Source organism: Hypanus sabinus, chromosome 17, assembly GCF_030144855.1.
Source record: "Hypanus sabinus isolate sHypSab1 chromosome 17, sHypSab1.hap1, whole genome shotgun sequence".
Classification (NCBI taxonomy): domain Eukaryota; kingdom Metazoa; phylum Chordata; class Chondrichthyes; order Myliobatiformes; family Dasyatidae; genus Hypanus; species Hypanus sabinus.
Window position 1 is genome coordinate 61,334,887 of NC_082722.1, and position 72,089 is coordinate 61,406,975.

Consider the following 72,089-nt stretch of genomic DNA (forward strand, 5'->3'; position numbering starts at 1 on the left):
TAGAGCAAAAGTCTTGAACAAGGGGACATATTTATAAGGGGATGGCCATTTGAAGCTGAGGTGAATGATGATCTCTTCATGTGGAGTATGGTGTATCTCTAGATTCTTTTCCTTGGAGAATGGTGGACACTAGATCACTAAAAGTATTAAAGAACAAATAGTTTATTTTTGAAAAATCAGAGAATTGATGGCTAGGTGGAACTGGCACCAAAGATTTGAATCCTACTGAATCTTAACTATCTACTTTCCAACTAGAGATCAATAACAAATGATGCAATTGGCCCAAAAGACCATAAGACATAGGAGTGGAATTAAGCCATTCAGCCCATTGTGTCTGCTCTGCCATTCCATCATGGGTGACTTATCCATGACATCAATACCCTGTCAATATCACGATTAATTGAAACCAAAAAAAGGAAGAAAGTTAAAGCAGCTTACATCTCTGCTGGCTCATTAATTATAATCCTAGCATGCTCTTTGGAAATGATGCGAAGAATGTTGCTGGTGATCAATGGAATTATTCTTTAAGAAAGCCAACTGTGTTCCAAAGAATGCAATTTTAACTCTAAATTGAGATTGGTGTGTAGTTTGACTTCCTCATTGGCCCGAGTAAGCAGCAAAAAAGCTAGAAAATAAGGTAATTTTAACTTGTTTTTTTTTCTCTTTCTGATGAGGCAATATGGACAGAATCCGATAAGCAACCTTGGGATCTCCTAAGGAAACCTCAGGTCTCTTCTGCTGATAATTCCTTTGTATTTTTGCATAATTATCTCCTGTTCTTGAAACTTCAGCAGTTGATTTGTAACTTGCTGCTTCTTTCAGTCAGAAGACTGAGGAGACGCTAGTCAGCTGAAGGCAGAGAGACTGAAGATCAGTTAGTCCTGCCGAAGGGTCTCAGCCCGAAACATTGTCCGTACTTTTTTCCATAGATGCTGCTGACCTGCTGAGTTCCTCCAGCATTTTGTGTGTGTCACTTGGATTTCCAGTGTCTGCAGATTTTCTTCTGTTTGTGATCAGTTAACCACTGTCAATTCTCAAGAGTGAGCTAAAAATTTGCATTCTGAATTTGAGCACCCACCTCTTGCCATTCTCAGCTCTCAAGTTTTGAAGCTTCACTGAAATTTGAAAACAAGGGACTTCTCTTGAATGAAAGGAAGAAAACTGGGTCGAGTCAGCAGATGCTTATTCTTAGGAGGTACAGAGACTTCTTTTGTATGCAGGAGATATTGGATGACAAATAAAGAAATTGAGAGAATACCATATAAATAATGTAGTATAAATATTTCACGTGGAGGTTTAGTTCTTAAAAAATGTTAAATTGTATTTAGATGTGTATTTGTATCGATTGAGATCATGGAAGTACTCTTTAATGTGATCTTAGGGAGGTGGAGTAAGACCATAAGATCATAAGACATAGCAGCAGAATTAGGCTATTTGAGTCTAATAGTCAAATGAGTCCAATGAGTCTACTCTGCAATTTCATTATGGCTGATTCAGTCTTTTTTTCTCTCAACCTCATTCTCCTGACTTCTCCTGGAATATTTCATGCCCTGGCTAACCAAGTACCTATCAAGCTCTGCTTTAAATACACTCAGTGATCTGGTCTCCACAACAACCTGTGGCAACGAATTCTACAGATTCACCACTCTTTGGCTAAAGAAATTTTTTCCCATCTCTGTTCTAAATGGATGCTCCTCTATTCTGGGACCGTACCCTCTGGTCCTACACTACCTCACTACAGGAAACATCCTATCCATATCCTCTCTATCTAGGCCTTTCCAGATTCAACAGGTTTCAATGAGATTCTCCCTCATTTTTCTAAATTCCAGTGAGTACAGGCCAAAAGTTATCAAATTTTCCTCATGAAATAGCTATTTCATACCCGGAATCATTCTCATGAAACTTCTCCAATACCTGGACATCCTTTTCCAGATAAGGACACAAAACTGCTCACAGTACTTCCAGTGAGACCTCACAGTGACTTATAAAGCCTTAAGATTACAACCCTCCTTTTATATGCTGGTCTCCTTGAAATGAATGCTAACATTGCATTTGCCTTTCACTCCATGGGCTTGACCTGCAAGTTAACCTTTAGGGAACCCTGCGTGGTAACTACCAAGTCCCTTGCAGCACTGACTATTGAATTTTCTTGCCATTCAGAAAATGGTCTACACTTTTAATCCTTCTATCAAAGTGCACGACCACATTTCCCAACACTGTATTCCATCTGTTACCTCTTTGCCCTTTCTCCTAATCTGCCTAAGACCTTCTGCAGACTCCCTGCTTCCTCAGCACTACCTGCCCCTCCAGCTATATTTGTATCATCTGCAAACTTGGCCACAAAGCCATGAATTCCATTATCCAGATCATTGACATGTAACACAAAAAGAAGTGGTCCTAAAACCAACCCCTGCAGGACACCACTAGTCACCAGCAGCCAATCAGAAAAGGCTCCCTTTATTTCCACTTTGTCTGTTGCCAATCAGCCAATCCCTTATCTAGTATCTTTCCTGAAATGCCTTTAGCTGTTATGTTGTTAAACAGCCTCATGTGTCAAAGGCCTTCTGAAAATCAAACTATAAAACATCTATTGATTCTCCTTTGTCTACCCTGCTTGTTATTTCTTCAAAGATTTCCGAAAGATTTGTCAGGCAAGATTTTCCTTGTAAGAAACCATGCTGGCAATGTATATCCTTGGATGTTAGTCTGCCAGCTATAATCTTCATTGAGTCACTCTTCAATAATGCCCACAATGTCATACCTGTCAGTCTCTAACTGGTCTACCTGATTGCATTAAAATATAACAACTACAGTCCTAAACTCATCACCCTTTTCGATTTTGTCCCCATGTTACATTGCAACTCATCTCATTCTCTGCAAATTTACCTTATTATCTGCCCGTCTTTCCTGACATTCTCGCTACACATTGCATCTGCTTGAATACCAACTGTTCCATCCTTCGCCCTATCACTCTGGTTCCCATCCCCCTGCCAAATTAGTTTAAACCGTCCACAACAACTCAAGCAAACCTGCCCACAAGGAACGTTCAGTTGGACTGTGTGCATGACCTGCATTATGCTGTATACCTACTAGGCTGAATGGAAAGTACTGCTGCACATAGGAGTTAAGTGTAGTTCATTTATTTGGCAACGCAGACTGCAATGCAAATTAATGTGTAATAAGATTGGGTATTTAATCTCAAATTTAGCCAAGTCATTTGGAATTTAGTGGTAACACCTGATATGAGATCATTCTTCCTGATGTACTTAAAGGGAGACCAGTTTACGTGTCTACCAAGAAACAAAGGCTCATTTAGGTTCAGAATCAGAATCAGGTTTAATATCACCGGCATACGTTGTGAATATTTCTTACTTTTGTGGCAGCAGTACAGCACAATATGATACATGATAATAGAGAGAAAAGCTGTGAATTACATTAAATATATATATAGTTAAGTTTCACAGTATCCTGGTTAACCCCTTCCATATCAGATGCAGCGATTCAGGTCGACGGGTTTACTATACGCTATAGAGTCTCTCAAAAGCAGAGGTGGAGGAGTATGCCTGATGATCGACTCTTCTTGGTGCACAAATATATCAGTGCTGTCCCAATTCTGCTCACCAGACCTGGAATATCCAGCAGTTAAGTGCCGTCCTTTTTACCTACCACGGGAGTTCTCCAGGGTCATTTTGGTAGCAGGCCACCTCAGGCCAATGTCAATCAGGCTTTAGATGTTCTGAGCAACGCCTTCACCATCGTTTTGGGAGATTTTAACCAGGCCAGTCTGATAAAAATCACTAAGCAATTGCCATCAACAGATCACTTGCATTACCAGAGGAAACACCACACTGGACCATTGCTACACCACCATCAAGAATGCCTACTGTGCTATTCCATGCCCTCACTTTGGGAAGTCTGATTGCCTGGCTGTACTTGTACTCCCTGAAGACTGCAGCACCAATACTGAGGACCAAGAGGGCATGGACAAGGGATGCACAGGAGCGCCTACAGGACTGCTTTGAATCGGTGGACTGAAATGTATTCAGGGATTCAACTTCGAACCTGGGTGAGTATCCTGCAGTTGTTACCAACTTCATTGAAACCTGTGTGGATGACTATGTGTCTGCAAAGATTTACTGTACATTCCCAAACCAAAAGCCATGGATGAAACAGGAGGTATGTCATCTGCTGAAGGCTAGATCTATGGCTTTCAAGTCTGGCGACCCAAGCCTGTACCAAAAAACCAGGTATGATTTGAGGAGGGCTACTTCAAGGGTGAGGAGAAAATTTTGAACGAGTTTGGAGGCAATATCAGATACACGACAACTCTGGCTTAGCCCACTGCTCTACTTGCTATACTACTCTACTATATAGAGTAGTATATACTACTCTACGCTATACTACTCGCTATATAGCTCTACTGCTCTACTCACTATTCCGCATGACTGTGGAGTGGTGTCATAGCAACAAACTGGCACTCAACGTCAGTAAGACAAAAGAGCTGATTGTGGACTTCTGGAAGGGTAAGACGAAGGAACACATACCAATTCTCATAGAATGATCAGAAGTGGAGAGAGTGAGCAGCTTCAAATTCCTGGGTGTCAAGATCTCTGAGGATCTAACCTGGTCCCAACGTATTGATATAGTCATTAAGAAGGCAAGACAGTGGCTATACTTCATTAGGAGTTTGAAGAGATTAAGTATGTCAACAAATACATTCAAAAACTTTCTGTAGTTGTACCATGGAGAGCATTCTGACAGGCTGTATCACTGTCCAGTATGGGGAGCTACTGCACAGGACCAAAAGAAGCTGCAGAGGAGTGTAAATCTAGTCAGCTCCATCTTGGGTACTAGCCTACGAAGTACCCAGGACATCTTCAGGGAGCAATGTCTCAGAAAGGCAGCATCTATTATTAAAGACCCTCAGCACCCAGAGCATGCCCTTTTCTCATTGTTACCATCAGGTAGGAGGTACAGAAGCCTGAAGGCACACACTCAGCGATTCAGGAACGGCTTCTTCCTCTCTGCCATCCGATTTCTAAATGACCATTGAACCCTTGGATACTACCTCACTTATATTAATATACAGTATTCTTGTTTTTTGCATGTTTTTTAATCTATTCAATATATCTATACTGTAATTGATTATTTATTTATTTATTTATTATTTTAAAAAAAAATTCTCTTCCTTATTATGTATTACTTTGAACTGCTGCTGTTAAGTTAACAAATTTCACATCACATGCTGGTGATAATAAACCTGATTCTGATTCTGATTCTGATTCTGAAGTAGTTCAAAAAATCAAAAATAAAAAATTAGTGAGGTAGTGTTTGTGGGTTCAAAGTCTACACAGAAATCGGTTGACAGAGGGGAAGAAGCTTTTCCTGAATCATTGAGGTTGTGACTGATTTCAACATGAATGCAAACTTAGGTAACATTCAAGGCTTGAGGAATATAATTAGAACCCTAGGGAAATTCCTGCAAAAGTTTTTTATGCCATAACCTCAACTGCAGAGTCTTATGTATCTTTCCAACTATGTGCAGGAAGAATGGGTTATGAAATCTATGCATAGGGTTGCAAATGAAATAAAAAGCGCAGTTACCATTAAGTCTTTTCAGCAATCAAGAATATTAAATATCAAAGAACATATATTTTGCTTGTCAATCTGGAAGAATGCTCTTATAAAATCTTCAGAAAATATTATTAAATAGAAGTCTTTGTGTAAAAATGACTTACCACATACATCTCCTTTAAATTTCCAACTCGCTACTTATTACAGAGAAACATACAATTGTAGAATTGTGCATCACAGAAACAAATCTTTTCAACCCTTTTCCATGCCAGCTGTGATGTTTTATCAATGCTAATCCCTTTTGCTTGCATTCAGCCCATATTGCTGTACACATATACAAATACTTGCCCAAATGTCTTTCAATCATTGTAATTTTATCTGCCTCTACTCCCTCCCCTGGCAGCCTGTTCCAGATATTTATCGTTGTCTGTATGAAAAGCTTACTCCTCAGATCTTCTTTAAATTTTGCCCCTCTTGCCGTACACCTTTGCCCTCTAGTTCTAGACTTGCCACCTTGGAAAATCGAAGCTGTCTATCTATTTGTATTGGTCATAAACTCCTTAAATTTCCAGTGAGAATAAACCCAGTCTAACCAATCTGTTGTTATAACTACATCCTGCCATTTTAGGTAAAATCCTGGTGAATCTCTTCTGTATTCTTTCTACTGCGACCAAATCCTTCTTTTTGGTGTGGCAGCCAGGTGAAGTATGTGGTAGATAAGTGCATTTTAACCTGTACTTCGTACAGCTGTGTCAGCTGTTTCCGAGATGTTTCTGAACGCGATCACAATATCATGAAAAGGTAGGGTAACCAGCCAGAAGTCATATTGGTACCAACAGCATAGGGAGAAAAAGGGAGAAGGTCCTGAAAACAGAATACAAGGAGTTCTGAAGGAAGCTGAGAAACAGGTCCTCAAGGGTTGTAATCTCTTGGAATGGTTACATTCTAAGAGGAATGGTTGACAGGCAGGAGGCAGTGAGTGGGAATAAAGTGGGCCTTTTCTGGTTGGCTACCAGACACTAGTGGTGTTCCTCAGGGGTCAGGATTGGGACCACTGCTTTTCACATCGTTTGTCAATTTGGTGAAATTGATGGCTTTGTGGCCATGTTTGTGGATGATACAAAGATAGGTGGAGGGGTAGGTAGTGCTGAGGAAGCAATGTGATTGCTGCAGGACTTAGACAAATTGGGAAAATAGGCAAAAAGGTGGCAGATGGAATATAGTGTTGGGAAATGTATGATCATGCATTTTTCTAAAAGGAACAATTGTGCAGACTATTATCTAAATGGGAAGAAGGCTCAAACATCAGAGCTGCAAAGGGACTTGTACAAAACTCAAAGAAAGTTAATTTATAGGTTGAGTGTGTGGTAAAGAAAGCAAAAGCAATGTTGGAAATTATTTCAAGGGAATAGAATATAAAAACGAGATAATGCTGAACAGCTAGTTAATGTGCTAATGATAATATCAATCTGGCCTGCAAACTTCCTTGAACTATAAAATTTAGCCAGTGTTACCTAGTTTGATACAAGCTCAATTAACACAACCCCATTGTTTTACATTGTAACCAGCCCCATCCTGTGGGCCAACAGTCTGTGCACTATTGGCAATGCTGTTTGTTTGCAAAGCTGTCCTTTTAACTTCAAACTGTTTACTTTCCATTAAGGTCAGATTTCCTTTTTATGTTTGTATGAACATGAATTACTGTAATGCATTGAGAATGATTCTAAATCAGGAAGATGAGATGGTCCCCATTGACTTGTTACAATGCAGCTGTTACCCTGCTTAAGGTAACACATTCAAAATGCCAGAGGACCTGCAGAAGGCTTTCAGCCTGAAGCGTAAACTGCTCTTTTCCTGGATGTTGCCTGGCCTGCTGAGTCCCTCCGGTACTTTTTGTGTGTTGCTTGGATTTCCAGATTGGAGATACAGAGTAACAAGTTAGTAATCTGCTGAGAAATGTATTTCTTACCCTTCTTTTTAAAGAATACTTTTTGTAGAAAACTGTTAAGCTTGCCAACAGAAACTTATGCAATCCTGGGAAAGGGTACTTTGTTACCAATGAATTCTTTACCACAAAGCATTACTGATCTTAACAATGTGCCAACTAAAGCCATGAAAATACCTTTGTTGAGCAATGAATCACCAGAAACTAACGTTAGTTCTGGATTTGTACATTTTGTCTGTACGTACCTATCCTCATATTCAGTAATCCCAAACCAACCAACAAAAGCACAAATGACCAAAGGAATCATGAACTATAAATTAGCAAACAGTGTGACAGTAATAGTTACCACAATTGTATATATTTTTTGCAGGGCTTTATGCTTCTATTTTATGATACGTATTGAAAGTGAGCAAAATAACTTTATGCCAACATGCACATGTAAATATGTTCATTGAGGCTAACCACTAGCATTATCAAAACAAGAAAATCACAATAGGATACAAGGTATTCTGTAACTTCCTTAACACTGCCCTTTTTTATCCTTCACGGATCTAAATTAATGTATACATTCATTTTATTAGTTCATGTAGAGCTGAGGGAGCATTGAATAAACTTGGATCTTTTCCTCTGTTGCTTCTTTTCTGCACATATGTCGCTACTTGGGGCTTCATGATATAATGTACAATAAGACTGCTCTGTTCCTCCTTAAGGTAGCGATATTGGAGAACAAGTGGGTGGCTTGTTAACCTAATAAGTCAATAAACTCTACAGTATATCAATTGATTACTCATTAATGCTCACCAATCCTTAATAATTACTCATTCTTCTGTATACAGAATAGATTTGATTAATGTTATACTCTTTCATTTTAACCTCCAAGAGGACCATGACCTTGTCATAGTGTTTGGAGGCTTGCATGCTTCAATGACCCAGAGAAATATGTTGGCTGGAGTCAGGGTCTTGTGCAGGGTCACACATGCCAAACAAGTCAAGAAGGAGAGGTCAGACTTAGAGTGGTCCACCGGTCCTTCAGGTTCAGAGGTTCATCTCAGGGCTAACGACCCTGACAGGTAAAGCAAAATTGTTACAGAAACAGCAATGAACAGTCCTTCTATATCCGTGTGCGATGGTATGGACAGAAAAGGACCTTCATTGCTGCCCTAATTGGGCAGTAAGTAAGTAAGCTTCATTTTCAATGCCTTTTATTTTTGATTGTTGTTGGACATGGTTTATTATTTGTTTTTATTTTGTTTATATGACATGTTGAGATTGGGTTGTGGTTACCTTTAGGACCCATAATATTAGACTATGAGAAATGTTAAATATTGTTTCAATTACTCGCAGTTGGATAAAACGGAACATAACAGAAATCAGATGTGGACAAGATTTGGACTGGCAGGGGATGAAATGCAGAGTAACAAGAAAGAGGATGCAAACCATTGCAAAATGACATACGTCGCTGTGTGCCATTATAAAACTGTTATGAAAGCACAGCAGAAAAAAAGGAATGACACTTACATAATGTCTTTAATGTTTTTCTCAATATATTTGCAGGCACTTAACAATCATCCTCACATTGAACAATTTCCCTTCAAACCACACTCACTTCCTCTAGATCAAAGGTATAGATATGGGCATTCACGTGTGCCCAAGCTACACCTGTATTTTTGTACGATACATTAGTATAGTTTTATTTCAGTTCTATCTGGGGTCCCTGCCCAGCTCTTTCTCTAGCATATCAACAGCTACATTGATGATGCTTACCACATTTATACAGAACGTTTGTTGCCAATTACTACCCTGTTTTCACATTCATTTGTTCCCTATATCACTTTTCCCTTTTCGTTTTGAATCATGGTCTGCATATCAAGGGTTAGGTTAGAAGAAAACATAAGACCATAAGACATAGGAACGGCATTAGGTCATACGGCCCAAGTCTTCTCCGCCATTCCATCGCGGCTGATTTACTATCCCTCTCAATCCCATTGTCCTGCCTTCTTCCCTTAACCTTTAACTCTCTGACTAATCAGGAACCTATCAACCTCCATTTTAAATATGAGAGGTGACTGATAAGCTTGTGGCCTAAAGTAGGAGTCAATTTTAGAAAACCTAGCAGATTTATTTTTCAACATAGTCCCCTCCTACATTTATACACATAGTCCAGCGGTCGTGGAACATATGGATCTTGGACCTCCAGAAAGAGACCACAGCAGGGGCGATTGAAATGTTCATGGCCAAAGGTGGAAGGAGATGAATTAAACAGCTCTTGTTACATGCACATGCAGTTCAACTCTTTGAGTGATTATGCAGAAAGTTTGAAGTTAATAACTCATCGGGGTGATTAGTAATTTTTTTGGCTTAAGGTAGCAGGAGATGAGATACTAGACACACCCACTATAGGAAACATTCTCAATAGACAATAGACAGTAGGTGCAGGAGTAGGCCATTCAGCCCTTCTAGCCAGCACCACCATTCACTGTGATCATGGCTTACCATTCACAATCAGTACCCCGTTCCTGCCCTCTCCCCATATCCCTTGACCCCGCTATCTATAAGAGCTCTATCTAACTCTCTCTTGAATGCATCTAGAGACTTGGCCTCCACTGCCTTCTGGGGCAGAGCATTCCACATATCCACCACTCTCTGGGTGAAAAAGTTTTTCCGCATCTCTGTTCTAAATGGCCTACCCCTTATTCTTAAACTGTGGCCTCTAGTTCTGGACTCACCCATCAGCGGGAACATGCTTCCTGCCTCCAGTGTGTCCAATCCCTTAATAATCTTATATGTTTCAATCAGATCCCCTCTCCTCCTTCTAATCCTTCTCATCCTTCTCCCCACATCCATTCTCTTCAGACCATTTAATGTTTGACAGATTTCAATGAGATCCCCCTCATTTTTCTAAAATCCAGTGAGTACAGGCCCAGAACCTCACATGTTAACCCTTTCATTCCTGGAATCATTTTTGTGAACCACCTCTCCATTGTCTCCATTCCAGAACAGTTTTTTCTTAGATAAGGGGCTGAAATTTGCTCACAATACTTCAAGGGTGGTCTGATAAATACCCTATAAAGTGTCAGCATTGCATCCTTGCCCTTATATTCTAGTCAGTTTGAAATAAATGCTAACATTGCATTTGCCTTCCTTACCACCAGCTCAACCTGCAGAGTAATGATGGTGCTAAACGGCAATTCCTATGCTTGCATCTTTGGAAACAGCTCTATTTCCATCTTTAATATCTCTATTTTTCCCTTTCAGGTTTCTTTTGAAGACTTCGACCTGGAGTTACACGCTGACTTCGGTTCTTTGTGGGAATGGGACTCACTCCCATGGTTTCACAACCAGCCATTGTTCACAAGCCAGGGGTTCGGCCAAAGAGTCCAGCTTGGATTTGGAAGGCTAGGATCTGTGTGTTGTCAGGGGAGTTGGGATATCTGTGGTTGTGTGCCTGAAGACTGGAGATCTTTGAGATCTTCAGCCACAAAGCTCGAGAAAAGCTACATAACAAACTTTTAACATGGTAAACCAGTGAGTTGTTTGTTATGTCTCCTCGCTCACTGTGAAACGGAGACACCTCCTTCCCCCTTATTAGGGAGAGAGAGAGCAAGAGCCCGTGGTATGTCATATACTGGGTGAAACGCTAAGTCTTTGGGGTAACTGCAAGTCTCTGTCTTTGCTATTGCTTTGCTCATGCAGGTGCCGATGCTTTTCTCTTGCCGGTAGGGGGAAGGGGGGGATTGCTGCTTGCTGCCGCTTACGCGAGGAAGGGAGGGGAGCTGCGGGGTGACTTTGGGGTTCTATTATTTAACTGTCATTCATTCTTTGGGGCACTCCTCTGTTTTCGTGGATGGTTGCGAAGAAAAGGCATTTCAGAATGTATATTGTATACATTTCTCCGACATTAAATTGGAACTTTGAACCTTTGAAGTTAACCTTTAGGGAATCCTGAACAATTACTCTTAAGTCCCTTTACATTTCTGATTTTTTGAATGTTCTTCCCATTCAGAAAATAGTTTATGCTTTTATTCCTTCTACCAAAATGCATGACTATACATTTCCCTACATGACATTTTGATTTCTCATTTCTTTTCCCTTTCTCCCAATCTAAGACATTCTACAGACTCCCTGCTTCCTCAACACTACCTGCCCCTCCACCTATCTTTGTATCATCAGCAAACTTGGCCACAAAACCATCAATTCTGTCATCCAAATCTTTGACTTATAACATGTAAATAAGCCATCCCAACATCACTGGTCACTGGCAGCCAACTAGAAAAGGCTCCCTTTATTCCCACTCTGCCATCTTGTCCACCGCACACTCTCACAAACAGCAGTGTAATAAAGGATAATCCATTATGTTGGTGTTGTCTGGGAGCTAAATATTGCTAAGGGTATTGGGAGAATTCCCCAGAACCTATATAAAATAGTGACATCTGAACCTTCACCTCTACGTCACAGAGCAGCTGGGGCCTTGGTTCAACATTTCAACTAAGCGGTATCACCCCGGTTCCACTGAAACGACAGCACGGACTTTTGGAGGGACACAATAGAGCGCAGATGCTGGAACCTGGAGCAAAATAAAACAAACAGCCTGAGGAACTCTGGGTCAGGCTCCATTTGTAGAGGGAAATGGTCACTCAGCGTTTTGGGTGAAGATCCTTCATGCTGTCTCACCCGCTGAGTTCCACCACCAGTTGGTTCCATTTTTGTGCAGAATCTTGTCTTCCAGTCTCTGCCTTGAAATAAAACCCAACATTCCTTTGGTCTTTCAAAAATTGTTGTACCTTTTTGTTAAGCTTGAACTCCTTCCCCTTACTTTAGCTTCTTGTCTGGCCTTTGCCCTCTTCCTTTGTAGTCCTAATGAAGTGTCTCAGCTCAAAACTTTACCTGTTTATTCCCCTCATAGATGCCACTTGACTTGCTAAGTTCCTCCTGCATTTTGTGTGTGTTGCTCAGATGTGCAGCATTTGCAGGACCTCTTGTGCTGTAGTTAACCTTTTGTGTTTCTTAGGCAAAGATAAAGATCCTACTGGACATCAGCATTCAATAGTCTCATACTACATAAGTACTAATCAGTTTTCTTTTCCTTCCATCAATGTTGTTAACCATAAACGTCCATAATTACAGCAGTATTTAAACTCAGAGTCCCCATAGTTTGGTTAATATAGATCTATAATACCCAGTGTACGTGTACTGCAAGTTTAACAAAAGCTATTTGTCTGGGAGAGGGGTAAAGGCACAAATTCCAACCTAAATGTTCCCCCTCTTTGGAAAGGGATGATGCAAAATTATTTTAGAAAAGGAAGATATTTTTCCAAGATGTATTTTCTGGCAGAGAATGCGATTTTCATCTCTGCTGGGCCACTGTGTCTGACTGTTTTGGAAGCAATCATATGCCAGTCTTACGTAAAACCTATTGATGGAAACCCTTGAATTTGGACAGTCCGCTACCGTCACTTATGATGATGGTCACATTTGAGGCAGGTTAAACCTCGATTCCCACATAGGAATTATTGTGTATATCTGGGATGGATACGACCTGATGACAATCTCGTTCCCTTTTGTGTCATTTCTTAGTCGACTTCTATCACCAAAAATTCCTATGCCCAGAGGCACAATGAAAGTGGCTCAGATAAAAAATAAAGGTTTAGGAGTTTGGTTACTTAAGGTACTATTTTATAATAACCACAGAGTCAATTGTTCAGTAAAATATATTTGAACATTTCAGTCCTGCAATCTTAGAGCATGGAATACAAGCAGAAAATGCTGAAAATCCTCCTTACATCATCTGTGAGCACAGAAATAGGGTTAATCTTTAAGGCCTGAGACTCCTCATTAAATCTTGAAATTTTAACTCTTTTTCACAGATATTGTCAAACCTGCTGAATGTTCCCAGCATTTTCTGTTTTAATTTCTGAATTCCGGCACCAGCAATTCTCTTGATTTCCATCCTGGGATAAGGATGAGGTGACAATGTTCACCTTTTACAGGTCAGAGTTCTGGACATGTCTTGCTTAAATTTCACGTCAGAATTCTAGAGTGTGGAGCTGGCCCCCTATCTGTCTGGCTCTTACTGTGGATGGGTGAGCAGTGGTGTGTGGGAAGAGGGGGAGGACCTCCAGGAATTCTGCCATTGTATTTTTCTTATGCCTAACAAAATGTCCACTCCCATAGCACTGATGTAACCTGATATCCAACACTTCAAAGTCCGAGGACTTCACTGAGAAGTCCCAGATGGGATTTATTATTTTGCCAAAGATTGTTGCTGGTTGGTTGAGAAGTGTTCAACATATTTTCCACTGGTCTTTCCCATGCCCCAGCCTTGTAGGGCTCTAATTCTGAACCGTGCCATCAGTCTCAGTTATCGAAAAAGATCAGCACCCGCTACCAATGATCAAACTTTGGCCTCTTGGTATAGTAATAGAGTCAGTATACCAGTGCCATCCTTTCAATGGAGAATCACATGTGGAAGAAATTACTCTTAATGATGCAATTTCCCAGCAATCCTTCTAGCAGATCTTTAGATTCAATTGTTTTAAAATATTCTTTATGAGCCCATTTTCATGTGGAAAGGAAGTTTGGGGAGAGAGTTGATGTTTCATGCTGATGACCCTTCATCAGAAATGCTACTGTTCCCCTTGAGGGCAGCACTTTGTTTTAGCTAATAGAAATGCTGCCTGGCAGCTCCAGTGATCTGGGTTCAATCCTGACTCCTGAAGCTGTCTGTGCGGAGTCTGCATGTTCTTTCTGTGACCACACGGGTTTCTTTGATTTGCTCCAGTTACGTTCCACATCCCTAAAAAAAGTGATCTATTAGGTTAATTGGCTCTGTAAAATTACAGAGTGTAGGTGTATGGTAAGAGTAGCAGAGGAGAATAAATGGGTTTAGGTTTAATAGGTGCTTGATGCTTCTCGGACTAAAGGGTCTTTTTCCATGTGGTATTATTCTATAATTCTTCTATTATCACTTTTGTTATGTTTGGCTAGACTGCAAATCACCATTCCTTTACTTATCTGGCTGAGAATCATTTCGTGATCCCACTTTATTATTTTGATATCTTAATGTGACTAATATTCAAAATATTAAAACATATCCTTTAGAGCACTATCCTTAAGTTAACCCGAATATTATAAAACAATATATTGTTTACTTTTTGGGAAATTAAGCACAGACTAGCCAGCTAGAGGCAATTGTGACTATTATGTTTACACCAGTGCATTTATGATCACTCTTTCTCTAAGTCTTGAGAGGCTGAAATACAATGAATCCAATCCAATGTCAACAGATAACACTGATTCCAAATAACTTCTTGGAAGAGAATTCTGCTTTGGAAATTGAATTGCATAACATTGTTATTTTTTTTCAGCTTTGTTCAGCTTCTAATTATTTTTATTTTTCTGGTGTGAAACACGAGATCGACTGTTTCCGGCTCCTCTTATATAACCTGGAAAAATTGAGAGAACATTTTCTGACAAGGATCATCATGGTGTGGTTTGAAAATAACGGACAAATGTACTTGCCAACCACTTTCTGCTCTGGCTGCATGATTCAAACCGACAATTCCCAAAAATTGCTTAATGTGTTGGATTAAAGTGGTTCTTTAAGTGTTTGCAGCAGTCTCGTTAGAGAAGTGTCCATGTTTTAACCTATCTATGACATGATTAAACTCACCAGTGTCTCATATACTTTGGTTCAGCTGCCAGTGACAATGCTTCCCCTTCTCACTAATGGTTGTGTTACTCCATTCTGTGTCCCTTCCAGGAACTTAATTACTGCGAAAAATGTCACTACCTATTTCATATATCAGGCAAATGACTGATTGCTCTAATACGTCAAGCTTACTGATATATCCGTAATGCTGGGTTCCTGCACTGCTCTATCCTGACAAATCCTGATTTCCCTTTACTTTCTAATTTCTAGTCTCTCAGTGTCCCAAAACTGCTGTAGACCCTGTGTTGTTGTTCACTAGTATAAATAATTACAGAACCACCAAAAACACTCTTTTTATTCAAGTCAGATGAGACTCAGCTATCAGCAGCAGCTTGTACAATATATAAAAGTCACACCACACACACATCTTCAAAAGAAAACTTAACCCTAGTTATCAAAAGGAAGAAATTGTTGCACATTTATGAGAAATCATCAAACTAAATCTGTTGCCAAATGTTTATATGTGATGTTACTTTAAATCAATAGTGCATAGTTAGAACTGACATACATTAACCTTGATGGCACTATTGCAAACTGTACATTTGAAAAATGCAGAATCAGAATTGGGTTTAATATCACTGGTAAATGTTGTGAAATTTGTAGACTTTGTGGCAGCAATACATTGCAATACATAATAATAGAAAAAACATGAATTACAGGAAGTATATATATATAGTTAAATTAAATTAGTGTAAAATAGAAATAAACAAGTATTGAGGTAGCGTTCATTGTTTCAGTGTCCATTCAGAAGTCAGATGGCAAAGGGGAAGGAACAGTTCCTGAATCATTGAGTGTATGCCTTCACACTTCTATACTTCCTTTCTGATGGTAGCAATGAGAACAAGGCATGACCTGGGTGATGAGGGTCCTTAATTTTAGATGCTGCCTTTTTGAGGCATCCCTCCTTGAACATATCCTGGATACCAAGAAGACTAGTACCCGTGATAGAGCTGACTAAGTTTATAACTCTTTGCAGCTTACTTTGATCCTGTGCAGTGGACACCCTCCCTCTCCACATACCAGGCATGATACAGTCAATTAGAAAACTCTCCACAATACATCTGTAGAAATTCAAAATTATTTTAATTTGATGTAAATTAATTTGCTGTAGAAATTTAGGATGAATCACATTTAGGATAAATGTCTTTCATCTGTGTAGTGGCTCTCATATAATAAAAAAATCTGTGTTCCATTAAAAAAATTGAGTGAAGAATTAAGGATGCTGTGATCAAGTATGCAAGTCTTGAGGAGACTTTTGAAGAAAGTGATAGTAATGTAGTAGATTAAACAGTATTACTTATTGTGTCATAGTTGACATATCCAGTATATTTTTGCCAACATTGCTCATTACTCCTATACTCTTTGCCCTGATCCTGGAATGATCTCATTCACCAGCTTGTTAAAGTATCTCTCAATGAACTGAGAGACTCTCATTCTTGATCGCTGCCTACCCTCCTCTCTAAATTCTCTTCTCTCAGTAAATGCATGCAGCTGGTGGTCTGGATGCTATATGGAGAGTGCCATTTAAGTGGCTAGTATCAGGGTCAGACTATTCCCTTATCATATTTGACATTTCTCGGCTTGTGAAGCCTTCCGAGCAAGGAGTGAAGTTCGATCTGTCAGAACCCAAACTGGCAGAAGTTGAGCGGTTCATCAGAAAGGCAAGGTCAGGTTCAGCGCCAGGACCTAATGGAGTGTCGTATAAGGTATTCAAGAGAGTGTGAAGAGCTGAGGAAATACTTGTGGAGATTGTTAAAGGTGGTTTGGAGACAAGGTGTTGTTCCTTTGTCATGGAGTGATGCTGAAGGAGTATACATCCCGAAGGAAGAGATTTCTATTACATTGAATCAATTCCGACCAATTTCGTTACTGAATGTAGAGGGGAAGAATATGTTTGGCATTCTAGCAGAAAGAATATCTTCATTTGTGATAGAGAATGGATTGGTAAATACATCTGTGCAGAAGGCAGGAATACCAGGCTTCCCGGGATGCCTTGAACATACTAGTATGATATGGCATACCATCCAGGAGTCGAAAAGGTTGCGAAGAAATCTGGCTGTAGTTTGGCTTGATCTTGCAAGTGCATATGGTTCTGTTCCCCATGTCTTGATTGAGTTTGCAATGCAATTCCTATGGATTCCTGCTAAGGTGAGGAACTTCGTTATGCAGTGCTACAACGATTTCCGGATGGGCTTTTCCACTGAGCAGTTTACAACCAGGTGGCAGAGCTTGGACATTGGTATCCCAATGGGACGTGCGATTTCACCCATCCTTTTTGTGTTAGCCATGGAGGTCATTGTGAGGACTGCAGAATCAGTGGGACCAGGTGTCGCACTTGATGGCGGATGGGAATTGCCACCAATACGAGCGTTCGTGGATGATCTCACCCTTTTGGGTCCTAGCACAGAGGCTGTGGAAAGTGTACTATCTAGACTCGGGGAGCTAATGGATTGGGGAAGAATGAAGTTCAAGACCAAGAAGTCAAGGAGCCTTGTTCTTAGGAGAGGAAAGTTGGTTGACTTTCATTTCACCCTTTGTGGAGAGGAGATTCCATCCATTCAGGACCAACCAGTTAAGACCCTTGGGCGATGGTACACAGAGGAGCTGAGAGACACCAAGAGGGTTTAAGAGACAGGAGAACAGATCAGCAGAGGTCTGATGTCTGTCGACAAGTGTGGCTTGCCTGGCAAGTTGAAGTTGTGGTGCTTGCAGTACGGACTGATGCCACGGATAATGTGGCCACTAACCGTCTATGAAGTGGCAATGTCCCATGTTGAGGCAATGGAACAGAAGATCAACAAGTATGTGAAGAAGAGGCTTGGAGTACCGAGCAGCCTCACTAATGTTGCAATCCACAGTAGCCAGACAAAGCTTACCATCCCAGTGCAATCCCTTGTTGAAGAGGTCAAGGTAGCCAAGGTAGGATCATTCTTGATGCTTCGAGACTCAAAAGACCCTGTCATCAAGAACATCCAGCTGGATGTGAGATCAGACAGGAAGTGGTCAGCCCGGGCAGCAGTTGATGAGACAGAGTCTAGATTGAAGCATGAGGAGATGGTTGGGGCTACCCAGCTAGGCCGCCAGGGACTTGGATGGATAACCCACAAGTGGTGGTCATCTTCTACAGGTAAGGAGTATTGTGAACTTGTAACACAAGGAATACAAGAGGTAGAAGAGGAGAAGTGGTTAGCTAAGGCAGCTGGCCTGACCAAACAAGGTGCTTGGATCTGGTGGGAAAGTGTTGAACAATGACATCTATCTTGGAATGTTCTGTGGCAGATGGAACCGCTCCGCATTTCGTTTCTATACAGAGCAGTGTATGACCTGCTCCCAACACCTGCCAACCTCAGCACCTGGTATGAAGATAAGACAGACAGGTGTGCTGCTTGTGGTGAGAAGGGAACACTTCAACACATTTTGAGTGCATGCAGAGTCAATCTTTCCAGCAGCATGTACACCTGGAGACATAACAACATTCTCAAAGTTGTAACAGAAGCAGTTGAGCAGACAATGCTGCAGCACAACTTACCTCATGCCCCATGCTGCACAGGACATCACATATCATTTGCGAAAGAAGGCTCCAAGTCAACGGTGTACAGTACAGGCCCACGATCAAGCATACTTTCTTCAGTCAATGATCGGTGTGTGAAGGCCGACCTGGATGGGAAAGGCAGTTTCCCGGAGCAAGTAGTTTTCACCACATTTGCGTCCAGATATAATCATCTGGTCTGACAACAGTAGAGAAGTGGTTATTGATGAACTCACAGTCCCCTGGGAAGACAACATCGATGAAGCTCATGAGCGCAAGTTAACCAAGTATGCAGAATTAAGATCAGAGTGCAGAGACAGAGGGTGGAAGGTCTCATGCTACCCATTCGAAGTAGGGTGCCGTGGCTTTATTGCATTCACTTTCCAGAAGTAGCTGTGTGACGTTGGCTTCACTAGAAGAGAGATCAAGTCAACCAGCAGGGCTGTAGCTGAGGCAACAGAGACAGGATCATCATGGGTGTGGACTAAATACGTCCAGAGGGGCAGATAGTCGGACAGTGTATCCATCTTTCCAAACTCTTCAGTGGCTGCGTAGATACCTGAAGAGTAGACTATCTGTTGGATGGAAGCGACCAACAACTCTGACAGAGGCAGATGCCAAGTTGCTAAGCTCATCAGTGGGAGGTGGTGCTTTAACACTGCTGGCCCACCATCTCGAGGGAGCCTTGATCATAAGCGGGCCGAAACTCCTGAAGACAGGTGGCAGGTCAACTTATGATCCCACTGATGATAGCACAGGACAGTTAACTTCTTAGCCCACGTGTATTTTCAATTCATGATAGTTGAAAGATTTAGACGATCAACAAAAAATGCTTTGTTCTAAAACACAAGAGAGTGGATGTGCTTCTAATTTTTTCCAAGCTCAGAAAAGAAATAGTTTGAGAGAACCACTGGAACGTGGTAGGAGGATTTACTTCTTTCCAATTTTGTAATATAGACCTTCTGGCCATTAATGTTACAAAAGCAATCATTCGTCTAATTGAAGGGGAAAACTGATTATCATCCTCATTTGGTGTACCAAAAATTGCAGTAATAAAATGAGGTTGTAAATCGATATTCCAAATTGAGGAAATGGTAGCAAATATGTCCTTCCAATAGTTATGTAAAGTGGGACATAACCAAATCATGTGGGTCAATGAAGCCAATTCTGAATGACATCTGTCACATTGAGGGTTAATATGAGAATGGAATCGAGCAAGCTTATCTTTAGACATATGAGCTCTATGTACAATTTTAAATTGTATTAAAGCATGTTTAGCACATATAGAAGAAGAATTAACCATTTGTAAATTTTTTTTCCCATTTTTCTATTGATATATTACATTGAAGTTCTTTTTCCCATTCTTGTTTAATTCTACCTGATATTTCTGGTTGTATCTTCATAATCATATTATAAATAAAAGCCACTAATCCCTTCTGATAGGGATTTAAGGTAAAAATCATACCTAAAAAGTCCATTGAAGTTGAATTGGGGAAGGATGGTAGAATTTTATGTACTATTTTTGACTCATCAATTAAATTTGAAGAAACTTGGGGACCGTTCATTCGACATTTTCATTTGAATTAATTTGGCCTCTTCCAGACCTTCTCTTTACTTATTCTTGTTCAGGTATGGAGTTCCGGAGTTTTTGGCACTATCATATACAAATAAACTGTTATTATTGCCCATGTTAGTTTAGTTTAGTATTTTTTAATATTTTTGCCTGTATTTTTATATTTTTTTCTTTTTCTTTTGATGATTATTTTTATTTTTTTCATATAATTATTATAGACTTGATTGATAATGTACTATGTTTTTCTGTTGATATTTTAATAGGATATTGTTATCCTACTATTAATTCAATTTCAAGTCTTATGCATTTATAACCTATTTATTATTATATTATGTTTTTTTATATATGAAATTCAATAAAAAGATTGAAAAAGAAAGAAAGAGAGTGGATGTTTTTATTGTGATCACAAGATCCTGTTGGACATTGATAACCTAGAATACTGCAGGTCTGGTTCACTGGTTCCTTGGAAGGACTGATTTTGGGGGAGCTCTATGGTCTTGGATGTGGTGAGGACTAGACCCTGCAGAGTGGTCACCTGTTGCAATTGCCCAGGGGGTGTAGACATTAGAGGCAGTGTGTGAGAGTGTTGTGCTCTCTTTGGGTACATTGGAATCCTGGCCCATCCCTCTGGTGCTGCTCTCTGGTGTTCGCTCGGTACTGCTCTCCATTGTTTGCTCAGTGGACTAGGCCAATTTACCATCAATCTACAATCATGCCACTCAGAGACTTGGACAATATATATTTTTTCTTTCTTTGTGACTGCATGTTTTTCTGAAATCATAACCTCATATATTATCTGTGCTATGTGGTATGTGCAGTGTGCTGTGTGCTATTGGTAACGTGTTTTACACTTTGGCCCCGGAGGAACACCGATTCATTTGGCTATATTCATGTATGGTTGAATGATAATTAAACCTGAACTTGAGATGCTGGAAACCTTGAGCAACACCCACAGAATTTTAAAGCATCTCAGAAAGTCAGATCCTGATGAAGGGTCCTGGCCCACAATGTCAACAGCTTATTCCCTTCCACAAAGGCTGCCTGACTTGCTGAGTCCTTCAGCATTTTGCGTGTGTTGCTTTATTTGTGGAACAATTTAGAGAATGAGCAGGCATGTTTTATTTTGCTATTAACTTTTGGAACTTTCTGTCACAAGCTCCCCATTCAACGTGAGCAGTGTGTGATACAAAACAGCCCTTAAAGGAGGAGCATCCAAGGAAAAATTTTTACCCAAAGGCTGATACTGCGTATGACCCGGAAATAATAATTCCTTCCCCTAACTGCTGGGGAGCAAAATAATAGCAGATATGATAAGTTGCAGGTGTTGTCATTAGGTTTTGCATAGGTCATGACTTACAGTGTGTTTTAATAGAAACCAGCTCATCCTGTTGTCCACGTGTTTGTAGCCTATTGTTTGATCTTTTGTGGTCCTAATTCTGCTGTTGATGATGTTTTAACCCATGAGAAAGAAATGGATTCCAATTTCTAAGCAGTAGTGCTTCAGGATACATAAAATATGAGCATATGTCATTTAAGTTTAAGCTTGGAATTGGGAACAGGGATTTTGTAAAGCATTCCCCTCAGAGTTGTATAGAAATAGTATACCACCACTACATCCACACCAGCTAATCCTCTCCGCTGCCCATCAGCACCCTTCATCCCCCCCCCCATGCACAGTGACTTTACGTTTACACTCCACACCTTGTACCTACAGCGACACCCTCATGTCCTATTGTGTTTTCGTCTGCTCTGCTGCTACCTAAAGAGCTCCTCTTGCCAAAAGTCACTTTGACACTTTATCATTTCCTGTTAGAGTCAATGTTATGTTCAGATACACTTGCATCTAGTATCACTTTATGTATAGACAATCATAAAGCTAATCTTATGTTTATATGGCCAAACAGAACAATTAATTGTAGATTGTATTTTATAGAATTGCTTTTATATCTATACTTACTATGTTTTTATGCTTATTGTGTTCATTGGGTCCAGTGTAACAATTAGCTCAATCTCCTTCACACTTGTCTACTGAAGAGCAAAAATAATCAGTCTTGAATCTTGAATCTTGAATGAATTATATTTGGAAAACAGTTGCTTGTGTTTAACAGCTTGCAACAATAGACAGTAGGTGCAGGAATAGGCCATTTGGCCCTTCTAGCCAGCACTGCCATTCACTGTGATCATGGCTGATCATACACAATCAGTACCCCTTTCCTGCCCTCTCCACATATCCCTTGACCCCGCTATCTATAAGAGCTCTATCTAATTTTCTCTTGAATGCATCCAGAGACTTGGCCTTCACTGCCTTCTGGGATAGCGCATTCCTCATATCCACCACTCTCTGGGTGAAAAATTTTTTCCGCATCTCTGTTCTAAATGGCCTACCCCTTATTCTTAAACTGTGGCCTCTAGTTCTGGACTCACCCATCAGCGGGAACATGCTTCCTGCCTCCAGCATGTCCAATCCCTTAATAATCTTATATGTTTCAATCAGATCCCCTCTCATCCTTCTAAATTCCAGTATATACAAGCCCAGTCGCTCCAATCTTTCGACATATGACAGTTCCGCCATTCCGGGAATTAATCTTGTGAACCTACGCTGCACTCCCTCAATAGCAAGAATGTCCTTCCTCAAATTTGGAGACCAAAACTGCACACAATACTCCAGGTGGGGTCTCACCAGGGCCCTGTACAGCTGCAGAAGGACATCTTTACTCCTATACTCAATTCCTCTTGTTATAAAGGCCAGCATGCCATTAACTTTCTTCACTGCCTGCTGTACCTGCATGCTTGCTTTCATTGACTGATGTACAAGAACACCTAGATCTCGTAGTACTTCCCCTTTTCCTAACTTGACTCCATTTAGATAGTAATCTGCCTTTCTGTTCTTGCCACCAAAGTGGATAACCTCACATTTATCCACATTAAACTGCATCTGCCATACGTTTGCCCACTCACCCAACCTGTCCAAGTCACCCTGCATTTTTATAACATCCTCCTGATATTTCACACTGCCACCCAGCTTTGTGTTATCAGCAAATTTGCTAATGTTACTTTTAATCCCTTCATCTAAATCATTAATGTATATTGTAAACAGCTGCGGTCCCAGTACCCCACTGGTCACAGCCTGCCATTCCGAAAGGGACCCATTAATCGCTACTGTTTGTTTCCTGTCAGCCAGCCAATTTTCAATCCATGTCAGTACTCTACCCCCAATACCATGTGCCCCAATTTTGCCCACTAATCTCCTATGTGGGACTTTATCAAAAGCTTTCTGGAAGTCCAGGTACACTACATCCACTGGCTCTCCCTTCTCCATTTTCATAGTTATATCCTCAAAAAATTCCAGAGGATTAGTCAAGCATGATTTTCCCTTCAAAAATCCATGCTGACTAGGACTGTTTCTTCTACTGCTATCCAAATGTGTTGTAATTTCCTCTTTTATAATTGACTCCAGCATCTTTCCCACCATTGATGTCAGGCTAACCGGTCTATAATTCCCTGTTTTCTCTCTCCCTCCTTCCTTGAAAAGTGGGACAACATTAGCCACCTTCCAATCAGCAGGAATTGTTCCTGAATCTACAGAACATATAAGCAACCAAACCATATAAGCTACCAGCTAGCACAGAAGGTGAGATTTGCACCTGACGTGTCAGTAAATCTTGGAGCCATTTAAAACAGAGAGGTTTTACAGTTTCACAGCATGTGACACAAGGTTTTAATCTCCAGAACATCCCCCACAACAAGCCTACATTGCCTTGTAGGCAATCCGATCATTCATTGGAAGAGCTGCTTAAAAAGAAAACTTCACAGATCCAATTAAGTTGTAGTACACCACAAGCATTTATTTCTATTCTTGCCAAGCTGAATACAAGAAAATGTTTTATGCTTACAGTACCATAATCAATCAATGCTTTTTATTACTTTCATAGGAAAGCACCTTTGCCATTCAGCTAGTAAACTTGGCAACATTAGGAAAAGGTTGATTTTTGACTGAGTTCCGTTGATCTACGCTTGAGCCAAATTTTGTGACACTTCCATCTAATATCAATGTATAGACCTTGAAAATTTTAGTTGCCCTAGCAACTATAGTCCTTGGGTAATGGGCAGGTACAATGCAGATTGCTGCAAGGTCTTGTGTGAAAAATTGCTTTCCAATTTCAACCTGAATGGTTTGCTATAGATTTCAGAATGCATCCAAAGGTCCTAGATATCCTGAACCAATTCCTTTCTAACTAATCTTGTATATCCCTTTAGCATCTTGAACAACTCATTTACATTACCCTTCAAGGAACCTATTCTTATAATTTAAATAATCTGTATGGATGGTAAGCAAAACAAAAATATCCCAGTATAAGTGACAATAATGAACTAAATATCAATTACCTATCATCTGATGTCCCTCTCTCCCCTCCCCACCTTTCAAATCTACTTCTCAGCATTTTTTTTCTCCAGTCCTGCTGAAGGGTTTTGGCCCAAAACGTCAACTGTGTTTTTTTTTCCGTAGACGCTGCCTGGCGTCTTGCCTGAGTTCTTCCAGGATTTTGTGTGTGTTGCTTGGATTTCCAGCATCTGCAAATTTTCTCTTGTTTGTGATTAATTACACTATTTTAGTCCTGGTTTCACTGGTGGATCTGTACTTTTCAAATCCAATACTTCCTTTCTTCCTAACCGGAACACTGGATTCCAGATTGTGGTCTTAACAACAAGGAACCATATCTCCCACTGAAGCTCTATAGTCCTCATAGGGTTATTCTGATACAAATGCTGATCTGCAGTCATCTGTTTTCCAGTCAAGCCAAAAGGAGTTTACAGTCCTCCAGCTCTTTGTGGCTACTAGTTTTCTGTTTCAAATTTAAGTCCCAATTTATGTTCCAAATACACCTCTTCCACAGACACATTGTGGTTGACTTCATGTCTTATAAACGTAGTGCAAGCCGCCAGGTCTCCTACAGTCATGTCTGGTCTTGAGAATCCTGCCTATGGATTCCAAGAATAACTAAGTTCATACTCTAGTATTCTGATTCAGCTTCTGTCTTCTCCTTCAAGCATACAGATACCCTACTTTAAGGCTCTAACTCAAATTATTCAACCTTGTTGGATGAATGGATTCGTAAATTTCTTAATCCTTGGCATGCTACACTTCCCATTAATTTTATTTTCCTATTTATTTCCTATCATCTAATGAAAATGCTATTTTGGTAAGGCATTTCAAAAACAGAGGCAGATACAGCAAAACAATAGCTGTTTCTAGATTTACAGGAATGTTTTGGAGAAAGGGAGGCTACTGTTAATGAAGAAATATTAAATAAAGCAATGCATTTTCACTCCAGTTCATTTGGTTGACTTGATTGACAACATCAAGCGGAGGATAGGCTAAATGACTGATTAAAAACCAATTTACCAAGAGACATGTAATTAAGAGATAACCAGAAGAAATAACAAGTTAAATAATTTCTTCGAGTTAGCACATACTAAGTCTTTGCTGAAACAGACTCAAAACATTAAAAAAAAGAAATTAGATAGCTGCCCAGAACCAAGGAATATTATACAGTGAGCAAACAGAAAGTGGGGAAAGTTTGGAAGGCTCATGTGGAAAAAATACTGGCGCAGACACTGATGTGACAATGTCCTGTGTCTGCGTTATTAAATTATTTGCTCCTGCGGTACACTTCCATGTGTATTGCCAGCTCTTTTGGTAACTCTTTCAGGAGTCTTTTCTTAATAAGACTCTTTCAAATTTCGAGGGTGATACGTGTGCTTGGGCAGACATTCCTCTGAACGGAATTTACTGAATTGCCCGAAAGCACTGAGGTACGGTGAAAAAGTTCATGCAATCATTTCATTGTGTCCATGCTTTGAGTTAGCACAAGAGAAAAATAATAAGAAAATGCAGATTTACAGAGGATGTGAAATGTAGGCAGTCAACACAACAGGACCATAATGAAGTAGACTTTGAGGTCAAGAGTGCATCTTATAACAGTAGGATAGAAGCTGTTCTTGAGCCTGGTGGTACATGCTTTCAGACTTTTGTCCATTCTGCCTAATGTAAGTGAGCAGAAGAGAGAGTGTTGGGGGTGCCTTACTGAGGGACCAAGACGTACAGGCAGAGTCCATGGAAGGGAGGACCGTTTCTGCAATGTGATGAACTCTCTGCAGTTCTTTTGGACTTAGGCAGAGTAGTTTCCATACCAAGCCATTCAGATTTATTATCAAAGTACACTTATATCACTATATACAACCCTGAAATTCACTTTCTTGTGGGCATACACAGTAAATCCAAGAAACCCAATAGAATCAATGGAAGACTTCACCCAACAGGACGGACAAACAGCCAATGTGCAAAAGACAACAAACTGTGCAAATACAAAGGAGAAAGAATATAGTTAAGCAATAAATATCGAGATCCTGAGATGAAAAGTCCTTGAAAGTGAGTCCATTGGTTGTGGGAACAGTTCAGCGATGGGGTGAGTGAAGCTGAGTGAAGCGATCCCCTTTGGTTCAAGAGCCTGATAGCTGAGAGGTAATAACTGTTTCCGAACCCGGTGGCGTGGGTCCTGAGGGTCCTGTACCTTCTTCCAGATGGCAGCAGCAAAAAGAAAGCATGGCTTGGATGGTGGTGATCCCGTTTCTATGGTACATTAATAAAAGCTGTTGATGGTCAGAGGGTCTTTAGCCTTCTAAGGAAGTAGAGACATTGGTGAGCTTTCTTGATCATGGCATTTATGTGGCTGGACCAGGGCAGTCTATTAGTGATAGTCACATCAAGAAACTTGAAACTCTTAACCATCTCAACCTCAACATCATCGATGTAAACAGGAGCATATGCACCATTTCCCTTCCTGTAGTCAGTGACTAACTCTCTCGTCAATAACCACTCACTTCCCTCTTTCCTCTAACGTCACAGTGAGCTCATAGGCAGAAAAAAAGCCAACATTCACCATTCCAGTTGTGCGGGAAGTGAAAAATTTTGGATAAATTATTGAACTGCTTCTATAATCGTCTAATGACAAGTTCAATGAGTACATTTTCATTAAGAATGATTTCAGAACTAATATTTACTTCTAACAGAACCTATGTTTACTCTGGCAACACACACAAATTGCTGGAGGAACTCTGCAGATCATGCAGCATCTGTGGAAAAGAAAAAACAGCCAACGTTTTGGGCTGAGACCTTCAATCAGATCTGGGAAGAAGCCAGAATAAGAAACATAGACACATAGAAAACCTACAGCACAATGCGGGCCCTTCGGAAGTAGGTGTCATGGTGTGCTCTCAGAGGACAGGGCTGGATCCAAGTGCGGAGGAATGGCAGAGTCTCAGTCACAGGAAGCTCTGCCAATGACTCAAGCCCAGGAGAGGAGGACGGCGGTCTCACGACTCAGGCCAGGATGGGAGGATGACAGATTCCCCATGAAGAGACAGAAACAAGAGGAAAACTAACAGAGTCTCAGGGGAGCATCACCACGAGACAATTCTCTCTCTCCAACACCATGACTCTGCTAAGGTACTAAACAAGATTTCTATTGAAGTAAACATAGAACGTAGGAAGCATGTGCCAGTCACAATTAACTTGACAAGATTAAACTGAAAACACAAAGGCTTAATGGTTCTAGTTCAAAATTCTGGGCTCAAAGTAAGATTTACCACATCCAACTCTGTGAACCTTTTTCCTGTGGGCATCCTTAGCAAATCTATAGAACAGTAACTGCAAACAGGATCAAGAAACAGCAAACTGTGTAAATGTAAATATAAATAAATAGCAATAAATGAGATAAGAGGCTTAAAGTGAGACCATCAGTTGTGGGAACACCAGAACTAGAATGAATGTAGTTACCCCTTTTCATTCAAGAGTCTGATGGTTGAGGGGTAGTAACTGTTCTTGAACCTGATGGTGCGAGTCCTGAGGCACTTGTACGTTCTACCCGATTGATAAATAGATAGATAGATAGATATTTATATTTTAAAGCAAGATTTTGATGAATGATGTTTGCCTTTTGTAAAACCCCCTTTTTCTCTGGGGGTCTCTGGAAAACCAACTCTTCTGGCCCTTGCTAACGGTCACCGGATCCCATGTCGATAAACCTACCTTTCTCTGGCTTCATCCGTCTAGGGTGTATACAGCTTTGGCCCTGCTAATTTGATGAGATTGGGATGTCTCACACACCCAACCCCAGTTTGTGTGAATGCTGTGTGATTTACTGTCCCCGGCAAAAAATAGCAGATCGTACACCGCATACAATTGTAAAGGAATATACTTAAGAATTTTAATTTTAGCAAAAGAAAAAAATCAAAAAGGGCCCATTACTCTTGAACAGTCAACTGTGCACATAGGTTGGAGCTCATCTTGAACTGGTCTGTCACACACGTGCTGGACCCTCTGACTGCATGAAAGCACACACCATCTTTGGAATGTCACTTGAAATCCAACTCGAACAAGCATGTCTCCCACGGGAGTATTGGTTCTTCCTCCGTGAAGCCATTCACCTTCACAAAACACTTTGTGCAACAGGGACGGCACCCTCAGCCATCTTTCCCCCGACTTCTTCCATCTCCCGCCAACTGACACCTCTCAGCCTGTGTTCTCTAAGACTTTCTCCCAAGTCTACCATCCTGACTAACTGACACCACATTCATAAGTTGAATAACAAAGCTTCTTATCACAGCTCAAACCAAAACAAGCTGAAAGTGATACTGCTCTTACAGAACTGCTGAAATGAAATGCCTACAGCATAGCAGTAAAAATCTTAACCAGGGCATTACACTTGATTGGGCTTGAGTAAGTAATCAGATTGTGTTAAAATGCTACAGGATCCTGTAATGTGATGGATTGTTTCTGATATTTCTTGGCATTTTCTACATTTATCATCTTGAATTTGTTGGTCTTTCATTAGGTAATTTAAAAATGTTTTTGTGTTAACCACCTGGTCCTGTATTGTCACAAGGAAACCTTCTGTTTCTGGGAAGAGATCTCCAACTCTGATCCAGGTGTTCAACACTTCCTTGTCGATATCTAGTCTGCTCAGATTGTGGGGATGTCTTTCATGGAAAGAGATGATCTTCCATTGGTTAACTTTTTCTTCAATTGTGATAATGTCTTCACTTTTCTGGGTTGTGGTCTCATTTAAGTTTAGTGGTGTATGCTTCGGATCAGAATTGCATATGCTTACACGAAGTGCTGAATCCAGTTTTCATTGATGAAATTATATCTTTAGGAGTTTTATCTGACTGTTGTGTAGATTTTTAATGTCTGTTATTCCTCTTCGCTTTTGTCCGAGGTAGTGTTAATCAAAGTGCATTCAAATGTACATTATGTTTCCTGAAATTTCTTCAGTTCTTATCTTTCTTTGTAAATTTTCCAGATCGGTTTTGGACCAAGATATTATGCCAAAGCATACATTAATACGGGGACAGCAAAAGCGTTTATTGCCTTCGTTATATTTTTATCATTGAGCTCTGTTTGCCAGGTTTTCTGAAGCCTTGCAGTAAATTCTGTCAAACGCTTTTCTTTTATCACACCATTAACTATTTTCTTTCCTTGTTGGTATCTCACATACTTATATATTTCATATATATTCATCAATTGTGTTGCATCCTGCTGTTCTGTTTTGTATTCTGTTAGCTCTATTGCACCTTTCTTTATGTTTAATGTTCTGAATTTATCCAGTCCAAAGTTCATGTTTATATCTTTTGAAAATAATTTTGCTATTTGATTTAATTGCTTTAGCTTAATTGATGAAGGAGCATATAAGTTTAAACTATCCATGTATAAATAGCGTGTTAAGGTAGAGCTCAGCTTGTTGTTTCTGATTTGACACCCAATTTTTGTCCAATTCATTAAATTAGAGAGTGGGTTTAAAGCTAGACAGAACCATACTGAACATAGAGTCACCTTGGAAAATGCTTTGATTTATTCTGATAATGATGGTTGTTCTTTTTTCGTTGTTAATAGATAGGGTGATTACAGTACGCTGATGCTTCACCAGATATTGCAGGAATTTCACAAGAATTGGGTGTAGTTTATATATATTAAGAACTATTAACTTCTGTTAACCTGGGACTCTGTACCTCCCTCTGCAATTGGATCCTTGACTTCCTAACCAGAAGACCACAATCTGTGTGGATTGGTTATAAGATCTCCTCCTCACTGACAATCAACACTGGTGCACCTCAGGGGTGAGTGCTTAGCCTAATGCACTACTCTCTCTCTACTCATGACTGTATGGCTAGGCATAGCTCAAGTACCATTTATAAACCTGTTAATAATACAACCATTGTTGGTAGAATCTCAGATGGAGATGAGAGGGCGAACAGGAGCGAGATATACCAGCTAGTGGAGTGATTGTTGCAGCAACAACCTTACACTCAATGTCAGTAAAACGAAAGAGCTGATTGCGGACTTCAGTAAGGGTAAGTCGAAGTAACACATACTAATCCTCATAGAGGGATCAGAAGTGAAGAGAGTGAGCAGTTTCAAGTTCCCAGTCATCAACATCTCTGAGGACCTACCGTACAATATATCAATGCAGCTATATACAGCAACTATACTTCATTAGGAGTTTGAAGAGATTTGGTATGTCAACAAAAACTCTCAGAACCTTCTAGAGTTGTACCATGGAGAGCATTCTGACAGGCTTCTTCACTGTCTGGTATGGGGGGGGGGGGTGTGGAGGGGCTACTACACAGGACTGAAAGGAGTTGCAGAAGGTCATAAATCTAGTCAGCTCCATCTTGGGTACTAGCCAACAAATTACCCAGGACATCTTCATGGAGTGGAGTCTCAGGAAGGCAGTGTCCATTATTAAGAATCCCCAGCACCCAGGGCATGTCCTTTTCTCACTGTTACGATCAGGTAGGAGATACTACAGAAGTCTGAAGGCACACTCTCAGGGATTCAGGAACAGCTTCTTCCCCTCTGCCATCCGATTCCTAAGTGGACATTGAACCCACGAACGCAATTTCACTTTTTAAATATATATTATTTCCATTTTTGCACAGTTTTTAATCTATTCAATATACATATACTGTAATTGAATTATTTGTTTGTTTGTTTATATTTACTTTTTTCTATATTATGCATTGCATTGAACTGCTGCTGCTAAATTAACAAATTTCACGCCACACGCTGGTGATAATAAACCTGATTCTGATTCTGATTCTGAATGAGGGACAGAGTCAAATGGCTTTTGGTAGTCAATATAGCAACATGAAAGATTTGTTATTATTATTACTCCTTTATTTTTTCTCAGCTCAAACTGGACAGCCCTGAGGCACAGAGCACACTCATTTCTCAATTGCTAAGAGCTTTCAGACTATTCCTGTGGGGTTTAGTATTATGGTTTTCTGAAGATTTACATAGATATTGCTGTATAGTTTAGTGCTATTGTGTAGTGCCTTTGGGATGATGCCAGTTGTAAATATTACTATTGGGATAATGTAAACACTGTTCATGTATCATAATCTTTCAATTTCCTCTTTTAATCCAACATATTTCTGGTGCTTTTCACTTACTGATTTCTGGAAGTTGTGTGTGTTTGGAATGGCTATATCTATTAAATAAATTGTTTTGCTTGTTTATCTAGTGTTATTATATCCGGATGGTTATTATGGACTGTCCTATCTGTAATAAAGGATTAGTTGTAATATAATTAGTGGGATTCTTACTCTAAAACTGGATCAGCTTGTTTTTATTGTAAGGTATAGTTTCTTTTATGAGCTTGATTTTGGTGAATTATGTTTGTCACTTGATTGTGCCTTTGTAAGTAATTAGATTGTGTTAAACTGCTGCAGGATCCTGTAATGTGTTGAATTGTTTCTGGTTTTACTTGGCATTTTCTCCATTTATTGTCTTGAATTTGTTGGTCTTTTATTATATAACTTTGATAGTTTTTGTGTTAACCACCTGGCCTTTTATTGCCACAAGGAACCTGTCTGTTTCTGGAAAGAGGTCTCCAAATCTGAGCCAGGCATTCAATGCTTCTTTGTCGACATCTAGTCTGCTCAGATCATGAGGATGTCTTCCATGAAGGGGCATGCTCTTCCATTAGTTAGCCTTATCTTTGATACTGATAATTTCTTCAGTAGTGATAATTTCTTAATTTTTCTGGGTTGTGCCAGAAGTTTAAGTTTAGTGGTGTATACTTCTTATCCAAATTGCATAAGCTCACATGGAGTGCTGAATCCAGTTTTCGTTGATGAAAATATATCCTTAGAAGTAATATCTGACTTGTGTACATTTTTAATCTCCGTTATTCCTCTTCCTCCTTCTATCCTGTGCAGTTTTAATCTAAGCTCATTTGAGTGTATATAGTGTTTTCTGAAATTTATCATTTCAGTTTTTATTTTTCTTTGTAAATTTTGCAGATTGGTTTAGAGTTGAGAGGGATAATAAATCAGCCATGATGGAATAGCAGAGCAGTCTAACTGATCTGAATAGTCTAAATGTGCTCCTATCTCTCATGGTCTTATACTTTTCTTCTATAAAATGAACAGAATAACTTCAAATACTTTTGATGCATTAGGATCTTTAAAGATATTGATGACGGAGAGAAGATAACACTACCGAAAGAGTAGCTTTGGACTGATGAGAGAAGTCTGAGAATTTAGAAATATAATTACAATTAACATTTATTTGGAACTGATGTTAAATATGCTGAAATCCTTTCTGGAAAATGCAACAGATACTGGTTCAGTAACTTTTGAAAATTTTCTTGCTGGCTTTGGATATATCAACATGTAGAATCAAGGCTCATGGATGGAATCGATGTTGGATCCTGATGTAACTGAATGTGAGAGAAGCTCAATATGCTGAATTGTCTCTTATTGTTCTTATGTGACCTGAAAGAGAACTGCAGATGATACGATGGTTGAGTGATGTGATGTAGCACCCATATCTAAGATTATTGGATAAGAGATGATGGAATTAAATTATTATTGGATTATTGTTGTCGCATATACAGAAGAACAGTTGTGTTTGTGTTTCATCCTTTTAGATCCTTCCACATGTAAGTACACTGAGTAGTAAAAAGGAAAAGAGAATGCAGAATATATTGTTGTATTTACAGTTAAAGTGCAGTGCAGGTAGATTGCCAGAGCCATAAGAGGTGGATTGGGAGATCAAGAATTACTGCATGACAAGTCTGTTCAAATATCTAATAACATTGGGATTGAAGATGTTCTTGAGCAACGCACAGAAAGCTGGAGGAACTCAGCCAGCAGGGCAGCATCTATGGGGCAAAATGGACAGTTGACAATTCAGGTTGAGACCCTTCATCAGGATGAAAGAAAGAGGGGAGACAGTCAAAAGATGGGGGGAAGGAGTGGACCAATAGCTGGCAGGTGATGGTTGGATCCCAGTGAGAGGAATGAGGGACAGGTAAGGGGGGAGGGAGACAGAGTGGGAAAGATATGAGAAGCTGGGAGGTGATAGGTGGAATTGATAAAGGTCTTAAGAAAATGGAATTTGATGGGAGAGGACAGTGGAATATGGAACAAAAGAAGGAGCTGAAGAAGGAACTAGTGGGAGGAATGGGTGGGTGATGGGGATGTCGAGGGGATGGGGGAGGAGAAAGAGGTGGTGTCTCAGAGGGAGAATGGGCAATGGAAGAAAAGTGGTCAGAAGGGAATGATTACTGGAAGTTAGAGAATTCGATGTTCATGCTATCAGGTCGGAGAAGTCAAAGGTGAAATATATGGTGTTGTTCCTCTACTGTGCGTCTAGCCTCAATTTGGCGGGCAGACATGGCAGTGTGGGAGTGGTAAGTGGAATTAAAGTTGCTAGTCGCTGGGAGATTCCCAGTAGGTGCAGTGGAGCGAAGGTGCTCGATGAAGTGATCCCTCAATATGTGGGTCTGATAATAGGCTGCAGTAGTGAGTCGAAAACTAAACTTGAATCTGTGGGATGGTCTCATGCTCTTATTTCTTCTGCCTGATGGGAGAGGGAAGAAGAAAGAATGACTGGGATGGAAAGGGCTCTTGATTATAGGGCACTTTCCAACTTGGGAAGTCAGGAAGGGATGGCACAACAGTATAGCTATTAGCATTATGCTATTATAGTGCCATTTGTAAGATTATGGTTCAGTTCTTGCCACTGCCTGTAATGAGTTTGTACATTCTACTCGTGACTGCGTGGGCTTCCTCTGGATGTTCTAATTTCCTCTCACATTCCAAAGACATACAGTTAGGATTAGTAAGCCTTTGGCACGCTATGTTAGCACCGGAAAGGTGGTGACACTTGAAGGTAAGCACAATCTTCATTGATTTGTTTTCTTGCAAAGAAAGCATGGTGCTGTTTGTTTCGACATACATGTGAAAAATAAAGCTAGTCTTTAAATCTTTATATTTGCTTCCTTCCCAAGTATATGCAGAGGAAATGGAGGGAAAGCTGATTTCTGTGATGGACTGGGCTGAGTTCATATCTCTCTGTAATTTCTTGTGCTTAGGGGTGTGTCAGTTACCATGCCAGGCTGTGATGTATCCGGATGTGTCATTCAACTAGAAATTGCTACAAATATTAAGCCATTACCATATGTGATTTGTGCTGTTGTCATTCATTGACTTCAGAATCCAAATGGTATCAGTAGCAATAACTATGAAACCATATTGATTAATATCATCATCATTATGTGACATGTCATATGACATGGGTGATCATAGTCTTTGACCATGATTGTTCTTGGCAAACTTTTCTACAGAAATGATTTGCCATTACCTTCTTCTGGGGAGTGCCTTTACAAGATGGTTCACTCCAACCATTATTAATGTCTTCAGAAGTTGTCTGCTTGGTGTCAGTGGTCACATAACCAGGACTTGTGATGTGCACCACCTGCTCCCATGGCTTCACATGACACTGATCAGGGGGCCAAGCAGGTGCCCAAGGGTGACCTGCAGGCTAGTGGAGGGAAGGAGTGACTTGCACATCCTTTGGTGGAGACGTATCTCCACCCAATTGGTTCAACAATATGGTTCAGGTCATTTTTTTATCTGCCAACAGGATTAACTCCCGTTATTCTTCAAAGAAGAATTTATATGTTTTATATGTTTTTGTGTAAAGATGAAAAACCTCTCTTTATTTAAATATGTTGCTCATTAGAGTTCTTGCAGCTATTCTAGTACGAGTAGATAGAGATCTTTTCTGTTTAGTGTCCCTGGAGATCTCCCAATGAGGACTCCTGGAGGAGAAATGTACAGCTTAATGAGAATGTGGAAAAAAAATGGCATGTCCCCATGTCAGAATTTTGAAAGTTGGATATCCCTCTCCAAGGTTACTGAAGTTAGAGCTGCCATGGAAAATCGCCACAGCATTGCGAACCTACCATGTTTGTGTTTTTTACTTTGTAATATAGACAACATTTCCTTGTATTTGCATCATGGGATATTCTAAAAGGTAAACACAGTTTTGTCAAAACTCATTAATGTAGCCCATATTTTTAATGCATAAACAGGTACTAAATTATTAAATGTAGCAGGAAGGATGAATTCATTTTAAGGTGTATTTGTGCAGTCACTATGTTGGTGAAGCAGAAGGGATTAAATAGGCACAAGGTCCTTTTGCATGTACACAATGGGATTGTGTCCCTGTTTGGGGCTTCAATAATTTGATTTGACCTAAACTTGACTAATATGGAAAAGGCAATCTTCAGCAAATCCAGAGGATGCCTGAGAGATGTTCCTTTAACAGAATTTACAGGCCATCTCCAAGAAAGGTTTCAAAAACAAAAGCTGAATATAGAGCTGGAAGGCATGATTTTCCCCAGCTCCAAGCTAAAATGACGGATCACTATGGACAACCTACTGGCTTTGGACTTTGTAAGGCCCATCTACATCACTGGCAGTAGCTCCAAGCTTAATTAAATCTTGAAGGGAGCTGTTTATGAATAACCAGAAGGCATCTGCATCTTACTTATCTTGAGGTCTGAGGATTAATAACCCATGGTTTAGGATTATCTGTTATACTGCAGATAGTAATTCCTACAACCAGTTAATAAACCATTTCCCATGCCAATTTACCCTTGTTTATGCACTATCCAAGGAACACTGGTGGGTTCCAGTGAACTTAAAAGAGATGTTAGCCTGAAACTTGGCTGCTGGTATTCATTGCATTCTGCCATATTATTCATTAATAGAATTGGGACACATTCTCTAACCACATCAACGCTCAGGCTCAGAACCAACACATTGTTTTATTTATGTGAGACAGATGAAGGGCAGTAAACATTATGAAACAGTGAACCATCCATTTCAGCTCCATGTTGAAGAACTTAAACTCAGCTCTTTGGCATTGGTGGGAAATGACAGCACCAATGTTAATTTCATGAATAGGATATACAACAGGCAGATAAACGCCTGTGACCACTTTCCCTTTGTATTAACATCCACCCTTTTTTTTCAACCGAAGTATTGTTTAAGATAATTCCCATGAAGAAGACTGACACTTCTGACCAAAGGTGATATTTATGACAGACTTATAGAAATGCCATAGCCTCAAGATTTGAGGGAGTAGATTTAGGAGATGATGAGGAACTGCTTTTCCCAGAGAGTGGTGAATCTGTGGAATTCTCAGCCCAATGAAGCAGTGGTGGCTACCTTAGAAAATATATTTAAGATAAGGTTGGATACATATTTGCATAGTAGGGGAATTAAGGGTTATGGGGAAAAGGTGAAGATGAGTCCATGGTCAGATTAATCAGGATCTTACTGAATGTTGGCACAGGCTCGACATGCAACATGGCTCCTATTTCTTATGTTCTTATATACCATTGCTGTGCACACCAAGCTTGGGTCCTTCTCATGAGGCAAGCAGAATCCATAGAACCATAGAACACTACAGCACAGTACAGGCCCTTCAGCCCTCCATATTGTGCTGACCCATTTAATCCTTAAAAAAGAGTACTAAACCCACACTATCTCATAAGGCTCCATTTTCTTTCATCCATGTGCCTGTCCAAGAGGCTCTTAAATACCCCTAATGTTTTAGCCTCCACCACCATCCCTGGCATGTCATTCCAGGCACTCACACCCTCTATGTAAAAAACTTACCCCTGATGTCTCCCCTAAACTTCCCTCCCTTAATATTGTACATATGCCCTCTGGTATTTGCTATTGGTGTCCTGGGAAACAGATACTGACTATCCACCGTAATCGATTTGATTCCAGCATCCACCTGAGACATGAACATCCGTCTTCTACTTTGCTTCAATGCATTTATGTGATCAGTTAAAAATTTGACAGAGCCAAAAAAGCGAGATGTTAAGACAGTCAAGCAAACATTTTATCAAATAAGTAAGCTTTACCAAATGACTTAAAGAAACAGTGCGAGTCTTTGTGGCAAAGAGATTTCGAGCTCAGTGCCTCAATGACTGAAACTTTGGATGACAAGGACGGGGTCAATAATATGCCAGATGTGCAAGTGACCTACTTTGGAGAACTGTAGCATTCTTGCTTAGGACTGGCAATATTACAGAAATAGGAGAGATCTGTTTACCGGTACTTATAATGAGAATTAAATGAAAAATTCTAAAATTCGTAACCACTAAAACGAAGTACTGAATTTAGGATGAAAAATGAATTTGCAAGCATGTATCTTTTAATTGCACATCAAGAGTTTAAATTATTGAGTTCCCAATTCTGTGTAAAACGGAGTAAACAATGGAAAAATTCTTCTGGGACTTATGGCAGAGCTGGCAATTTTACTACTGCCTGAGGTGCTTTCTGTGAAATTTGTGTGCAGTTAAAAGTGGGGCTTGTTTTCAACAGGGAGGGATGTGCAATGCCTGATCAATTCTGACAAACTTTGGAGCATGCTTGATGATTCTCTTACTCACATACCTCCTTTATCACTTCTTTGCATAACATATATAGAGATTTCTATCTCAATATGCATTTGCATATTTACATTACTGATGAAACGCTTTACCAAAGCCAAGTATCATCGCTAATACACAATAGTTAGACAAGACAGAATGCCAAGAAAAATATGCAAAACCATTTTGCTTGCTGATAGATTTTCTCAAAATAATGTGCAGAAAAATAAAAAAAAATCTACAAAATAAACCAATAAAAAATCTCTGAAAAAATGGTGATCTAAAACAAAAACATCTGGATACCTGCTGGTCTGTGAAAATCTGTGAAGGGAACAGAACTCCACACAATTGAAATAAACTAACTGGGTGCAAGCACGTCAACGAATGATCTTGAATCTTTGAGTTGGAGCGGAAAGAGGCCATTTGGCGCACTCTACTTGCTGACAGAACGAGAAAGGGAAGCTGAAGAGAGAAAATACATCGGCAAAGATTTCTTGCCCCCCCCCCCAGCTCCCCACTGAATCTTTCTCTTCCTTCTCTGCTTGCTTGCCCCTTATTTACACTTGCTTCATATTTCGCCCTTTAGTCCTTTCTTACATTGCAACCATCTGTCGCACAATCCAGTGGTCACTCCACTGAGATTTCTGTTCTGTTTGTTCTTCTGTTGACTCTTCTGAGGTGCTCATTTATCACCTCAGTGTTTGGATATGAGCGAGCGAGCAGTGTTGGTGCCTGCTTTCAGCACAACAGTTGGCTGATATATTGGCACAGGTCTCCTGACGTGCCACCTACTGGCTTTTTCTCTGCAGTTACAGCCAGTTTTCATCATTCAATGGTGAACTCGTGCCAAGCCTGCAGAATACCTGATGGCTTTCAGAGTCTGTCTCATTGTTGATGCCCTGTAAACAATAGCCCAGAATGAAAATCACGTGATCAGTCTTCACTCATGCTGATGTTGTGATTTTCTTCACTTCATAGTAACCTTTTCTGCTTTTTATGACCCTGTCCAAGTTGCAACCGTCCAAGTTGCATGCCATCTTGGACAATGACTCCCATCCACTCTATAATGTACTGGTTAGGCACAGGAGTACATTCAGCCAGAGACTCATTCCACCGAGATGCAACACTGAGCGTCATAGGAAGTCATTCCTGTCTGTGGCCATCAAACATTACAACTCCTCCCTCGGAGTGTCAGACACCCAGAGCCAATAGGCTGGTCCTGGACTTATTTCCACTTGGCATGATTAACTTATTATTATTTAATTATCTATGGTTTTATATTGCTAGATTTCTTCACTGTTCTTGGTGTGGCTGTAATGAAACCCAATTTCCCTTGGGATCAATAAAGTATGTCTGTCTGTCTTTTTGGAAGTGAGTGTGTAGGGAATCCGAGGCCACTTGGTCACGTCACACAATTCACCAAGAGTAGAACACCCTGCTTTATTTTTATTTGGTGGTACAGTGTGGAATAGGACCTTTTGGCCCTTCAAGCTGTATCACCAAACAACCCTCGACAACCCCGATTTAACCCAAACCTTCTCACCAGACAATTTACAATGACCAGTTGACCTACCTTGTACATCTTTGGACTGTGGAGAAAACCAGATCACCTGAAGAAAACCCACACATTCCATGAAGAGGATGTACAGAGACTCATTTCAGAGGATGCCAGGATTGAATTCCGAAAATCCGAAACCCTGAGCTGTAGTAATGTCACGCTAATTGCTAAACTACCAGGGCCTAAGAGAGCAAGAGGTTCAAGACAAATTCCAGGGATTACTCTAGACAAGGTGTTCCCAATATGTTTATGCCATGCACCCCAGCTTGGGAACCACTGGTCCAGATCAGTTATGAGGAAGAGTGAATTTGGCAAAAATAACTATTTAAAATCAATGATTTAACAGGGAAGATACTGGGATAGTCTTTCCTTTGGCTGGGATTTCTAGAACTAGGAGTCTCAATCTCAGTGTAAGGAAGTAGCCATTCAAGACAGAAGTTTCTTCACTAGAGCATAGTGAAGTTTTGGAATTCACTATCAATCAGGGTTGTTGAATCTCAGTTGCATGTGACAGGGATTGGTAAGATGTTTCTTCTGTGAGGGTACAGAGAAGAAGAGACCAAAGTCTAGGTGCTGGGTGAGGTGAACTGTGTAGGGAAAGTGACAGGGTCACGATCATTTTCTGGTGCCAGACAAGGCCAAATTGGTGGTGGGAGAGGGGAGGGTCAGTACCTCCTCTCAAATGATGTTGATCCTCCCAGATCAGTCCACATGAGCTGAGATTTTGCAGATTGCCAGTACTAAGGTTGCTGTGTCTCTGCACCAAGTGCTACAATCTCACAATCACCATGGCAACAATTTGATCACAACACTGGTCTGGTTTAAAAAGGTCCCTCATGTTGCAACGCCATGCCAATCGACCCTATTCCTTGCATTGCTTTCCCCGTCCCCTCTGCCTTTCTCGGCAGTCCAACTTCCCTCCATCTCCCCAGCAACCCTCACTACGTTGCCTTTTCTCAATGGTGGACCAAGTGTTGAGTAGCTGTCATTGAGAGAACTTTCTGACAGCACTAACTGCTCCTCAGTGGGCAGCATGTGACTGAGACAGGGGAAGAGAGCTCTGAATGCAGCTGCTATCTGCAAAAGTGTAGTCTGCTAATTATGCTTTTTTAGTGAGAAAAATGATAATGGCAATTTGTTAAAGTAAGGATGGTCCAGCTCACCAACTATTTTGGTGAACACAGGAGATTCTGCAGATGCTGGAAATCTTGAGCAACACTCTCAAAACGCTGGCGGAACTCGTAAAGCCAGGCAGCATAAACAGAGGGGAATAAACAGTCAATGTTTCATGCTGAGACCATTCATCAGGATTGGAACGGAAAAGCTCAGAGGCCAGAGTAAGAAGGTGGAGTGGGAGTGAAGTACAAGCTGGCAGGTGATAGGTAAGATCAGTAAGGCCCTACACAGATTGGGGAACTGCTTCATTGAGAAGCTTTGGTCTGTCCATTGCAAAATGCAAAATCTTCCAGTGGCTAACCATTTCAATTCAATTTTCCCATTCCCATTCTAATGTAGAAGTCCATGCCATGAAGCCACTGGAGGTCATATTCCATCTGGGTAGCCTCCAACCAGATGGCATAAACACTGATTTCTCTAACTCCCAGTAATTATTTCCCATTCCTGTTCTCATTCCAATTTTTTCATTCCTATTCTGGTTAGCCTCTCACCCCTTCTCTTCTCCTCACCTGTTCATCAGCAGCATTTGAATCCTCTCCTCTTGCTCTTTAATCTGTGGCCCACTGTCCTCTCATTTCAGATTTCTTCTTCAGCCCTTTACCTCCTCCACTTACCACTTCCCAGCTTCTTGCAGAGGAAAGTGCATTAAGGACGTTATTTTCATTCGACACTACATGGCCAGGCCAAACCAGAATCCATGGATGGCTGCAGAGGTTTGTGCACTGCTTAGGGATCTGGCCTTCAGGTTGGGGGAGAGTGCGACTCTAAGGTCAGCAGGAGCTGCAATCTCCCGTGCCATTGGGAAGGCAAAGCGTGAGTACGCGCAGAAAATTCGCAGACACATTTGTGACACCAGGGGCATGTAGCCCAAGTGGCAAGGTATACAAACCACAACTGATTACAAGGCCATTTTGTGCACCAATGACAGGGTGCTTTCTATGCGTTATTTGTTGTATTGAGGTAGAAGGGTACTTTACTGATCCCAAAGGAAATTACAGCAGCATTACAGGTGTGCAGATATAAATATTAGAAGAGAAGTAGAAAGAATAAAAAAAGTTACCTCCAACTGTCTAACAGGAGGGCGTTATCACTTCCCTGGCTATAGGTTGACTCATTATAGAGCCTAATGGCTAAGGGTAAGAATGACCTTATATAGTGCTCCCTGCAGCAGCTCAGTTGTCATAGTCTGTTACTAAAAGTGCTCCTCTGTTCAGCCAAGGTAGCATGCAGAGGGAGATTTTGTCCAAAATTGTGAGGAATTTCCACAAGGTTCTGTTACATACCCCGAGGGTATCTTGTGACTGTCTTATGACCATGATGTAACTAAGTATCTTGTGAGCATAATGTAATTGTCTTGTGATGGTGAGGTAATGTAATTTTCCCGCCAGTGTGAGATCACATGATGTAAATTTCCTGCTGGTGTGAGATCACGTGATGGCATGTTCCAATAGGTATATAGGGGGAAACCCCCATTGTTACGCGGTTAGTTAGTTAGTTAGTTTTGCTGCGTATTCGTCTCATGACTCCATTTCGTTTTAAAGAGGAGTTTTTACTTTCTATTGTAGGGTGCAAAGCCGTTGTGCCGGCAGTTTCGCCAAATGCTGCCAGTTCTTGTTTGGTGCACCTTTGGTTTACCTCCACAGTCTAGTATTGGAGAGTGAAGACTTTACCAAAGTACGGGAACCCAAAGGTTTGAGTAAAGTTGGTGTCGTTCAATGGTTTTGTCAAGGATCGACCTTATTGAATCTTCATTCAGTAATAGTGGCCTGCATCTGAGATAACCCCCGTAAGATCAGGAAGGTTTGTGTAGTGTTCAACCTCCAGCAAAATGGTCAGTTCCTTCAAGCCGTTTTATTTCCTTCACCATGAATCCTTTGGACAAGGCATCGCTCAGCTGGGATCAGCAGTAACATCACGTCTACAAAGAAAACAGTTTTCATGGAAGTCTCTCCTTACTGATGGTATAAATCACTTGGACTTTCGGATTTACCACTTTAAGACTGTGTTCGAATTTACCACTTTAAGAATTATTCCAGAGTTTGGCTGTTTGTTAAATTGCCGTATAGCAGTTAACTTCCAGTTAAGTTAGTCGCTTGTTTACTTTTGTTGACCTTTGTTGAGCAGAGTTTAATAAATGTTTATGTTTGTTTATAAAACCTGACTCAATTCGATATTCATTGTTGCTCACCACATAACGGTTCTTTGTTCTACCACAGTCTCCAGTGTGTCCAATTTGACTCCCATAGCAGAGCCAGCCTTTCTAATCAGTTTATTGAGCCTGTTGGAATCAACCATGTTGATGCTATTACCCCAGCATATCACCACATAGAGGATTGTACTGGTGACAGCAGACTGATAGAATATGTGAAGGAGGGGCTTGCAAACTCCAAAGGACCTCAGTCTCCTCAGGAAGTAGAGGCGACTCTGACCCTTCTTGTACACAGCCTCCATGTTGTTGCTGCTGCACTCAAGCCTGTCATCCAGGTGCACCCCCAGCTATCTGTAGGCCCTCACCATATCCACATCCTCACCATCAATAGCAATAGGGGGTAGTACAGGCTTAGTCTTCCTAAAGTCCATCACTATTTCCTTTGTCTTACTGACGTTGAGCTGCAGAGGATTCAGCCTGCACCATTTAACAAAGTCCTCCACCAGGACCCTATATTAATCCACCCATTCTCCCTTTATACATCCAACTGTTGCTGAGTCATCAGAGAATTCTTGCAGATGACATGACTCAGTGTTGTATCTAAAGTTCGAGGAATATAGGGTAAACAGGAAGAAAGCCAATACAGTCCCCTGTGGGGTCCCAGAGCAGCTTATAACCATGTCTGACACACAGCTCTGAAGCTACATAAACTGTGAGGAAAGTCCCCTTTTACCCTGAGGAACAGACACACTCTCTGGCCACAGATGAGGTGAGGAGGATCCTAGCTAGGGTAAACCCACATAAGACTGCAGAGCTGGACAATATACATGCTCAGCTGCTGAAGGACTGCGGCCCAGCTAACAGAAGTCTTAGCAAGCATCTTAAATACCTGTTCGAAACAGCCGACTGTCTCTGCAGGCTTCAAGGCAGCCTCCCTGATGCCTAAGAGAACAATGGTAATGGGCCTAAACCAGGGGTGGGCAAACTTTTTGACTTGTGGGCCACAAAGGTTTCTAAAATTTGACAGGGGGCCGGACCAGGAGCAGATGGACGGAGTGTTTTGGTAATACACCTCATAAGAGAAAATAAAATGTCATGGGATATGTAGAAAACATGTGCTTTAATTTCAATTGAAAATGAACAAATGCATTACAACAAAATTTCTGTCTTTGAAGTCCCATGGTATTTAGCTATTTATTGAAATGATTTTTAAAACACTGAAAATTAAATGAATAAAATACAGCTTTTTTTAATAGTAACAGTTATTATTTTAAAGCACTGAAAATTCTGTTATCCTTCAAGATATTATCATCATCACTCTCCTCCTGACTGTCTTTATTTCAAAAACGGTAGGAGATGCAGGTCTACTTGTCCTGCTCCTTCTTATTCAATTGTCCCCTGTGCCAAAACTCAACAACGACCAGCACAAAGACAGAACACTGACAGCGCGCCAGTATGCGGAGCACGTTATTTGATCTGGAGCGCATTTTTTATTTTGAGAACGTACGTGCACCTGCGCACTACTCATGTCCATCACTTAACAGAAATGACATGTAACATGTAAGGCTTATTGAAAAAAATATTTTCAAATGCATTTTTTACATAACACAATGAAGAAACTTTTTTAAAATTTCAGTGGGAACAGTGTTGTTGGTCTCTCTTTTTAGCCAGCGCATCAAAGTCTGGATTTAGTTTTGTTGTGGCGATTCTCAGGATGGATCTGAGGTGTTGGTCAGTTAACTTGGATCTGTGGCTGGCTTTGTTGATGTTCATTACGCTGAACGCCTGTTCACACAAATAGGTCGAGCCGAACAAAGAGTAAAGCGCAAATGTGGAGTAATACGCTGCACCTCAACAAAGGTCAATGTATATAGAGTGCGTCATCTATTGGGAAAACGCAAGAATTGCGGGGAAAAAATGTTAACAAGGTTTATTAATATAATTTCATCAAGTTCTGCGGTCCGGATTAAAAAGCTTAATGGGCTGCATATGGCCCGCGGGCCATAGTTTGCCCATGCCTGGCCTAAACGATTACCGCACAGCGTCACTGAATTCAGCAATCATGAAATGCTTTCAGTGGCTTATAATGGATCATATAAAATACCTCCTTCCAGCTACATTAGTCCTTTTCCAGTTTTCTTTCCACTCAAATCTGTCTTCTGATGATGCCATACCTTGGCCCTCCACTCTGTCCTATCCCACCTAGAAAACAATGCCTCATACACTAGGATGTTGTTTGACTTCTGCTTGGTGTTTAACATGATCGTTCCTCAGAGGCTTGTGGATAAGCTGTCCTTGTTGGGACCGAACATCCCTTTGCATTAGTGGATCTTAGCCTTCTTGACAGGAAGACCCCGGTCAGTCAAAGTTGGCAGCATCATCTCAAGCTCCATCACGCTGGGTGCTGATGCCCATCAGGGCTGTGTGTTTAGCCCGCTGCTGTTCACACTGCTGACTCATGACTGCATTGCCAGACCCAGCTCAAGCCGCATCCCCAGGTTTGCTGATGATACTACAGTGGCTGCCCTCATCAGCAACAGTGACGAGTTGGCATACAGAGAGGAAGTAGAGAGGCTTGAGGCTTGACAAATGGTATGAGGACAACAACCTGAATCTCAATTTGGACAAGACAAAAGACACATGGATAATGTAAGATGCTGTAGGCCAGTTTCCCTTGTTTGGTGCTGTGATAGATGGTGAGGGAGCTGCGTGGCCTTGGTTGTAGTGTGAACTAATCCTCAAACTGAGGGCTTGCCTGCAGCTGCAGTCCAGGACAGGGGCAGTGTAGCATGGCTTCCATGCTTGGTTGGGGCCTGGTCTCTCCCATTGGTCCTGCCTCCAGTATTCAATTGGTGGAATGACAGCTTGGATTGCATGTGTATGCTGTCTGCATTCTGCTGGAACTGTACCATCAATTTGCGGGACATGTTGCTCAGGAACTTGGGCTATAAATATGTTTTTTTTTGCTTGACTATGTTTTTTACTTGCTATTTTGAATGTGCTGTGTAGGTTTTGCACCATGGCCCCAGGGGAATGCTGTTTCGTTCAGCTGTTTTCATATGTGGTTGAATGATGATTAAACATGGATTGGTTTGAATTTGAATTTGATTTGAGATGACTGTGGACTTCAGTAAGGCACAAGTCAACCTATCTCCAATGCACATCAATGGCTCTGTCCTGGAGAGAGCGAAAAGCACAAAGTTCCTTGGTGAACAATCTAACCTGGGCCCACTATGGAAACCGAGAAACCTCAAAGAGGATAATAAAAACTGTCCATGGGATCACTGGGGTCTCCCTCCTCTATTTATGACTGTTACCAGGCCCAGTGCAGACAAAGGACCCAAAGCATTGTTCAGGGTTTCTACCACCCATCTCAAAATCTCTTTGACCCACCACCATTAGGAACAAGGAACGGAAGCATCAGGACAAGGATAGCTAGATTGAGTAACAGCTTTTTCCCTCAGGCTGTGAGGAGTAATGAACACCCTGCCTCCGCCAAGATCTTGTTACTAGGACAGTGAGCTGTTTACTGTTTGCCTGTGCTGTGCACTACATGTACATAGAAATACATTTTATTAACATATTTATGGTAACATTTTGGTTTATGTGCCATGTGTGATATGTGTATTGTGGGAGCAGCGTAGTCTGGAGGAACGTTGTTTCATTTGGTTGTACATATGTACAGTCAGATCAAAGGTTTCAAAGGTACATTTAATGTTGGAGAAATGTATACTACATACACCCTGAAATGCTTTTTCTTCACAAACGTCCATGAAAATAGAGGAGTGCCCCAAAGAATAAACGACAGTTAAATATTAGAATCCCAAAGTCCGCCCCCCAGCTCCCCTCCCTGCTCTCTGTAAGCACCAGCAACACAATCCCCCCTCCTCCCACTAGGCCCGGAAATCCTAGGACTCCAAAGCCAAGCCAAACTCTTAGGCCTAGCCCTTGGCGTGCCGAACAATGGTCAGTTGTGAAACCCCGAGTGTGGGTCCCATTCCTACAACGAACCATAGTCAGTGTGTAACTCCAGGTCATGGTCTTCAAAAGAACCCTGAAAGGGAAAAATAGAGATATTAAAGACGGAAATAGAGCTGTTTCCGAAGGGACAAGCATAGGAGTTGCTGTTCATGCCATCAATATTTCGCTCCCCATCCAGATGACAATAAACATGAACTTGAACTTACTTCAACCCCTCCTGCCCCACCCACCCACCTTCTCCCTCACCTAGTCTCAGCTATCACCTGTCAGATAATTTTTCATGACTCCTGATGGCTGCCATTTTCACTGGGATTACACATAGGTGAGGACCTCAAACTGTGTCTAAAGATCTTAGTGATACCAGGATCACAATGACAACAAGGTCAGGAGATTCTTAGTTCCTTGATAGTTTAAAATCACAGAGAGGATTCAGTTTAAATATTGTACAGGGAAGTCAGAAGCTTATAGAATTGGTGACCATCTCCACTGTGAGACCCAAATTCCAATCAGAACAGTACTGTAACGTATAGCACTACTGTGGGTTGTAAGTTTGGATGACCCAGCCCATGGTGTCTTTCTAACCTAGGGGTATTGGGGCAAACATTTTGGTGGACTCCTCGTGAAATCAAGCAGGGAAATTAGCCCACTGAACCTATTGCAGATTAACTTGGAGCCATTGGGACTCATCACCCACACACTTCTCCCACCTGTTCCCCTCTCCTTCTCCTTTTCTTATTCTACGTTCCACTGCTTTTTCTTAACAAGTTCCAGCACCTTTAGCGTTTTGTCACTTCCACCTATCGCCTTCCAGTTTCTGACATCATTCTCACCCTCATTGGACTATTCACCATCCTTACCTGGATCTACGTGTCACTTGCTAGTTCTTGCTACAAAGGGGTCTTTCCTCCTTTCTTCCCGTTCAGTTGAAGGGCCTCAACCCAGAACACTGGTGGCTCTACTTTGTCAGGAGTTTGAGGAGCTCAAGTATGTCATGAAAGTCTCTTACAGATTTCTATAGATGTATTATGGGGAGCATTTTGACTGGTTGCGTCACTGCCTAGTATGGAGCCTCTAATGGACAGGATAGTTAGGCAGTTACAGACTCAGTCAACTTCATCACAAGCACAATCCTCTCAATAAATGAGGATGTCTTCCAGAGGCAGTGCCTCAAAAAGGTGACATCCATTATTAAGAACCCTCTCCATTCATGGCATGCTCTCTCCTCCGTGGTACAGGAGCCTGAAGACCTACATTCAGTGATTCAGGAACGGCTTCTTCCCCTCTGCCACTGGATTTCTGAACAATCCATGAATGCATAAGCATTACCAGATTAATCTTTTCTTCTGCACTATTTAGTTTAATAATTTTCTCTGTACTGTTGCCACAAAATGACAAACTTCATGTCCTATGCCGCTGTTAATAAGTCTTATTATGATTCTGACTCTGACTGTCCATTTTCCTCCATTGAGGCTGAATGACCCAGTGAGTCCCTCCACTGCCTCTTGTGAAGGTAAAGTGCACCCATTCATATGAATGAAAAACATCAACTTCCCCAGAATGGTTACTGAAGTTTTTAATTTATTTTCACCAGGCATAATTGTTTATAATTGTTTTAAGCATGTTTGTTGTTTTAATTAAAAAGATAATATTTATTTGTCAGCAGAGCTAATATTCAGTTTAATTGCAAATCCCAATGCAATTCTATTATTCATTCTATGGGTTTTCATGTTTCATGGATGTCTGTGAAGAGTAAGAATTCCAAATTGTATATTGATAACATTCTCCAATGTTAAAATGAACTTCTGAACCTTTGAAAAAAGAGTTGTGATTGAACTCTGAAATAAAGAAACAGAAAATGCCATAAACAATTATTAGGTTGGGCAGTGACTGAAGATAAAGAAGGAGAGTTATCTTTCTTCAAAAATGGGAAAAATTGGAAGCAAAACAAAGATTATAAAGAACAAATGGGTTGTCTAGGATGCAAAGAAAGTAAGTTACACTGATTGGCTGAGAAGGTATGGTAAGAGCTTGTTAAAGGTTGCATCTTGAAAGAGCTACAGGTGGAAGTGGTAGAGGTAAGTACAATTAAAAAATTGAATAGTTATTTGGACAAGTACATGGATAGGAAAGGTGTCGAGGAATATATGATAAACACAGGCAAATAGGACTAGCTTAAGGAGGCACCTTGATTGGCATGGAGCAGCTGGGCTGAAGGGCTTGTCTCCATGCTGCTTAAATCTAATGTCTGGAGTAAGGGTAAACAGAGGGATAACAGAAGAGAGAAAAATGCTGGAGCTGTGAGATACAGAGCAAAGCAGTCACTAGAAATCTGAAATAATAAAAAAGAATGCTAGCAAAGGTCAGCAGGTCAGGGAGCATTTGTAGTGAGAGAAATACTGAGTTATTGTTATGGGCAAATGATGTTGCACAAAACGTGACCATTTTTCATACAACTGACTGTTTATCTGAAATTGTTGAATTGCTGCAGTGCATTTAGATGGAAAATGAGATGTTATTCCTTGTGTTTACGTTTTTGGAATGGTTTAAGAAGAAAAACAGAGAGGTCAGAGTGAGACTACTAAAGTGATAGGTAACAGGAAGCTTGGGTGGTCCTTAAGGATAGAACATCTCTGGTTGGGTTCATTTTGTTAATATCTCTTCAATCTTTTACCCAAGTGCAATCTTGCTTACTGGTGAGCTGGGTTGATTTTTGAATTAATATCACCATCTAATCGCATCAAAGCTGTTGTTGTTGAGAAATATAGATGCTTAAGGAAAAGATTGAGAAGTCAAAGAGAGAATATTGCTGCTGTTTGGCCATATCATGCATAAAAATGTGTTGACACAATACTCCAGAGAATGGGCTAATGGAAAAACAAAAGAGAAAGGCAAGAAGAGGATGTGATTAGAAAACATCAAATAAAGCACAGAATAGTCTAGTTTTTAGAAATCATTCAAGAATACCAGGTTTTTCACGTTGGAATCGGTAACCATTCAAATAGGTGCTGGAACTTGGTGCAGTATTGGTTAAATAATGAATGCAATTTGCTAGATTAATTAATTGTAAATCACAACTGATCCTGCTTAAATTTTACCTTGGACACATGCACAGATACACAGACAGACATAAACAGATACTCAAACACACAATGCAGACAGAGATAAACACAGGTATAAGTATGCATATTCATTCATAAACACATAATCACACATGATCACATATATGTAACTGCACGTACTGTGTGCAGATCGACACCCATAGTTCACACATGCAATATAAGCATGTACCTACAACACAGGTTTACGCTTGTATAGATGTAAATTGCCATCAAAAAGATGCTTTAAGCCCATCACAACACATCATTTCCCAAGCTTCTTCCCTTTAGCTATCCAGCTTCTCAACAAAACTCACTCAGGTGGAACACACTAACTGCCCCTGCACAACATCCATTAAATGGTCTTTCCTGCTCTCCTTGTTCTGTTGACAGTTACTTAATTTGTTCATATGTTCACATTTATTTAAGTTTGATTATTGCGTTTGTGCATGTGACTGTTCTGCTAATTGTTGATTGTTCATGGCTGTTTGCACTATTTTCCCTTAAATTGTTGGTTGCTATTGTGTTGTCTGTTATGGTATTGTCCTGTGTTTTATGCTTGGCACTGAACACAATCAATTCTGGTATGTTACACATACTGGGATAAAGTGATTCTGATTCTGAATTGTCCAGATTTGTGTATGAATGCACATATAATTGTGCATACACACAAAATACCGGGTTGCTGATAAATGCACCACAAAGATACACAGGATAGATGCAACTACACAAGCACAGGCAAGCACAGAACTATCAAATGTGACTACCACAGAGCTGTAGAAATATTAACTGTTTCTTTTCCATCCACACATCTCTATAATACTGTTGTGCTTTTGTGTCAATCCAAATGATAAAAACTAACAAAGATTCAAATTTATGCCTGAAATCCTCTGCTTTTTATAAGATGCAGTAACAATATCACTAACAAAAGCCTGAAAGAAGTTTAAACATTCTGAACTATAATAGAATAACTGTTACTGCCTGAGAAATTGCTACAGAATTCCATCTCAAAGCTGAAACAAACGTACCAGTATTCCAAATAAGGATCAAACAATCTCAAGGGAGAGGAAATTTCAGATAAATTTTCCAATCAACTGAACGCTGATAGAATGAGAAATAAGCACGTAAACCCTTTATCAGACAAGCAACATAAACAAGATCATCATTTAAGCTGTGAATACCACCATGGAATTAACAAACTGAATTACTGTATTCATATGCTCCAGTTATCAGGGTAACACTCCACTGGAGACAAACGCCTTGGCAATCATGATTGTGAATAATGAACTTCCTAATGTCCTGCTGAGCCTTGGCAATGTTCCAGGAAAAGATTTGCTACTCTGGTTTCAAAAGACTTTGAGGGTTTAGGGAGTGAGCTCAGAAAGTCACTGTACTGTGTTTTAGATGAGATATGGAAAATTTCACTTGTTCTGTTGTAATTTGCAGAGCAGGAGATACATGTAAATTTTTGCAAGTATGCTTTTTATGATTACTTGAAATGTATATAGGCATCCAATAGCTGGTGTTGTTGTGACACATTTGGCTAGTTCTATTTTAGGATATAGATCTCAAGGCAAAATATTTGCTCTGACTAAAAGCCTGGGACATTGATCTTAACAGTAATGTGGCATCAAAGGCAAATCCTTTCTTTTGATGGCATGCCTCCCTTAAAAAAATTATTTTTGACCCTCCTAGAAATCTGTGGGAAGGATCTGCTCTCTGTAAATACTACCAGTAGCCTCGGGTACGTCATTCTCTCTAAGTTCGCCCAATACTTCATCACTGGCTTTTCCAACCGCTTCTTCTTCATGCCAACTACCACACCCTTTGAGAGATGGGTCACCCTGGAGCCATGTTGGCAAAGCTTCTAAAAGCGAAATCTGTTTCAAAGTATGGATTGCAAAGAAGCCCAGCACAAATAAGTTCTCTTAGAAAAACACTGGGGATGTTTTAGAAAAGCAGTGGATTTCTTTCAGTGGAGATGATAAAGAAACAGAAACCTGAAACGGGAAACCAACCTGCTTCAAACTTGCCCATTCCCAGCTTCAACTAGTGAATCAGTTAAATGCAATAATGAGACTGCTGTGGGTCACGACTGTGGTGGGTCTCATCAGCAAGAACGACGAGTCAGCTTACAGAGAGGAGATGCAGCAGCTAACGGACTGGTGCAGAGCAAACACCTGTCTCTGAATGTGAACAAAACAAAAGAGATGGTTGTTGACTTTAGGAGGGCACGGAGCGACCACTCACCCCTGAACTTCGATGGCTCCTCCGTAGAGATCATTAAGAGCACCAAATTTCTTGGTGTTCACCTGGCAGAGAATCTCACCTGGTCCCTCAACACCAGCTCCATAACAAAGAAAGCCCAGCAGCATCTCTACTTTCTGCGAAGGCTGAGGGAAGTCCATCTCCAACCTCCCATCCTCAATACATTCTACAGTCTTTGTATTGAGAGCATCCTGAGCAGCTGCATCACTGCCTGGTTCGGAAATTGCTCCATCTTGGATCACAAGACCCTGTAGCGGATAGTGAGGTCAGCTGAGAAGGCCATTGGGGTCTCTCTTCCTGCCGTTATTGACATTTACACCACACGCTGCATTCGCAAAGCAAACAGCATTATGAAGGACCCCACGTACCCCTCATACAAACTCTTCTCCCTCCTGCCGTCTGGGAAAAGGCACCGAAGCATTCGGGCTCTCACGACCAGACTTTATAACAGTTTCTTCCCCCAAGCTATCAGACTCCTCAATACCCAGAGCCTGGACTGACACCAGCTTACTGCTCTCTACTGTGCCTATTGTCTTGTTTATTATTTACTGTAATGACTGCACTGTTTTGTGCACTTCATGCAGTCCTGGGTAGGTCTGTAGTCTAATGCAGTTTTTTGTGTTGTTTTACGTAGTTCAGTGTAGTTTTTGTATTGTTTCATTTAGTACCATGGTCCTGAAAAATGTTGTCTCATTTTTACTGTGTACTGTACCAGCAGTCATGATCGATATGACAATAAAAAGTGACTTGACTTGACTTGACTTGATTGATTTAGTACTTTAATCCCAGGGGTATCAGATTTAAATACTTTCATAAAACTGACACCTACTGAATGCATCAGTTTATTGTGCAAACTTACTTTTACTGTGGTAGTGTTTCAATCACTGGAGTCAAGCAAGATGTTCTCCTAAGGGGGTGGCTATTGGTGGCTACAGAGGCCAAACCGGAATCCACATATTTTGGTGCAGTATGAGCAAGAGCAAGTGGTGCTTATGGTGAATGGTTGGCTCTTTTTTTTTGCTCAGTCTCTTTTCATGGGTGCTGTTTGTACTCTGTGCCACAGTGGAAGTCATTCGCACGTTACGCAGCTACCTCTTGAACAGATTCTTTCCCCCAGGTATGTCTATTGAATTAGCTGTCTGGTGGTATAGTGGTGTCAGCACTGTATTTCAATGTGAGTGGTCCCGGGTTCGAATCTGGCCAGCTCCTTGCACGCTTTTCACCTGTGCTGGGTTAAGCATCAAGCCTCATAAAAATCAGAGCAAAATGCTAAAGAAATGGCAATGTTGTCTCCCAACATATCACCAGGCATGGTGAGGAAAAACAATCTACAGAGTGAAATGTTTTCTCAGGTTTTAGATGTAATGTTGAATTTCTTCAGGCTGACTTTGATGTTATCTTTGAAGCATTTCCTTTAGTCACCAGGGGCTCACTGATCTTTCTTCAACTGGGAGTAAAAGATCGTTTCGGGAGACATGAGTTAGCTATCTGGATGACATAATCAGAGCTGGTGTTGCTTTATCATTGTGGAGATGCTTTTCATGTTGCCCGCTTTCAGTATACTGGTGTTAGTGCATCGGTCCTTCCAGATGGTCCTCAAAATCTTTTGTAAGGATCTTTGATAGTATTCTTCCAGGAGTTTCATCACCTCCCCCCCCAACCATCAGAGTTCTGGATAGATCTTGAACTCATGAACACTACCTCACATTTTGTTTTCTTTTTGCACTATTTATTTTTTAAAATATTATATCTTACAGTAATTTTTCATGTATTGCATTGTACCTCTGCTATAAAACAGCAAATATCACCACAAAGGTTGGTAATAATTGATCTGATTCTGATCCAGTCTGGACACTGTGTTCATGTCATGTCTATATGCATTTGCATTAACTTGAAAGACATTGGTCTTGTGCATGCTTTGATTCTTCCAATGCTGCATTCCACTCCCTCCAATATTTGACCATGCTCTTCCCAAATGATTGTCTTTCCAAACACATGCCCCACCCCAGTCCAACTCCACCCTGTTAGGAATTTTATTGAAATACTCACCCCCCTCGTTCATCCTGGACATTCTTAACACTTCCTGGATCCCAGTTTTCTCTTTCATTACTCAAAAAGATAGACACTTCACCTCTCACAACTACTTGAAACAGCAACCACCTGCCTCCATTGAGGCTGCAGGACTTTGTAGATCCAGAATATCGGAGTGGTGGCACTCTGTACTCAGTTAATTGCAAGCATAAACTTCACTCTAGGGACCTGTGGATGTAATATAGGCTGATATCTTAACACAGGACTGAGGAACTGAGGAGATTATAAACCCCAATCAGGAGATAATAGATTCAGAGAAGAGAAGAGTGAGTTCTTCACCATGTCCTGGCCAACATGTAACACTTGGCTAACATCACGTGTACAAATAATATCTGGTAACAGTCACATTCCTATTTGTAGGAGATTGCTGAATGCACCTTGAATGCTTCATTGTCATAAACGTGAGAAATTCTGCAGGTGCTGGAAATCCAAAGCAACACACAAAATTCAGGAGGAACTCAGCAGGTCAGGGAGCATCCATGGAATTGAATAAAAAGTTGAACTTCTGGGCCAGGATCTGAGTCCTGAAGGAGGGTCTCAGTCCCAAATGTCAATTGTTTATTCAATCCCATAAGATGCTGCCTGATCTGCTGAGTTCCACAAGCATTTTGTGTGTGTAACATTTTCTATGTTCTAATAGTAATTCTGCTTCAAAAACTAAACCTGCTAGATCATTTGTGAGGACCTGAGTTTGTGAAGTGTGCCATATAAATTAAAGTCTTTCTTATAGTCATCTGATTTTCATCAATTATCCATTTCTTACTGCTCCCTCTCAAAATAAAAGTCAATGGCAAATTGGACTCCAGTCTGTAACATCAGGACATACCATAAAATTGATCGACGCTGCTGGTAGACAACGCCAGTCAGGCCATTTCTAAATCTAGCTTCAGCCGGCAGTGAGCAGTTTGTGTGGTTCTTGTCAACTGCAGTTATGTATGCAAACTATTGCCAAAAGACTTAGTACTGATCTGAAACAGACTTATTTCCAAGAACAGCAGGAACAGCCTGGACATTATTTATTGCGGAGTGTTTGCACTAGAAATAATACATCAGTTGGATTATCTTCTTTGGGGCCAAGTTTTGATTGTGTTTAAGAACACTAAGGTATAACAAAAAGGAGCAGAAGGTGTCCATTCAGTCCTTCAGACCTGGCCTATATATCAATAAGCTTAAGGCTCAATTCAACTTTCCTCTGTTACCCTGATAACTCTGAGTCTCTAAAACTTGAATATACTAAAAAACACAACCCCTGGGTAGAGTATTCTAACATTTTACAGAACTTGAACAAAGCAATTTCTCCTCATCTCAGTGCTCAAACTTGTTCGTAAATGGTGCACCCTAGTTCTAGACTCCCCATATCAAACCTTAGGAATCAATGTATAATGTACCCTTAGGGAAAGTGATCATAATATGATTGAATTCAGCCTGAAAATTGAGAAATAGAAGCTAGTCAGATGTATCAGTGTTACAGTGGAGTAAAGGGAATTAAAGAAGCATGAGAGAGGAGTTGGCCAGAACCATTGGTAAAGAACACTGGCAGGGATGACAGCAGAGCAACAATGGCCGGAATTTCTGGAAGCAAGTCAGAAGACACAGGATATATATTGCAAAGAAGAAGAAATATTCTAGAGGCAAGATAACACAGCTATGGCTACCAAAGGGAACTCAAAGCCAACATAAGAGCCAAAGAGAGGGCATATTAGAGAGTAAAAATTAGTGGGAAGATAGAGGATTGGGAAGCTTTTAAAAACCAACGGAAGACAGCTAAAAATGTCATTAAGAAGGTAAAGGTGGAATACAAAAGTAAGCCAGCCAATAATATTAAAGAGGATACCACGTTTCTTCAGATATATCAAGTGTAAAAGAGAGGTGAGAGTGGATATTAGACTGCTGGAAAATCATGCTGGAGAGGTAGTAAAAGGGGACAAAAAATAGCAGACAAATTGAATTAATATTTTGCATCCGTCTTCACTGTGGAAGACACCAGCTGTATGGTGGAATTTTCAGGTGTCAGGGGGCATGAAATGTGTGAATTTACCATAACTAGAGAGAAAGTTTTTGGGAATCTGAAAAGTCTGAAGGTAGATAATCACCTGAACCAGGTGATGTACACCCCAGAGTTCTGAAAGAAGTAGCTGAAGAGACCGTGGATGAATTGGTAATGATCTTCCAAGAATCACTAGATTCTGGAATGGTTCCAGAAGACTGGACAATTGCAAATGTCACTCCACTCTTCAAGAAGGGGAAGAGGTAGAATAAAGGAAACTGTAGACCAGTTAGTCTGACCTTAATGGTTGGGAAAACATTGGAGTTGATTATTAAGAATAAGGTCTTAGGGTACTTGGAAGCACGTGATGAAATAGGCTGTAGTCAGCATGGTTTCTTCAAGGGAAAATCTTACCTGACAAATCTGTTCGGATCCTTTAAAGTAGTAATAAGCAGAATAGACAAAAGAGAATCGGTTGATGCTATGTATTTGAATTGATAAGGCGTCACACATGAGGCTGCTTAACAAACTATGAACCCATGGTATTATAGGAAAGATCCTAGCATGGATAAAGCAGTGGCTGATTGGCAGGAGGTAAAGAGTGAGAATAAAGGGAGCCTTTTCTGGTTGGCTGCCAGTGACTAGTGGTGTTCCACAGGTGTCTGTGTTGGGACCGATTCTTTTTTATGTTATATGTCAATGATTCGAATAATGGAATTGCTGGCTTTGTTTCAAAGTTTTCAGACAATATTTAGATAGGTGGAGAGGCAGGTAGTTTTGAGGAAGTAGAGAGGCTACAGAAGGACTTAGGCAGATTAGGAGACTGGGCAAAGAAATGGCAGATGGAATACAGTGTCAGGAATTGTATCATCTTGCACTTTGGTAGAGGAAATGAAAGGGTTAAATATTTTCTAATTAGAGAGAAAATACAAAATACTGAGGTGTAAAGGGACGGGAGACCTCATGCAGGATTCACTAAAGGTTAATTTGCAGGTTGAGTCTGTGGTGTGGAAGGCAAATGCAATATTAGCATTTATTTCAAGAGAACTAGAATATAGAAGGAAGGATGCAATGTTGAAACTCTATAAAATACTGGTGAGGCCTCACTTGGAGTACTATGAGCAGGTTTGTGCCCCTTATCTTAGAAACGATGTGCTGAAACTGGAGAGGGTTCAAAAGTGATTCACGAAAATGATTCCAGGAATGAACGGCTTATATGAAGAGTATATGATGGCTCTGGGCCTGTATTCACTATAATTCAGATGAATTATTCATTGAAACCTATCAAATGGTGGAAGGCCTTAATAGAGTGGATGAGGAGAGGATGCTTCCTGCGGTGGGAGAGTCTAAGACCAGAGGACGCAGCCTCAGAATAGAGGGGTGTCCTTTTAGAATGGAGATGAGGAGGAATTTCTTTAGCCAGAGAGTGGTGAATCTGTGGAATTCTTTGTCACAGGCAGAGGTATATTTAAGGCAGAGATTGATAGGTTCTTGATTGATCAGGACAAGAAGGGATATGGGAAGAAGGCAGGAGAATGGGGCTGAAAGGAAAATTGGATCAGCAATGATGAAATGATGGATCAGACTACTCAGTGGGTCAAATGGCCTAATTCTGTTTCTATATCTTATGGTCTTGGGTACCTCCATTGCTAACTCTTCTAAAACTCCAAAAAAAGCAGAATATTAAGCTTAGAGGACATGTCATTCTTTAGTTCCTTTAATTTCTTCTGATCTATTTCCTTGTGAATATGAATTTCAGTTCTTATTGGTGCTTGGATGCTTGAAATAACATGCTTCGAAACTTCCTGTTGATTTCTACTGTACAGAGTGAAACATATAGTTCATTATACACTCAGTGGCCACTTCATTAGGTACACCTTTACACCTGCTTGCTAATGGAAATATCTAATCAGCCAATCATTTACCAGCAACTCAATTCATTAAAGCATGAAGACACGATCAAAAGGTTCAGTTGTTATTCAGACTAAACATCAAAGTAGGAATTAAGTGTGATCTAAGTGATTTTGTCCATGAAATGGTGTTTAGAGCCAGACAGGGTGGTTTGAGTATCTCTGAAACTCCTGATCTCCTGGGATATTCACACATAATAGTCTCTAGAGTTTACAGGGAATAGCATGAAAAATTTTAAACATCCAGTGAGTGGGAATTCTGTTGGCGAAAATACCTTGTTAATGAAAGAGGTCAGAGGAGAATGGTCAAACTGGTTCAAACTGACAGGTCGATAACAGGAACTCAGTTGCAAAAGATGTGCAGAAGAGCATTTCTTCTGCCCAACACATCAAACCTTGAAGTGGATGGGCTACAGGAGCAGTAGAACACAAACAAACACCCAGTGGCCACTTTATTATGTGAGGTGAGTTGAGGGCCTCTGTTGGTCAGATTTGACTGTGGATGTTGTGTCCTAACTGCCTAGATATGCAAGCCTGGGCAGTATGATACAGAGTGCAAGCTGTTGCCCATGTAGCAAGTTCCCTTTGTGGGAGGGTAATAAATAAATATTTTCCTCCCACAAAGCATTCCCTGCTGTATAAAACTACTTTTCATTAAAGTCACAGGATGAGATGTAAGGGAATTTGCAAAGTAAAAATATTGTCGGTCCAGAAGACAGACTGCAACCAGGTACATGTGGAAACTTGGTTAACTGCCAGTATATTGCCATTCATTTATCACATTGTTCATTTATCACAGTTAAAATATATTACAAAAGAATTCAGAAGCAAAATTCTTCAGTTCAAAAGCAATATTCATTATCTGAGTCTCAGTGTGGTGAAGCCCAAACAAACATACTAAGGGACATCCAATTCCCTGTTATCTCAATAGCCTATGCCATATCATTTATTATAACTTGCCAACCAGAGTAAGATACATTTACTTCCATTCTGTTTTACATGAGCCACTCGATCCTCTTATCAAAGCTAATAAGTTACCTCCTGCACTATGAGCTTCTATTTTCCACAGTAGGTTTTAATGCAACACCTCATCAAATATCTTGTGGAAATCTAAGTATAGTAAATCTTCCAGTTGCTCTTTATCTACAACATGTTACATTATTGAAGAACTTTAATAAGTTAATAAATATTACAAAACAATGCTGATTACCTTGAATGGATATTAAAACTGACACACATCATGTCAATGAATGAATAACTAAAGATGATTACTGAAATATATTCATTATATTCATGTAAAATTGGCTAACAAGTCACACCAAGGCTAGCATTTGATTAAAGTAAGAATGTTGCCAGAATAAGAAGGAATCTGATTGGGAGAATTTTAAGTATTTAAAGAGGAAGTGACTGACAACAGTAAACATTGGCCCCTTCCATCATGCAGCAACAGGAGAGATTATATTGGGGATGAAGAATATATACAAGTTATACCACTCCTTTACATAATAAATTGGTTCCTTGTTATAGCTGGGGATGGTAATGGGGACAAGCTCCCAATGACATGTTCTCAAATAGCTCCTGGCCTTCACGTGTGGCTTAGCTACTAAGCATAGTGGAACCATTTCTACTGGCAGGCGAAGGGACAACAGCGGGTTACTGATGCCTTAAAACCAGACGCTTCAAGCAGATGGGGCTCGTTAGCCATAGTTGGCACCTCATCCAGGAGAATGAAAACTCTGATCTCAAACCTCCGCTCATGAGTACCCACTCATGGGGAAGGCTTCACGGGTAAACCCTGAGGTAAAAACCGGACCTGGACTCCCGAAGGTAGTCCTAGGTAGAGTTCAACTCCTGTGACACTGCTGGTAACAAACTGTATTGGTCCCTGCCATTCCTTTGGGTTCATCAGATGTGTGAAGGGGATAATGTTCAGTTATAATAAAATATGTAAAAAAGCTGCAAACTCTACCCTGTTACTGTCAGTGTTATTTACTTGGTTACTAACCTAGTTGAAATGGACCTGCTTTTGAAAATAGACTTTCAATCATAGGAATCAGAAAATTAATCATTACAGTTGATTCATTTTCAGTTGATTTCTCTAGAAGGTACTGACAGAAATAGCACGTAACAACATTTAAATCACTTATTTTTGGTCAATGTTAAAGTCATGCTGGTCTTTATAATAGCATTCATTTCGAGAGGACTAGATTATTTTATTTATTTATGTAGAGATACAATGTGGAACTGGCCGTTCCAGCCGAATCAGCTGCACTTTCCAGCAACCCACCCATCTAACCCCAGCCTACTCAGAGGACAATTTACAATGACCAATTAACCTACTAACAGGAACGTCCTTGTACAGTGGGTGGCAGCCAAGTACCCAGAAGCCCATGAGCTCAGGAGAAGGACGTACACTGTACAAACTTCTTACAGAGGACACTGGCTTTGGACTCTGATGCCCCGAGCTGTGATAGGGTCATACTAACTGATATGCTACCATGGCATCCCAAGGATAAAGGTAAGAATGTAATGCTGAGGCTTTATAAAGCATTGATTAGACTGCACTTGGAGTATTGGGAGCAGCTTTAGGCCCCTTATTTAAGAAAGGATATGCTGGCATTGGAGAGGGTCCAGAAGAGGTTCACAAGAATGATCCTGGGAATGAAAGGGTTAATGCATGATGGCTCTAGGTCTGTACTTGCTTGAGTTTTGAAAGATGAGGGAGTATATGATTGACATTTATTAAATATTGAAATACCTAGATAGTGTAGACGTAGAGAGGATGTTTCCTGCAGAAAGGGAGTCTAGAACCAGAGCACAGACTCAGAATAGAATGATGTCTCCTTAGAATGGAGATTTGGAGGAATTTCTTTCACCAAAGGCTGGTGAATCTGTGATCTTCATTGCTACAGGTGGCTGTGGGAGGCTGTCATTAATTGGGTATATCTGATTTTTAAAGAGTTGGCTCCTGTACTGATGCTGTGATGTCTGGTTCTAGACTCCTGTCTGAATCCACTCTATTGAGCACTGTTACAGGAAATATGCTCACCTTTGGCCCTCCAGCTTTACTCACCCAACTCTGATTTGTTCATCAAATCTGAATTTGACTAGATTTGACCAGATTTGTTCATGCAAACAACACATTTCATTGCATGTTCTGACATATATGTGATAAACAATTTTGAATCAGTTACTCCAGAATTGGCAGCCATGACTGCAGCAGTCAGTTCCTATAATTCCTTTCTTTAACATTGCTACATCTCTGCCATTATTTACTCTGAAATGGGTGTCATGCTTGGGTTAGCATTCTTTTTGTCACTGTTTTTAATATTACCTTGACTTGACAAGATTGATCAGACATTTCAGAATCAATGATGCTGCCAAATTAGATAAGACAGAATGTGTGAAGAGATGGGATTTTCATAAAAAATATCAAGTAGTTTTGTGATCCATTAATCATGACTATTTTCTTTCAATTCCAGAATATGAAAATATTTTTAAAGCCCATGGTTGTCATAGTGGGATAGGAACTCAGGGGCTCAGGTTGCTAGTTCGGGTTTTGATTTATTAGTCTGGTAACAACTGTTCTTCTGTGACAACTTCCACTTTCCCTAAGCCTTCCTTTTTAGATGCACTTTACTACTTACCTCTTTAGATATGCCTCTCGTTAATTTGATCCAAAGTCAGTTGTAGTTGAACATCAATTTTTATTTGATAAAACACTTACAAGACAACTTGGAATGTCTTGTTGTGTTACAGCAATTATATTTTTTACTGCTGTTCAGTAGTAAGGGCCAGAACAAACAACATCGAACTCGCAGACCACTATGACTCGAGAGTTTTGATTGCCATTAATGGTAATGGAAGCGACACTAAATATGGAAGTTGTTGCTTTTGAATTTGATCTAGAACATAGAATATAGAACATGACAGCACAGTATAGCCTTTTGGTCATGATGTTCTATCAAACTTTTAATCTACTTGGTCAATCTAAACCTAGCCTCCCATAAAAGTGTCAATTTCTCTTTCAATCCATGAGTCTATCTTGTGGTCTCTTAAATGTCCCTAATGCATTTGCCCCCACCACCATCCCAGCAGTGCACTTCATGAACCCACTGCTCTCTCTGTAAAATAACTTACCTCTGACATCCCCACTACACTTTCTTCCAATCACCTTAAATTTATGGCCTCTTTTAGGGAATTGAAGAATAACATGCATGGACTCACTTTATTATTGCAGTTAAATGGGCAAAGAATTTTAACCCTTCCCCCCGGTGCCCCTCCCCTTGGTCCACTCTCCTATCCGATTCTTTTCTCTCCAGCCCTTTATCTTTCCCAAGTTTCATCTATCACCTTTGAGTTAGTCCTCCTTCCCCTTTCCCCACTTTTTTTTCTGGCACTTTCCCCGTTCCTCTCCAGTTATGAAGAAGGGTCTCAGCCCAAAACGTCGACTGTTTTTTAATTTCCATGGATGGTGCCTGACCTGCTGAGTTCCTCCAGTATTTTGTGTGTGTGCTGCTTTGGATTTCCAGCATCTGCAGCATCTTTTGTAATAATAGTAATGTGCTCTTTTATTACATGATAATCTTGATTTATTCAATACAATTATGAAGTGAAATGGTAAAAAAATGTATCATAATAAATTTAGCCAGTAGAAAATAAGAGCAAAGTATAAAGATGAAATCAAAATAAGTATATACTTATGTGGTGTAAAGGAAGATCATCTTGAATTTGGTGGTTTAAAAATAGGTTGCATATTGCTTTATTTATCGTTCTTATTGATTGACACTGAACTAAATTGGAAGCTGTACCAAGCTGTACCAAATATTTTTAAATGGTAGATGGATTTGATTGAAGCACTTTGGCAGGGAACTAGCTCTGCAGCTGTGGCCTGCAGTCACTTTCAGAGGCTCTGCGGGACTCTGTGGCCTGGTGATGTTCAATGTCCTTTGTGTTATTTGCTCGCTCTCCGTTAGTGCGATTTGTTCTTCTTTCGCACATTGGGTGTTTGATAGCTTTTGTAGTGTGGGGCCTTTTTTTTGCAGATGGGTTCTGTGGCTGCATGCGGGAAGATGAATCTCAGGGTTGTATACTTTATGCATACTTTAATAAATGTACTTTGAGATTTGGATATGTGAGGATGTAGGCTGCTTCTGCTTAGAGGTAAATTAAGTAGTATCACTGAATTTGGACAACAGATTTAACACTTGACAGTATATTTGCTTCTGATATTCTCAATTATTCCATGTTAAATGCATTGTATTAGGGGAAATGCTTTCCTTAGAAAAAAAAATGAACTTGAAATGAGTTTTGTAAAAAACTGGTAGGCCAAATGTATTATGCCAAAACAAGAAGCAAAGATGCTGTATTTTAACCCCTTGGTGAGTTTTAAGAGTTAAAACTGTAGGCTGGTCCATGTGATGTCATTAGAATTCTACATATACTGGTAAAACTGGCCTGGCATAATTATTGCCTGCTCAGTGGAGGAGGATAAAATCAGGGGCTGTTAGTCTGTCATTTCCAGAACAAGATAGAAATAAGTTTATATGTCCACTAGTTGAATTTTCTTTGAGGAAAGAGTTAACATTTGCCCCCACTGTTTTTGTTTGCTTTGGAGTGAAGGGCTTGTGTTATAAAGTGTAGTTAGGTAGGATAGGACTTTTCATACCTGGAGCAAAAGTGGCTGGGGTGACTTTATTACATCCTGAGGGGCATAGTTAAGATGAATGGCTAGCCATTTTTAAGGGTAGGGGAATCAAAACTAGAGGGAATACAATTTAAGGTGAGAGGAGGAAGATTTAAAAGGAACTTGATAGGCAACTTTTTCACTCAGGGATTGTGCTTTATGTGGGGAAGTAGTGGATGCAGGTACAATTATGACATTTAAAAGACATTTGGATATGCACATGGACTGAAGTGATTTTGAAGGAGATGGCTTAAATGCAGGCAATTTGAAATAGCTCAGAAAGGAAGACTGGGACAAGTTGAACTGAAGGTGTTTTGACTATGACATCCTGAGAGATAGGACACAAACCATTGTGTTAACTACTGATCCCATCATTTGGCTGTGATGCCATTTATATTTTTGTTAAGTGTCGAAGTTATGTATGCTCAATAACAAAGTAGTAAGATTCACATCAGTAATATTCATGGCACTGAAAAGTAGCTCACTTTCATTCTGTAGTCAGTGATTTATCCCCAGAAGTATAGAGTATAACAAGAATTATGTCCTTGTACAAGAATTTTAAAAGTGCTGGCTTACCAATGAGAATTTTTGGAATTTGTCAAACAATGGAAGTTCATATTAGTATAAGATCTGTTACGTACTCGTGACACATGACAGTGGTACCCTTGTCATGTGACTGGGGTTGAAGCCATACTGGACTTGAGGTAATGGTCTTGTGGTAGTGGAGTGACGTCATTTTCCCGCCAGTAGAGATCATGTGACAGGTTTTTTTTAGGTTATAAAAGGAAGACCCCACCCTGTGAGGAGGGGCAGTTCGTGGCTGGATTTGCCAAGTTGACTTCATGCCGCTGCGTGATTTAATGTGATGACGCAGTTTAGTTGAAAGATGAAGTTTTATCTAATGCCTAACGTTTAAAAGGTCATTGCCAGCAGGTTCTTTACAATTCTGCTAGTTTGAGAATTAGTGGAGAGTGAAGATCGGAGTTCGGGAGTTAAAGATCGAGGAGAATCGATTTCTACAGGGAAACGGGTTCGGCCTTTGTTTGATCCTTATTCGGAAGGATTTCGCTGACTATTCTCGCGTTACTCCCTGGGATTACCAGAAAGGATTGAGGATAGTGTGGAAGGAAAGGTCAGTGCCTTTAAGCCATTCCGTTTCATAAAATTCTTCATGGGAAAAGTTCGACGTCGGGGATTGAAGCAAAATGAAGTGAAAGAGAATTTAAATCATCTTATAAAGTCTCTCCTTTTTAAATGGACTGTGAGCATATCGAACTTTTGGCAATACAACTTTAAAGAACTGTTTTTGCAATATCGCTTTAAGAACTGTTTGAGCTGCCACACAGCAGTTGATTTCCGGTTACGTTAGTGTTTGTTTACTTTTGGGTTTTTTTTTCTGTGTTTAATAAACGTGTTGTTTGTTATAAAAAAAAACCCTTGCCGAATTCATATATTTATTGTTGCCTGAATACGTAACTTAAATATGGGGGCTGCGTCCGGATTGGTTCGTTTGAGTTTATATGCTTGCTAACTTTTGAATCGGTGTTTTGGTAAAGGGGAATACTCGATTCTTTTGTGTGATTGGCTTGTGAGTGGTATTCGGCAACAATGAATATTGATGAGTTTCTGGCTTCGCCAGATGCGGAGTTGTTGGTGAAGGCGAAAAAAAACTGAGGTGTTTGAGATAGCTCATAGATTGCAACTTAAAAGTATTTTGACGACTACATCAAAGGCTGTGATACAGAGGAGAATCGCGTCACACTATGTGGATTCGGGTGTTTTTGATGATTCGGTTTTAGAGTCGTTTCCAATAAGTAATCTGGAGATGCAGTTGCAAATCGAACAAATGAGGTTGGAACAGAGTAAAGCTGAATTGGAGCGTTGTAAATTGGAGGCGGATCAAAAGAGGAGAGATTTTGAATATGCAATGGAGGAATTAAGGTCTGGGAATCAGTCTTCTGATTCTAGAAAACCGTTTGTTGCTAGTCAAGAAATTAAATTGGTCCCTCCATTTAGTGAAACAGAAGTGGAAAGATATTTTCAACATTTTGAAACTATTGCTCGGATGTCAGAGTGGCCGAAAGATAAATGGTCAGTGTTGTTACAGAGTGTAATTAAAGGTAAAGCACGACAAGTTTACACAGCTTTAACTGCTGCACAAGCACTTGATTACGATATTGTGAAGATGCATATCCTAAACGCATACGAATTAGTCCCAAAAGCTTATTGGGAAAGATTCAGAAGTTTGAAAAAGTCTGTGGAAAAAACTTGTGTGGAATTTGCCTATGATAAAGCTATGTGTTTTGAGAGATGGGTTTCTTCTAAAAATGTAAATGGGGACTATGATACATTGAGAGAGCTGATTTTAATGGAGGAATTTAAAAGAAGCATTCCTGTTGAAGTAAGGACCTACTTGAATGAGAGGGATACTGATAAATTGTGCTAGATTGTGCTAGATTAGCTGATAAGTATGTTTTAATCCATAAGAATAAATTTCCTCAGGGCAGAAATTTTAAGAGGAAAAATAACATGGAGACTCAAGGTAAATCAGAAATTAAATCAGAGGTTAATGAGAATGGTAAGGAGGAAGGAAAGCCTGTGAAGGAAAGACAGTTTGGTCTTATTTGTAACTATTGTAAGAAGCCTGGCCATGTAATAGCTAACTGTTTCAGATTGAAAAAGAAAGAGAAGGAAGCAGTTCCAGATGCTTGTGTGCAACATACTGAAGCACTTGTAAAGTTACAGTGTTTGATAAACACAAATGAGGCTTTGTTAGAGTCTGACCAAGTTAGAAAGGGATATGATCATTTTATAACTGAAGGATTTGTATCCTTGAAAGAAGGATCTACTCTGGTGCCAATAAGAATCCTTAGGGATACTGGAGCTTCTTAATCACTGATGTTAGACAGTGTGTTGAAGTTTAATGAAGAGTCTGATACTGGTGTGGTAAATTACATAAGAGGTGTTGGGAGTGATTTTATACCTGTACATTTACATAAAGTAAATTTAAAGTCAGAGTTAGTTGCAGGATTTGTTAAAGTAGGATTACTGCATAGCTTACCTGTGAAGGGTATTTCTTTATTGTTAGGTAATGACTTGGCAGGTGGAAAAGTTTTTCCTGAAGTGCATTTGACAATGGAGTCAGAGGAACCAGAGTTGAATTCTAACACAGATTCTTACTGTGTTGTGACTAGAGCTACGGCTAAAAAGATTGATGCGCAGAATCAGGTTGTTACTCAGGACTGTTCAACTCAGGATTCGAGTTTTAAGGATGTGTCAGAGACTTTCTTATCTTCGTTGTTTGAACAAGATTCTTGGAGTAAGTCTGACTATAAAGATTTATCTCAGTCTCGGAAGATGATAGCAGAGCAGAATAGAGACTCTGAGATTATAAAATTAAGAGAGCAGGCTTTACTAGATAGTGAAATTGAGAAGGTGCCAGTAGGATATTACTTGGAAAAAGGAGTGTTGATGAGGAAGTGGAGATCGCCTACGATTCCTGCAAGTGAGGATTGGATTGTTGTTTACCAGGTAGTCGTCCCGAAAGTTTATCGAAATGAGATTTTGACTTTAGCTCATAGTGTGCCTTTAGGTGGACATCAAGAGGTAAGGAAAACTGTGGACAAGATTTTAAAACATTTTTACTGGCCTGGTCTAAGAAAAGATGTGGCGATGTTTTGTAAAATGTGCTATACTTGTCAAATTGTGGGTAAACCAAATCAGGTTACACCAGTAGCTCCATTACAACCTATCCCAGCATTTGGTGAACCATTTTCTAAAGTTATTGTAGATTGTGTTGGTCCATTACCAAAGACAAAAACTGGTTATCAGTATTTGTTGACTATCATGTGTACTTCGTCTAGGTTTCCAGAGGCAGTACCACTTAGGAATATAAAAGCTAAAACTGTGACAAAGGCCCTTATAAATTGTTTTACTTATTTTGGATTACCTAAGGAGATACAAACTGATCAAGGCAGTAATTTTATGTCTGGATTGTTTCAACAGATAGTTTATAAATTGGGAGCTAAGCAAATCACTTCGTCTGCATACTATCCAGAATCGCAAGGTGCCTTGGAGAGGTTTCACTCTACCCTCAAGAATATGATTAGGACATTTTGTGTGGAAAATGAAAGTGACTGGGATGAGTGTATAAATTTACTTTTATTTGCAGCAAGGGAATCGGTACAGGAATCTTTAGGTTTTAGTCCATTTGAACTTGTGTTTGGGCATAGAGTTAGAGGACCTTTAGCTTTATTGAAAGAACAGTGGATTAGTAAGGAAGTACACACTAATTTGTTGGACTATGTTTTGAAATTTAAGGACAGGTTGTAGCTTAGCTAAGGAAAATTTAAAGTTGGCTCAGGAGAAAATGAAGACCTGGTATGATAAAGAAGCTAGGATGAGGATGTTTAAGCCTGGAGATAAGGTGTTGGTTCTTTTCCCAGTGCAGACAAATCCTTTACAAGCTAGATTTCATGGTCCTTATGAAATTGTGTGTAAAATCAATGATGTGGATTACGTGATAAAAACTCCAGATCATAGAAGGTCAACACAACTTTGCCATGTAGATATGATAAAACCATATTTTAAGAAACAATCTGATACTGCGACTGTTGTGGTTAGTGAGAATGAGTTTGATTTAACTAGGAACATGATAGATGATTCATCTGACTTTCATTCTAAATCCAACATTCTTTCTGTTAGGTTTCCAAATTCAACCATTCTGGAAAATGTTGATGAGAAATTAGCACATTTACAGCTAGAACAGAAACAACAGATGAAGGAGTTAATTTTTAAATATAAGGAGTTGTTTCCAGATGTTCCGAGACAGACTACTATAGCTTCACATGATGTAGACGTTGGAGATGCCAAACCTATTAAACAACATCCATATAGGATGAACATGGAAAAATGTGAACTTGCTGAGAAAGAAATTGAATATATGTTAGAGAATAATATTATTAGACATTCTAACTCGAATTGGAGTTCACCATGTGTTATGGTGCCAAAACCAGATGGTAGTATTAGGTTTTGTACGGATTAAAGGAAGGTGAATGCTGTAATGAAAACAGATGCATATCCAATTCCTAGAGTAGATGATTGTGTAGATAAAGTTGGAATAGCAAAGTTCCTTACAAAGATTGATTTATTGAAAGGGTATTGGTGTGTTCCATTAACGGACAGAGGTAGAGAGATTTCTGCATTTGTAACTCCATCTGGGTTATATGAGAATAATGTTCTTCCATTTGGGATGAAGAATGCCCCAGGTACTTTCCAGAGGATGATTAACTCTGTGATTCAGGGATTGGAAGATACTGATGCTTATATTGATGATTTAGTGACAGGAAATTATACTTGGGAAGCACACATTATTGCAATGGAGAAATTGTTTGAAAGGCTTTCAAAAGCTAACTTAACTATTAATTTAGCTAAGAGTGAATTTGGACATGCCACTGTGACTTACCTTGGTTATGTTGTGGGTCAAGGTAAGGTAGCTCCTGTTCAGGCAAATGTTCAGGCAATTTTAGAGATTCCCACTCCAACGGGGAAAAATACTCTCTGAAGATTTTTGGGAATGGTAGGATATTATCGAAAATTTTGTAAGAATTTTGCTAATGTTGCCCTTCCATTAACTAACCTTCTGCAGAAGAATGAGAAGTTTGTGTGGACAGTGCCTTGTCAAGAAGCATTTGAAAAATTGAAAACAATGATATGTCAACAACCTGTGCTTAAGGCACCTGACTTTGAAAAACCTTTTTCATTGGCTGTGGATGTTAGTGATGGGGCTGCAGGAGCAGTATTAATGCAAAGGAATGAGGGTGATGAGGTTGATCATCCAGTAGCTTACTTTTCTAACAAATTTAATAAGCATCAAAGAAACTATTCGACAATAGAGAAAGAATTGTTAACTCTTGTTTTAGCTTTGGAATATTTTGAGGTATATGTTGGTACAACTCAAAAACCACTTATTGTTTACACTGATCATAATCCGTTAGTTTTTCTGAGTAAGATGAAAAACAAAAACAGAAGATTATTAAATTGGAGTTTGATGTTACAAGAGTACAATATTGTGATAACTCATATTAAAGGTAAAGATAATGTGGTTGCTGATTTTCTATCACGATGTTGAATGTACAATGCAATTTTTTTATGGTGTTTTTTTTCAATTGTAACACTCCTACTGTATTGTGAGTTATAAGCTGTTATATGATGATATTGTATATTGTGTATGTTATAAAATTTATACCTTTGTTTTTCTTGTAAGCAATTGTTAAAAATTTTTGTTCTTGTCTGACCAAAAATGTTTTTTTTTGGAGGGAGGTGTTATGTACTCGTGACACATGACAGTGGTACCCTTGTCACGTGACTGGGGTTGAAGCCGTACTGGACTTGAGGTAATGGTCATGTGGTGGTGGAGTGACGTCATTTTCCCGCCAGTAGAGAACATGTGACAGGTTTTTTTTAGGTTATAAAAGGAAGACCCCACCCTGTGAGGAGGGGCAGTTCGTGGCTGGATTTGCCAAGTTGACTTCATGCCACTGCGTGATTTAGTGTGATGACGCAGTTTAGTTGAAAGATGAAGTTTTATCTAATGCCTAAAGTTTAAAAGGTCATTGCCAGCAGGTTCTTTACAATTCTGCTAGTTTGAGAATTAGTGGAGAGTGAAGATCGGAGTTCGGGAGTTAAGGATCGAGGAGAATCGATTTCTACGGGGAAACAGGTTCGGCATTTGTTTGATCCTTATTCGGAAGGATTTCGTTGACTATTCTCACGTTAATCCCTGGGATTACCAGAAAGGATTGAGGACAGTGTGGAAGGAAAGGTCAGTGCCTTTAAGCCGTTCCGTTTCATAAAATTCTTCGTGGGAAAAATTCGACGTCGGGGATCGAAGCAAAACGACGTGAAAGAGAATTTAAATCGTCTTATAAATTCTCTCCTTTTTAAATGGACTGTGAGCATATCGAACTTTTGGCAATACCACTTTAAAGAACTGTTTTTGCAATATCGCTTTAAGAACTGTTTGAGCTGCCGCACAGCAGTTGATTTCCGGTTACGTTAGTGTTTGTTTACTTTTGGGGTTTTTTTTTCTGTGTTTAATAAATGTGTTGTTTGTTATAAAAAAAACCCTTGCCGAATTCATATATTTATTGTTGCCTGAATACGTAACAGATCGATCTTGCTTGTCTGATTGCAATGTCCTGCAAAGGCTATGGATTAAAATCAAACAAATCTTACCAAACAAAGTGCTAACGTGATACATAAGAAGATTAATATAAAATAGATTCTGTCCCATTACAACAAATCAAGTAAAGTTACTTTGGCAAAAAATGACAGCTCTCCAAAAAGAAGATTTACTTCATTGTTTAACTATGTAGAAACAAAACAGGAAGACAAGACATTGAATGTGAAATAGAGCAGCAGCCTTTAGATAAATAAGATCCAAAACAGTGAATGCTCAGCAGCAAAGGCAAAGAAAAACAACTTTCGAAATTAATTGTGTTGCACCCTAATTTCCTCTATGTGTTTATGAATCTGTGGGAATCAGATGAATATTGAAATGTCTAGACAGAATAGATGTTGAGAGGATGCTTCTAGTAGAGAGAGAGTATAGGACCAGAGGGCACAGCCTCAGAATACAAGGATGTCACTTTAAAACAGAGATGATGGAATTACTTTTGCCAGAGTATGGCAAATCTGTGGAATTCATTCTTACAAATGGATGTGGAGGCTAAGTCTTTGGACACATTTCAAAGATTCAAAAAGATTCAAAGTACATTCATTATCAAAATACGTATGTAGTATACAACCCAGAGATTCATCTTCTCACAGACAACCATGAAACAAAAAAAAACACACACCATGGAACCTGTTCAAAGAAAACATCAAACACTCAACATACAAAAAAAACCTGAACTGCACGTACGGCAAAAACGAGCGAAAAACACAAAATATCACAGTCATTGAAAGAGTCTAAGTGTGTTCATTGCAATGTAGAGCTGTGTCGTTTGTTGACTACAGGCCACAGAGCCAGTCTGCCCCGATCAAAATCACACAAAC